Source organism: Malaclemys terrapin, chromosome 23 (assembly GCF_027887155.1).
Source record: "Malaclemys terrapin pileata isolate rMalTer1 chromosome 23, rMalTer1.hap1, whole genome shotgun sequence".
Taxonomy (NCBI): domain Eukaryota; kingdom Metazoa; phylum Chordata; order Testudines; family Emydidae; genus Malaclemys; species Malaclemys terrapin.
In genome coordinates, this window is record NC_071527.1 from 7,772,451 (window position 1) to 7,843,594 (window position 71,144).

Here is a 71,144-nt window from a genome sequence, read left to right on the forward strand (position 1 = left end):
CCGAACTGCCACAGTGGCACGGTGCAAACTGGTGGACATATCACGGACGATTGTCCAATCTATGCTCATTCTGGAGGTGTCGCAGCCATTCACATGGCTACCCCCTTTGCTCTGGACTGGATAAGAGACCTAAAGATCCACCTGTAGTCGCATCATTGCTTTTACTGTTTCACTATTGCCATAGTCAAGAAGAAGACAGGCAGAAGCAGTTAAGCCCCATGTACATAGTGATAGCTGGAAACAATAGAAGCCACTGCCCAAAGCAAAGGGCTGCCTGGCGAGGCTTGATCAGAAGCTAAATGGTGTGGGCTGAGAGAGGTTCCCTGGTTGCAAATGCAGGGGCTGAGGGGCGGTGTGGCCAGCTGTGTGGGAGAGAGGCAGGAAGCGGAGAAAGCCAACAGAAATGGAGAGAAGCCGTCGTGAGTCTGGCCCTGACAGACAGTGGAAGGACAGAGCTCCTTGGAGCACCGGACTGCCTGGAGAGGCAGGCTTGGGGATTTCTGAGCAAGCCAACTGCCTGCTGCTGATTTGTTCCTGCTGCGTTTCAGGCCCAGGACTCTGTGCGCATTCTTTGTAAATAAACAGAATTGCACCAAAAATAGACCTAACTCGTATCATCCATTTCTTCCCTTAATGGAAACAACTGGCAAGGCCCCAAATATTGGCTAAACCACTCAGGCCCAGGGGGCAATGTGCACCGCCAGATGCAGAAAGCAAGAGACACTCTTGCTGTACCTGATCTTTGATCTAGGGGTCTGTGAAGCCATTTGCCCCTTTTGAATCTCCCCATCAGCGCTCCGATGGCTTCCATCCCCTCTCCCCACCTGTCTAGTCCTTTCAGAGCCGCGTCTCATGTTTCTGGTTAATGTCACATGAGATCAGAGGCTGAGATGGGGCAGGGGAGGAGGTAATGACCTCAAACAGTGGAGAGAGAAATCCTTATCTGTGCAGACAAGAAGGGGAAGGGGAGTGCAGGGGCGGAGGGAATAGGACAGGCTGAGGCTTAAGCCTCTCTCCCTCCACCAGGATCCGGCTCTGTTTTTTAGGGGCTTTTCATCAACACTGACAACCCCCCCAAATAGAGCCATTCCTCCCTAACCTGCTCCCCGATGCAGGGACCGGTACCACCAATCTCAGCGCTGGCAGCAGACAAAATGCAAAGGAAGCAGCCAAGCTTAAGGAGTCCTAATGCACCCGCTGGGTGATCCATCATCTGGCGTCATGACTAGCCTATTAAATGCCTCCTGTGAGGGTGGGGCGCTTCTGCCATAGGGGAGGGGATGGTCCTCTGGCTGCATGTGTGGATTGTGTGTGCACATCTGCAGGACGCAGTGTAACACATGAAAGCGCCACAAGAATAATCCTCCGCATTTCCTCTCAGTAATTCTCTGCATCCACCTCCAAGGGCTCGAGGCCAGAGGTAGGGACTGGAGGAGTAACCCCATTCTGCAGATGGGGCAGCTGTGGCAGAGACAGGGAAAGGCTCAGAACTGGAGGTTCAAATAGTTGAGGCAGCTGACTGGCCCAGAGGGGCAGGATGAGCCAATGGTTGGGGCCCTACGTAGAGGAAAGCCCTGGGTTCGAGTCTCCTCCTAGAATGCAAATTTGCCATGGAACTTTGAGTACGACTCCACAGCAAAAATAAAATCTGCAGTAGTGAGTCTAAAAACAGCAGTGTAGACACATGGGCTCTGAGACCAGAGCTGCATTCCAGCCCAAGCAGGAATGTCTCCATGGCTATTTTTAGCCCTGCAGCACAGAGGTGGGCAAACTACGGCCCGTGGGACCATCCTGCCCGGCCCTTGAGCTCCCGGCCAGGGAGGCTAGTCCCTAGCCTCAGCTCGCCGTGCCCCCAGTGCTCTGGGCGGCAGGGCTGCAAGCTCCTGCCGGGCAGCGCAGCTGCGAGAGCTGCCGGCCTGCCCTGGTGCTCTAGACTGCGCAGCGGCGCAGCTGGCTCTGTCCGGGCAGCACGGCTGCCAGTCCTGGTGCTCTGAGCGGCAGGGTAAGGGGGCGGGGGGGTGGATAAGGGGCATGGGGTCCTGGGGGGGCAGTCAGGGGACAGGGAGCAGGGGGCAGTTGGATCGGCGTGGGAGTCCCAGGGGGCCTGTCAGGGGGTGGGGGTGTGGATAGGGGTCAGGGCAGTCGGGACAGGGAGCTGGGGGTGCCGGGAGGGGGCTGTCAGCGGACAAGGAGCAGGGGAGGTTGGAAGGGTCAGGGGTTCTGTGGGGGGCAGGAAGTGGGAGGGGGCAGATAGGGGGTGGGGACCAGGCTGTTTGGGGAGGCACAGCCTTCCCTACCCGGCCCTCCATACAGTTTCAGAACCCCGATGTGGCCCTCAGGCCAAAAAGTTTTTCCACCCCTGCTGTAGCATGAGCCTGAGTCAGCTGACCCAGGCTCTAAGTCTCGCTGCCAAAGGGGCTACTTTGCAGTGTAGACGTATCCTTTGGGTACCCCTACACTGCACATAAACCTGGCCTCTGACTGGCTGGAGACCAAGCCCCCTGCCCATCCACACCCAGATCAGACTGATTCAGCTCAGCAGGCACCCAGGAGTTAGGACGTTGCTGGGGGGGGGGGGGGGGGGAGCAGAGTCAGAGTCACAAGCCGGGATCCCACGTGTCCAGCTTTACAGTGTAGACATACCCTTAGGCCCAGAGCCTCATGGGCATTTAGCCATCTAACTCCTACTGAAATGATTGACTCAACGGGCATTAGGCAGTTCACTGTCTTTGAGTTTCTGGGCCTCAGGTTCCCTCAGTAACTGGGAATAAGCGTGCTGCCCTGCAGCACAGCGGTGCTATGAGGCTGGAAGATTGAGCTGCCCAAATGCTATGGTGATGCGGGACCCTATAAGCACCATAGATAGGCTGAGTTTCAATGGGATCAGGGCTCCTAACGCCCACAGGCTTCTTTGGGAAATCTCACCCCATGTGGCCTATTATTTGTGGGACCCCTGATTTCAGACACCCCAGGCTTTTCAGACACCCCAGGCCTGAGTCTCAGAGTGACCGAGCCCCCCTTTGCAGGTCCCAGTGACTTTGGTTGGGGCTGTGGGGGGCTCAATACCTCTGGAAATCAGGGGCCTTTGTGCAGCAGGCAGGATGCCCCCAAAGTCAAAGAGATTAAGCCATACATGGCTTTCAGGGATTTTTAAGGCTACATGGGCCTGTTCTGCTCATGTAGGCCAGGGGTTCTCAGCCTGGGGGCTGGGGGCAGGTGTTAGGGGGTCCAAGTCCCTGTCCTTATGACTAGGCGGCTGGTGGTCCCAGAACTATTTTATGCTGGAAGATGGGGTCATGCTCTGGAAAAGGCTGAGAAGCCCCGATCTAGCCTGAACTCCCGCCTAACAGGCCAGAGACCGGATAGATTCGTAGCGTGTAAAGCCAGAAGGGACTGCTAGCTCATTCAGCCTGACCTGTATAACACAGGACATTAAACCACCCCCTTACCCAAGAACCAAGAGACAGAGACGCCATCACTTCCCTTTGTGCCCATGGTTGAGCCGCCTCACTGATAAACATGTCTAATTTGACTTGGTCTGGCTTCAACTTCCAGCTGTTAGTGCTTGTTCGGCCGTTCTCCGCTAGCTCAAAGAGCCCTTCAGTATCTGGTAGCTTCTCCCCATGAAGGTCCATCACGCTGTGATCAAGTGACTTCTCAATCTTCTTTTGACAAACTAACCAGATCGCGCTCCTGAAATCTCACCCAGCTGCAGGCCGCCCGGCAAGTCAGTGGTTGAGCCTGGAACAGAACCCAGCCCTGCACTCTGACCACTAGCCAATATTCCTCCGTGACTGTCTGCATATTTGTGCCTGGGTATATGGGGGTGCGGTGCGCATGCTACCTGTGTGTCGTGGTGTACGGATTAGCCCACGCATCGGGTTAAATGGGTTGTCTTGAACATGCAAGAATACTGTGTGTACCCCTCCACACACTTCAGCACCCCCATCCTCACCCACAATCCCTGCCCCTTCCTGCACATGCCCCTCTGCTCACTATACTGTGCAATCCCATATGCACCGAGGGAGATGGCAGCTCCGCGCCTCTGCGCGGGAGCAGAGCGAATGAGCGGGAGGAGGGAGCCATTCTCTGCCATGGCCCAGACGGGGAACTGTTCGGCTCAGAGCGAGCAGCCGGGCCGGGGATCCATCATCAGGCCAATGGATCCGTGGTGCCAACCGCCTAACCCTGGGAGCAATGGAGAGGGCAGGCAAACAAGCTCAGCAGCAATTGGTGCCGGTGGCAGAGGGGACTGGCTGGGTCATGAATGAGGAAGGAGCAGGGAAAACAGCACAGGACCTTTTCCTGTTCTAGGAAGCACTGGTTCTGATCCGGCCCCAGGGGGGACAGGCTGGCTCATAGAGTGTTGGGGAAAGAAACTTGGGGCATTTTCTCTCTAGGAACCACTGGTTTTGATCCAGCTCCAGGGGGAACTGGCTGGCTCAGGAGCCACAGAGTGAGGTATGACTGAGGCCTTTCCCCTCTAGGGGCGCTTGCTCCAATCCAGGGGGGACTGGCTGGCTGAGAGAGGGTTAGGAGAATGGGATATGGGGCCTTTATTCTACAGGAGGCACCAGTTCCAATCCAGATCCAAGCCAGGGAATGGGATTCAGGGCTTCTGTCTCAAGGGTGCCGACTCTGAGCTGGGCTCAGGGCACTGGGCTTAGCTGGGTATAAGAAATGGAGCCTTTTCCTTCTAGAGCACTGGTGAAAAGCTAGCCCTAGGTCGGGGAGACCGCTGGCTCAGGGGCATTAGGGAATAGGATACAAGGCCTTTCACCTCCAGGGCAGCAGTACATGCCTGGCCTCAATTGGTGGTTCTCATGCAATGCGTTTGCTGGCTCTCAGTCCTCACACAGACAGATGACCGTGTCCCACAACCCCCCGCCCAATGGGCTCATGGGGGAGGCTAGGACGGACTGACCCCAGAGGCTCACCCTTACACCTAGAGGAGTCCGAGGCTCAGTGATGGATGAGGTGGGCGGGTGGTAACATGGTACTGCCCATGCTCTGCCTGCTGTGAGGGCGGCAGATGCACCCTCCAGCATCACCGTGCCCCAGTATCCCCAGGTGTGCAGAATATGCTCTGAAAGAGCCGGGCACGTGGCCCCACTGCTTACCCACAAAAAACATGGGGCCTGGCAAACATGGGGTTAAATGAGCTTCTTTGGGGTTTTCTCCCTTTCAAACTATCTATACTATGCCCACAAATGCAAGGAACTGGCAGGGCCAACTTGTGTCAGGCAGAGCCCCGGGTATCGCTGCATGGGCTTCCCTGGCACAGCCAATACACTGCCTCTGCCAGACAACTGTGCCCTATTACATGTTGCATTGGGAGCAAACATCTGCAGGTGGACGGACTGAGAGCCCAATGCAGGGCGGCTACCCTGGCTCTCAAGGCCACTTCAGAGGCTGGCACTGGCTTATGGAAGAGCCACACCTCTGCCCTTCAAGGGTAGCTTTGGACCCTTACTCCCCTAGTTGCCAAGCGCTGAACTAGACCTCTCCACGTAACCCTGCTTGCCAGCCTGGATGATCATACCCAACATACCATGATCTTCCAGGGATGAGCTGCTGGCTCACTGGTTGATCTGGAAGCTGTTAACGCTCACAAACTACCCTCAACCTCCTCCACTTCAGGGCGAGTTTCCAGACTGCCAGAGCCCGCCCAGCTCATCACACTGGTAGCCTGCCTTGGGCGAACTGGGAAGATTTGCACCAAAGGTGACTCATGCTCTTGCTGTCAGGGAGGTTCATTTGTTTCCAGCCGTCTCAATTCCGGCTGTATTTGTTTAGCTGATGAATAGGGTTGTTAGCGTTAAACAGACTCCCAGCTCCGCAGTTAAGTGGGTGGCATTGTAATAAAATATTGAGAACATTTGCTCTCGGCAGCTGCGTTCCTGCCAGGATCCCATTTCAGATAAGGCAGCCCTCGACGGCAGATTATGTGCAAACAGCAAATGTGTGCATGCGCCTTTGATCCCAGCACCTGGACTGCCCAGGCGCTAGCTGCCCTGTCCAGGGAGTGGAGAAGGAGGTGAGGCAGCACAAAGAAAGGGGGATTGGGTCATCCTGCACAAACACCTCTGCATGGAACGCTCAGTGGAGTAAATTCCATGCTTCCAGGTGCAAAGTTGTCAAAGGGCAGGGCTCTGCACAAACTGGCACCCATACAGTTAAACCAGGGCAAAAGGTGGAGAGTTCCATTTCGGTTTAAAACTAGGGTACTTGCGGCTTAAGAGAAATCGAATTAAGGCTAGCATCGTCCCTGAGCCGGGTGGTACAGCAGATGGGGGAAGCCTGCTGGTCAGTTTTCTGTTGGGGAAGAAATCGGTGACACAGAGACTGGGTTTTTTCTCAGTGTAATTTGCTTAGTTACACGCTATGCACCAGTCTGGGAACAGAGGTGGCCCCGAGTGACGGGCAGCCAATCCCCTCTGCTCGGCAGCTCCACCCAAACGCCAATGCCCAGTTCCCAGGAAGTAGCTCCGCTCCAGCAATTGCATCTAGTTAGGGTGGGTCAGCCAATGCGCCAGCAGCTGCCTGCAACTTGCAACAGCAGCCCCTAAAAGAACTGTGCATCGCAGAACAACAAGGCGGCATGTCTTCCAAGATTGAACATCGCTCCCAGGTGAAGGAAAAAGAACTGGCAAGACTGCGCAACAGCGCCACCTGGTGAAGTCTGTCTTTAAGGTGCCACCAGACTCCTTGTTGTTTCTGCCGTAACAGTGGGTTAAACCAAAATAAGAATGTGTACACCTCCTTTGGGGCGAGTTTAACATCACACCTTAAGTTAAACACATGTAACTCTGCCTGTAGAGAAACGCATGCCCCGAGGCTCTAACTCAACCCACTTAACAGATGCTCCAGTACAATTTGTCTTGTCTTGACTTGAGTTTTAGGTCTTAATTAGATGGAGTTAGCTCACAGGCTTGCCGCTCTCCCATCCCAACTTCACATCCTAGGCAAGGCAAGGCTGCAGCATATGCGAGTGCAGCGTAGACGGGTGCCTGCGAGAGTTTAACCTTCTAATGCCGGCAAGGTCCAAAGCTCGGGCATCAACAGCCTCGCAGCCCCAGCTCTATGCACACATCCCGCTGTAGGGGGAAAGAAGGCCTGTGTACAATCTCAGTTCACCCCCGTCGTGTATTTCTATTATGATACAGTCTCTAATTACATGATCCCCTAGCTATTTTTTCCATAGAACCCCAGCCTCACCCGGTGGACAGGTTGGATCACCCAAGGGGCCTGCAATCCACTTTCTGTCTGATCCCACGCGCATAATCAGCCTGTGTTTGCAACATCACAGCCTGCTGGCAAGGGGCAGGAACAGGGACGGAGTGAGTGAGATTCGCCCCATTTTAGCAGAGGTGGTGGTTTCATTTTAAGAGGCTCACATAATTCCACGTGCTGCTCATCTCTGGGTCATCGGGTCACCACTCCAACAGCGCTTTGTCACTAGATTACTCTGTAAGGATATTAAGCTAGCACAAGGCAAGCAGCCTCATTAGGTGTGTGAAAGCAGCTGGCCAGCTTAGGGTCAGTTCCCAGCCGTGCAGGTATCCTTATCGCAAACCCCCAAGCACTGAACTGAGCTATTCTTTAGTAGTATGAAAGTACCACCTACCGGTCCCATCGGAACCAGGCGCTGCACAGACACAGAGTGAGAGATGGTCCTTGCCCCGAAGAGCTCACAGTCTGGACAGACAAATGGCTGGAAGGGAAACTGAGGCACCGAACGGGAGGAACTTACCCAAGGTCACACCCAGGAATAGAACCAATGTGCCCTGAGGTCCAATCTGGTGCCCTTCCCACAGGCCGCATACAGAGGGAGGTAGCTTAACAGGAAAGCTTCCTCTACCACTGTGGGTGGCTAGCGAGAGGGTGTGAGACTTCCAGAATGGGACTTGGCTCTGTTCAGCAAGACATGCCCGTCCCAAGTCCCCCACTCCCCTTTGAGCAAAAGCCCCATGTTTGATTTGATACCACAGGCAGTGTGGAGAAGCATCCGGCATCCCACAAGTTATGTGAATCCTTAAGCGGCTGCACCCGCAGATCCAGGACTGCGAATTAAGTTAGCAGGAGAGTGCAGATTGCTTTTGTCCACTCCGCTTCAGGCCATCCATCACCGGGCCTTGACAGCACTTAAAGGTCCAGAGACAGAGGCGCAGCGGCACTTAGCACTGAGTTATTTGCAACATTACAGCTTGGAAAATGTTATTAAGTGGAGAGATGTTTATACTCCTGGATTGGAATAAACCTCCGATCTTCGCCGCAGCCGGCTCATGTGCAGCTCACAGCTAATCCTTCAAAGGCAATGGGTGGGGTGAGGCATGGAGGGCACCTTTCTCCAGAAAATTATACTTTCCCTCTTCCCCGGCATACACACAGGTCAAGGAAGTAGAGGATACAAATTTCCCCAGTGGAGATCTTTCATATATTGCACACTGACTTGGGAGAAATGAGGGAGGGGAACCTGCGGGCAAGGAACTGTGTCTGCTTCTTTTAAAAGGAGACTTGGAATGGGAAATAAAACTGGACTTTGGCCCTATAAAGGAATGAATGTGTTTCCCCCATATCCAGCAGAGGTGGGTGTCTCTGTGTGATCATTCCTGGAGGACTTGGAGAGGTGAATTGGGAACGTTCTGAATGACATCTTTAACAGAGACCTCTTTTCTCCCAAACACTCCTTGGGTGTTTGAGCTAAATAAGTCTGGACAAAACCAAACAAAAAAAATTAACGGTGCATTAAAAAAAGCAAAATTGCTTCCCCTCCCAATCAATCAAGGTTTTACATGCACGGCACGTCTGGAGTCACACAGCTCCCCAGCCTGCCACAGAGAGTTCCGGCAGCAACAGAAGTACATGCAAGAACTGACTTGTTAATGCAATAATAAGCAGGGAAGAAGACATTTTAAAATAAAGGCCTGCGTCATCTGCCAAAATGGGGGGGTCACCACCCTATTTTCCCCTCCTTTCAGATCACTTTTAAAGGCATCAAATCCACCCGTCCTGCTTAGCACCCCAGCGAAGTCTACAAAACTGGCCCCAGGACTGACTCCAAACGGAGTGCCCCAGCAGTGTCCTGGGGCCAGTTTTGTTCAACATCTTCATTAATGATCTGGATGATGGGATGGATTGCACCCTCAGCAAGTTCACAGATGACACTAAGCTGGGGGGAGAGGTAGAAACGCTGGAGGGTAGGAATAGACCCAGAGTGACCTAGACAGATTAGAGGATTGGGCTAAAAGAAATCTGATGAGGTTCAACAAGGACAAGTGCAGAGTCCTGCACTTAGGATGGAAGAATCCCATGCGTTGCTACAGGCTGGAGACCAACTGGCTAAGCGGCAGTTCTGCAGAAAAGGACCTGGGGATTACAGTAGACAAGAAGCTGGATATGAGTCAGCAGTGTGCCCTTGTTGCCAAGAAGGCTAACCGCATATTGGGCTGCATTAGTAGGAGCATTGCCAGCAGATCGAGGGAAGTGATTATTCCCCTCTATTCGGCACTGGTGAGGCCACATCTGGAGTCTTGCATCCAGTTTTTAGCCCCCCACTACGGAAAGGATGTGAACAAATTGGAGAGAGTCCAGCGGAGGGCAACGAAAATGATTAGGGGGCTGGGGCACATGACTTATGAGGAGAGGCTGAGGGAACTGGGTTATTTAGTCTGCTCAAGAGAAGAGTGAGGGGGGATTTGACAGCAGCCTTCAACTACGTGAAGCAGGGTTCCAGAGGATGGAGCTAGGCTGTTCTGTCACCTGCCTCAGTGGTGGCAGGTGACAGAACAAGGAGCAATGGTCTCAAGTTGCAGTGGGGGAGGTCTAGGTTGGATATTAGGAAAAACTATTCCACTAGGAGGGTGGTGAAGCACTGGAATGAGTTACCTAGGGAGGAGATGGAATCTCCATCTTAAGAGGTTTTTAAGGCCTGGTTTGACAAAGCCCTGGCTGGGATGATTTAGTTGGGGATTGGTCCTGCTTTGAGCAGGGGGTTGGATTAGGTGACCTCCTGAGATCTCTTCCAACCCTGACCTTCTATGATGTGAAGGGGAATTTTGCCATAGAAAGGATTGAAAAAAGAACATTTTAGGCTGGGTTTGGAATCCCCAATTCCTATTAAATTTGGAAAATTCAGCTCCATCTACAGTACTTATGTGGCCACCCATTACCATAACATCTGAGCACCTCACAATCTTCAATGCATTTATTCTCACACACATCCCTTTGAGGCATAGCAGTGCTATTACCCCTATTGCACAGATGGGGAAACTGAGGCGCGGAGAGACTAAGTGACTAGCTCAAGGTCACACAGGGAGTATGTGGCAGAGCACTGAACCTAGCTCTTCCATGCACCAGGCTAGCACTGTAATCATTGAGAAATCCTTCCATGAAAGAGTTTTTCTATCCTCTACTCAGTTTTGCCCATTTCTGCCTTAAGGATTAGCCATGCAGGGAGTTGGCTGGTTTTGGTTTTTGCCAATTTCACATTTTAGTGCACTTCGCTTTTACCCTGAGTTTTTTCTTTTTATTAATTTTATTTCCTCTCTAAAAAAACACCAACAAAAACAGAAGCAGCCCAGAACACAAACTCTGAGTCTCAAAAATCTTTGATGTACGGACTCCAGAAGATTAGACGCATTTAGTCTCGCTCTCAGCCAGCTTTCAAACCCAGCTGCACAGGGCTGCATCTGGGAATGCTAAGATGATGGCCACCCTCTTGGCCAATGCATCGGGGATTGAATCAGGGACCCCCACCCAAGCCAACAGCATAAACCACTACAGCTTGATCCCAGTCTCTACAGGGGACGAGGCTGTAACAACGCACATCCGTTGTGCATCAGCACAGAGAAGACCCTGTAACACACACTCACCAGTGGGTTACAATGACACCCAAGACCTAGGGTTGGCAGACAGGTGCCAAACTGGATTTGGCATCCAGTCAATGATCAGCAGGTGTCTGGCGCTGGACGTCAGGCCATGACCACATTCTGGGCTGGGCTGGTGAGGTCAAAATAGGGTGCTGGACAGGTGTGACACTCTGTAGCACCCTGACACACCCATATTCACCACTGTGATATGATTACATGTTTGGTACAAAGTCTGTCTTGTGAGGTATCATTAAAGAGTCTTGAGCCACTGAACATTATGACCCTGTTGAACTGTATGTACTAGCATTGTATGGGAAGGTATGAAGTACTGCTCTATGGTTGATATTGATGTGACGGGCTGGATCACAGAAAACCCCTTGGGAACTGCCAACTGATGTACTGAGACTACCTCTGAGCCCATTTTCCCTGGCAGCTTGGGACTTCAGTGTGTGACGAACTGGGCCTGTTCTCACTGTGGTCTGTGAATGCTGACAGGGGAGTGTGCTGGGATAGTCTGCATTGTAGGATGGGATCTGCCCGAGGGCGCATACCTGAGTGTGTAACATGAGAACCCAGGAAGGGGTTGAAGGCGAGGCGACTCCTTAGCCCGGGAAACTGAACAAAGGCTGTGGGAGGGGTCGCTGAAGGCGGAGGGCTGGAAGCAGGCTGGAGGGAGGCTGGAGAGATGGCTGGGGGGCAGAGATGGCTCTGACCCCCCCAAAGGGGGGTGGGCTGGCATGCCCTGGGACCCCAAGCTGGACCTAACTGAGGGGGGCCCTGTTGTCTGTGCCTGCAAGACCTGTCTTGGACTGTATTCCTGTCATCCAAATAAACCTTCTGCTTTACTGGCTGGCTGAGAGTCATGGTGAATCGCAGGAAGCCGGAGGTGCAGGGCCCTGAGTCCCCCAATACTCCGTGACAACTGGTGGCAGCGGCGGGATCTACTGCACCCCGTGGACGGCGCTTCCTGCAGTAAGTGACTGGGGAGCAGTAAAACGAAGGGGGATTGACGGGGACCAGGCGCGCTGAAGAGTGAGAGAGAGACGGTTATTACCCCTGGGAGTGTGTGACCAGCGAGAAGGACTTTTGCAGTAACAGGGTCCCCCGGGGGGATCGCAGCGAGTGGTCCCAGGGGCGGAGGAGTCTGCAGCTCGACCCTGGCAGAGAGGTGGTGACCTCGAGAAGGGCTGGCACACTAGGGGGCCCCAGGGGAACTGTGGGGAGCTGTGAGCACACAGGCCGGTGAGTGGCCAGCAGGAAGATGTATGCCAAGCGGCTTAAGAGCGACCTGGTGGAGCTGTGCAAGCAGAGGCGGCTGCGCATTGGGAGGCTCACCAAAGAACAGCTCATTGCCCAGCTGGAGGCGGAAGATCGCGCGAATGAACTGATCCCTGTGTCTCAGGGAAGCAGCCTGGCAAATGCAGCACAGGCACCAGTGTCTGTCCCAGCTGGGAGTGGTCAGCCGGCTGCTGAGGGCTTCCCGAGACCCCTCCTTCCTATGACAAGGGGAAGGGTGGGGAGGAGCCCAGCAAATACCGAAGGCGCCGTGACCCCCCCGGCCAGCAGGGGGTCCCCCCGGCGAAGCCCGCCGGCCAGCAGAGGATCCTCCCGGCGACGTTCGGCATCCGGGGAGCGGAATTGGCTGGAATGGGAGAAAGAGCTAAAACTGAGGGAGCTGGAGGATCGTGAACAACAGAGACAGCATGAAGAGAGACAGCGTCAGCATGAACGGGAGGAGAAAGAGAGACAGCATCAGCGTGAACGGGAGGAGAAAGAGAGACAGCATCAGCGTGAAGAGAGACAGAGACAGCATGAACGGGAGGAGAATGAGAGACAGAGACAGGAGAATGAGAGACAGCGTCAGCATGACCTGGAACTGGTGAGATTGAAGGGCGGCGAACCCCCGGCTACGGTGAGTGAGGGGGGACCCAGGACTGCACAGAGCTTTGATAAGTGCATCATGGCCCCATACAAGGAGGGGGAGGACATGGATGACTTCCTGGAGGCCTTTGAGACGGCCTGCGAGCTGCACCGGGTTGATCCCGCGGACAGACTCCGGGTCCTTACCCCCTTACTGGACCCCAAAGCCGTGGCATTGTACCGCCAACTGGAAGAGGCAGAGAAAGGGGACTACGAACTATTCAAAAAGGCCCTGCTACGAGAGTTTGGGCTGACTCCTGAGATGTACCGGGAAAGGTTCCGGAGTCAGGATAAAACCCCTGAGATCTCATATCTACAACTAGCCGCCCGCATGGAAGGATACGCCAGCAAGTGGGCTGACGGGGCCCAGACGAAGGAGGACCTGGTCAAACTGCTGGTACTGGAGCAACTGTATGAGCGGTGCCCATCTGACCTGAGGCTGTGGTTGGTGGACAGAAAGCCAGAGAACCCGCGACAGGCAGGCCGGCTGGCCGATGAGTTCGTAAAGAGCCGGTCAGGAGATAAAAGGGAGGAGTCCCAAAGGAGCAATCCCACCACAACGCAGAGAGAGAGTCACCATGGGACCTCCCCGTGGGAAAATACAGAAAAACCCCATCAGAGGGGAACATCCAGCATCAGGACCATCCGACCCACTCAAGGGGACCCATGGGACATGGGCTGCTACCACTGTGGCCAAAAGGGCCACATACGGGCCCAGTGCCCCAGGCTCAGGGACAGACTGAGCAGGCCGAACCCACAGAGGGTTGACTGGGTAGAGACCCAGCCCGGCGAGAGGCAGCATTCCCAGGGAAGGGGGGCTGGCAGGGTACCACCTGCTAAGGAGGGAGGAGAGCCCCAGGCTAGCTTCTCTGGGGGGCCAGATGCTCCGGATTCAAAGTTCTCCGTTTACAGGGTTGGCGCGGGGCTGTCCCTGCGGAGCGAGTGCCTTGTTCCCCTGGAGGTGGATGGGAAGGAAGTTTATGGTTACTGGGACACGGGCGCAGAGGTGACACTGGCCCGGCCCGAGGTGGTGGCCCCAGATCGGGTGGTGCCCAATACCTTCCTGACCCTGACCGGGGTGGGCGGGACCCCATTCAAGGTTCCCGTAGCGAGGGTACACCTGAAATGGGGGGCCAAGGAGGGCCCCAAGGACGTGGGAGTGCACCACCATTTGCCCACTGAGGTGTTGATGGGGGGGGACCTAGAGGACTGGCCCAGCAGCCCCCAGACCGCCTTAGTTGTGACCCGCGGTCAGAGCCGGCGAGGGGCACTGCGCCCTGGCCTTGGGGGGGGTGCCTTGCCTGAGGCGCGGGACCCTAACCTGGTGGGGAGGGAACGCCCAGGGACGCGGCTCAGGGAGGCTGCAGCTTCGGACCCAGCGGGCGAGAAAGAGCAGGTGGCCATCCCCGTCCCAGCTGCTGAGTTCCAGGCCGAGTTACAGAGAGATCCCTCCTTGCGGAAGATAAGGGACCTGGCCGACCTCAATGCGGTACAGACCATGGGACGAGGTGGCCGGAAAAGATTCCTGTGGGAGAAGGGGTTCCTGTACCGAGAATGGGCTCCCCCAGGGAAAATGGAGTCGGGGGGATCAGGAGGCAGCTGGTGGTACCCCAGAAGTATCGCCGCCAGCTGCTGTGCCGGGCCCATGACATTCCCCTCTCAGGGCACCAGAGAACCTGGCGTACCCAGCAGAGGCTGCTACGGAGCTTTTACTGGCCTGGGGTCTTTGTTACTGTCCGACAGTACTGCAGATCCTGTGACCCCTGTCAGAGGGGGAGGAAGGCCTGGGACAAGGGGAAAACAGCTTTAGGACCCTTGCCCAGCATAGAGGAGCCTTTTCGGAGGGTGGCCAAGGTAAAAAGGGCGGCTCTAAACCAAGAGAGCCCAAAGCACAGACCTCCAGACTGGAGCGCTGGGAGAAGACCACAGCCCAGTTGGAGCCCCAGAGGTATGGGGGTGGGAAAAGGGCGCAGGCCGCATAAACCTTCCCACATGCGAACTGCGAGTGCCATCAAGCACCCCCAACCTAAGGGGGAGCGTGAAACTGGAGGGGCCTGGTGTAATTCTCACCAAGGAATGGGAGGGATGCGGGGGCATCCATGGGAACGGGGGTAGGTTCGAACTTCCCCGGGTCACTGGCTAAAGTGACCCTGCTCAGTTCGGTCTCGAAGGGGGAAGAGATGTGACGAACTGGGCCTGTTCTCACTGTGGTCTGTGAATGCTGACAGGGGAGTGTGCTGGGATAGTCTGCATTGTAGGATGGGATCTGCCCGAGGGCGCATACCTGAGTGTGTAACATGAGAACCCAGGAAGGGGTTGAAGGCGAGGCGACTCCTTAGCCCGGGAAACTGAACAAAGGCTGTGGGAGGGGTCGCTGAAGGCGGAGGGCTGGAAGCAGGCTGGAGGGAGGCTGGAGAGATGGCTGGGGGGCAGAGATGGCTCTGACCCCCCCAAAGGGGGGTGGGCTGGCATGCCCTGGGACCCCAAGCTGGACCTAACTGAGGGGGGCCCTGTTGTCTGTGCCTGCAAGACCTGTCTTGGACTGTATTCCTGTCATCCAAATAAACCTTCTGCTTTACTGGCTGGCTGAGAGTCATGGTGAATCGCAGGAAGCCGGAGGTGCAGGGCCCTGAGTCCCCCAATACTCCGTGACACAGTGCCCTGCCTGGTTCGAGCCAGACACACTAGCCTGCTACAAAAACAGACCCAGATCTGAACAACATCACCCAAAAGCTGCAGGCTTAACTGAAAACAGCTTACAAAGTGTTCCTGTTTCCAACACTCAGGTGCTCAGCTCCCAATGGGGTCCAACCCCCAAATAAATCCGTTTTACCCTGTATAAAGCTTATACAGGGTAAATTCATAAATTGTTCATCCTCTATAACACGGATAGAGAGATATGCATAGCTGTTTGCCCCCCCCAGGTATTAATATATACTCTGGGTTAATTAATCAGTAAATAGTGATTTTATTAAATATAAAAAGTAGGATTTAAGTGGTTCCAAGTAATAACAAACAGAACAAAGTGAATTACCAAGCAAAATAAAATAAAACACAGAAGTCTAAGCCGAATACCGTAGGAAAGTGATTACAAATGAAATCTCACCCTCAGAGATGTTCGAGTAAGCTTCTTTTACAGACTAGCCTCCTTCTAGTCTGGGTCCAGCAATCACTCACACCCCTGTAGTTACTGTCCTTTGTTCCAGTTTCTTTCAGGTATCTTTTTGGGTGGAGTGGCTATCTCTTGAGCCCGCTGAAGACAAAATAGAGGGGTCTCCCACGGGCTTAAATAGACTCTCTCTTGTGGATGGAGACCCCCTCCTCTCTCCTATGCAGAATCCATGTGCAAGCTGGAGTTTTGGAGTCACATGGGCAAGTCACATGTCCATGCACGACTCAGAACTTTACAGGTGGCAGCCATTGTTCAGATGCTACCTTGAACGTCCCCAGGTAGACTTCTTATGTGGATTGGAGTCTTCCAAGGTCCATTGTCCGTTAAGTGTTTCTTGATTGGGCACTTAACTTGCAAATTCCTTTCTCAAGAAGCTGACCAAATGCCTTACTAAGGCTACTTAAAATCAAACAAGTACACAGCCAATATTCATAACTTCAAATACAAAAGTGATACATGCATACAAACAGGATGAATATATTCAGTAGATCATGACCTTTGCAGAAATATGTTACATGGCATATGTAGCATAAAACATATTCCAGTTATGTCTCATATACATTCATAAGTATATTTCCATAAAGCATTATGGGGTGCACCATCACAACTGAGATACGTGGTAAGTGGGAAATGCCCACAGCCGGCCTTTCAGTGGCAACAAAGGAACAACTGACAAGACAGATTTACATCAGGACCAGCCAGACGTGCTGATGGCCCATCAAGAAGAATTCACTCTCTGAGACTCCTCAGAGAGGCCACATACGCAATGGGAGCTGCCTAACCCCCATGTCACAGCAAGGATCTTTCTAGCACCTGGAAGAAAGTATAAAAAAAAGGGACAGTGACATCATCACGTGTCCTCTCTCCTCCCCCACCTACGCTGAAGGCAACAAGAATGCTGGGAAGACAAAGGCTTTGAACTGAGGAGACTGGTCCCAGGCTGAGAGAGCGATCCAGCCTGTGTATTAAGAACTGTAACCTGTGTATTAAAGAACTGTGTATTAAGAACTGCAACATCCAGAGGGGTGAGAAAAGCTGTTTGATGTAAATCTTTCTTCGTCTGTTCAAGTTAAGAATAGACTTGCAGTCTAAATTCTATTTCTTATGTAACCAACTTTGACCTCTGTGCCCAACACTGATAATCACTTAAGTTTATTAACTACAGGAAGATAGATTTTATTTTCATGTTTTATCCTTAGCAATGAGTTTGTCTAAAGTGCTTGGGGAATCTGCTCAGATTACAAAGGCTGGCGCATGTCCCCTATCCTTTGACAAAGGGGCAAACTAATTAATGAGCTTGCATGGTTCAAGAATAGGTTTTGAGGAATGTAAGATGGTATATTTCTGGGGTGCAAGGCTGGGGGCTTGGGAGATGTGCATAGTTCAGGAGTGGCTTGGAGACCATTCATGCAACTTAGCTGGGTGTGTCCCTGCATGCTGGTGCTGAAAGATAACAGCCCCTGGGGGGGTTGGCAAAACATGGTTAAGGGGGCACAGCGATCCCACAGTTCCAGGTCATACCTCAGGGATCCCGTCACAACAGGACACCAGGCGGTGGATCTGGGCTCGTGTAAATTGGTCAGCACTCCAACCTGCCTCCTGATGTCAAACACCAGCTCATCTCAGTGTGAAGGGGGCCGAGCAGCATGGGAACCAAACTGGTTTCTAACAAGCCGGGGATGGAAGGATCTGACTTGCCCTTCCAACCAGGACTGGTCCCAGCCACAGCAGGTGGCAGAACTGAAGACAGACCTGAACCAAACCCCCAGCTCGTGAGGATCTGAAAGCTGCAGTCCCTGTCTCCATCAGACACCAGTTGAGAGCAGGATCCAAGGCCGCTCCTCTGCAGCTCCCTATGGGGGATGTAGATGGTGGGTAACAAGACTCCAGGTGGGGGTATGGGGAGGTAGTGTTGGTGCAGGAAGCCCCAGCTTTCAGGATGGGGCTCCTGTTATCCACTAGTCAGCGGCTACGGCAATAGAAATGTATGTCCTAGGTGGCCAGGAGCATTGGCCATGAATGAGACCCAGCGAGTGTCTCCAGCAGTGGGTGCCCTCCCTGCCCCAAGCTCAGCCCGTCAACAGGGGCAGGACATGCAGCTCCTCCAGCCTGGCCTTGGCAATGGCCTCCCAACCCCTGTTGGCCTGGGGGTTGCGGGGCGAAGGGTGCATCAGGCCTTCCACCCGGACCTGGAGGCCGGCCGAGGCCAGGGCCTTGCGGGCCCGCTGCTCGGCGAAGCGGCCCACGCCGATCACCATAGCAACACTGAGCAGGCGCACGGCCTGGGCCAGCCCGTCGTCGCAGACCTGCAGCAGGCGCTCGCGCTGGGCGGCCGGCAGGTCGGCTGGCGTCAGGTTCTTGCCACTCTGGCTCATGAAGAGCAGCGGGCAGTGGTTGTGGACGAAGCAGCGGCGGAAGAAGGCCTCAGGGCCAGGGCACAGCGAGCGGAAGAGGCCCCAGAAGCGGGCACCGCTCACCTCTGTCTGGGGGCACTCCAGCCCCAGGACAGGTCTCTTGGGGTGCTCCTGGGCCGGCTTAGACACCTGCCCGCGGATCTGCAGCCACTCCCGGACGTGACGCACCTCCCCAAAGGGCACCTGTGGGGGAACAAGAGCAGGGTCAGAGAGGAGCCTGACCAGCAAGATCCTGCTTCCTCCATCAGGGGGAGCCATGGAGCCGGAGCCACAGCCATTGATAGACTAAAGCCAAGAGCCCCAGGGAAGCAAAGGAGGTAGACACTATGGGAGGCAGTGTGGCCTAGTGGATAAAGCATCACGTTAGGAGAGTTGAGTACTGGTCCTGGCTCTGCCATTGGCCTGCTGGATGACCTAGGGCAATACACTCTGTGCCTCAGTTTCCCCTCCCACCCTTTGTCTATTCAGAGTGCAAGCTCTTTGGGGCAGGGCTATCTCTCAGTCTGTTCAGTGGCCAGCATGCTGGGATGGTTGGGTTCCTATTCTGGATCCGGGCCTCTGGCCACTGCTGCTATACAAATGTATAACAACCACCCTTATTTTATTCTAGTCCTGGGAATGGAGCTCAGGAGTCCTGGCTCCCATCCCCCACCCCTGCTCTAACCACTGGACCCCAGTTCCCTCTGAGAGCTGGGAACTGAACACAGGAGTCCTGACTCCCAGCCCCCCTTTTTCTCCCCCCCCCCTTTACCCACCTGGACAGAAAAAGCAGAGACAACCAAGCCCCCTCCTGCAACCTTCTGCCCCAGCAAACAGCCCTGTTTGAAGATCTGCATGGCTCCATCCCCAGAGCCATCCCTGCCAGGCCTGAGCAAGCAGTCAGGGCTCTTCTCTGTCCCTCCTCCCCCAGCAGCCAGGCAGAGGAAGGAAACACTCCCCGGGAGTAAGTGGCCCCATCTCTAACAGGCTGGGATTAGGATCCCGCCGTACCACGGCCATAGATAATTGATGCCACCGCAGAAGGGGCAGGGGGGAGACGTTGCTTCACCCTTCCCCACCCTAACACAAAGACAGGCCAATGCCTGGGACTGACTGGGTGCCCCCCTTGCCAGAGAGCCCCCCAGAGCAGGACTGGGGAAGGGACACTTGGTATAATGACCCCACTCCCAATAAGGTGGTAACAGGAGTCAATCCCACTTATCTCTCCCCATTGAACCCCAATCTCCTGGTAGCCCACTGCCATCCCCCACCCCCCCCCAAACACACACACCGGGGGCTCCCTCCCCCCGGGCCACCCCCCAAAATAGTAATGCAGGCTGTTTGCTGACAGGCCAGATGGGGCCACTCGTGTGGGAGACAGAAAAGGAGAGAGTGAGAATCACACACAGCTCTACCAATGTCCCTCAATCCTGACCCGCAGCCCCCTGCTATCCCAGCTCTGGACTTGCTCACACACACACACACACACCCCGCTCTGCCAGCGCCCCTCAAGCCCAACCTGCAGCCCCCTGCTACCCCAGCTCTGGGCTCCCCCCACACACACACTCTGCCAGTGCCCCTCAATCCCGACCCACAGCCCCCTGCTACCCCAGCTCTGGGCTCCCCCCACACACACACTCTGCCAGCGCCCCTCAATCCCGACCCACAGCCCCCTGCTACCCCAGCTCTGGGCTCCCCCCCCACACACACACACACACTCTGCTGGTGCCCCTCAATCCCAACCCGCAGCCTCATGCTACCCCAGCTCTGGGCTCCCTCCCAGTTCTGCCGACGCTCCTCAATCCTCACCTGCAGCCCCCTGCCTCCCTCTGTGCCAGTCCTCAAGAGCTCCTAAGCCGAGACCCTCAGGCAGCTGCAAGCAAATACGTCATCTGGGGCCAGAAACAACCTAGACCCTTTGCAGCTGAAAGGCTAAGGATGTGGGGCTTGGAGGGGCTGTGCCGGCCCCTGGGGAGTGCCATTGGGATGCAGAGCATTCCACCACTGGGACCCCTTACCAGCAGCCTCAGCAGAGATGCCACCCACCGCCACGCCTGCCCCCCCCCACCTGCATCATATCCCCCACAGCAATACACTCGCCCAAAAGGAACCCACGTGCTCTCTGCTGGATGGGACCTGGTGGGGAGATGCTGCCTTGGGACCGTTGGGACTGGGCATCCAGCTCCCTGCAGCGCCAGACCAACGGGGCAGGAAAGAGCCTGCAGCTGGCTGGAGAGGAGTGCTGGGAGGAGAGAGATTTGCAGGCAGAGATCAGAGGGGAAACGGGGGGAACTGTTACCATATTGGAGCCATGGAGCTTCCCCTGCCCGAATTGAGGGGTGACACGCCAGGCCGTGAGGGACGGGGGTCAGCGCGGACCCAGCTGCAGAGAAGAGAGACTGGGCTTTGTTAGCAGAGCAGCGTGGGGTGGAGGGTGTGAGAGGAGACATGAGGCTGTGATTTCCCCATACAAGGCACTCGCTGGTCTCTGCCGGTGCAGGTCTCCGTAGAGGGTCCTGGTTATTTTCTCCTTAATGAGAATTAAGTGACCACCAGACAGCCAGCTCTGGGGGCTGGAGTGCACAGATCAGAGAGCAGTGGAGCAAGCTACACACATGGACTCACCATTCGCGGGCTGCAGCTTCCGTCCATCTGTGGCTGGAGGACAACTAAAGCCCAGTCCAGTGCTGAGATGGGCAATGAGGCGGCCAGTCAGCGCCCACTAGCATGGTGCATTAGGTGGTGCAGCCACCTCGGCCCTCAGTTCATTTCACACTGGCCACCCTGGAGGCTGCACTCAGCCCATAGCCATCTGGTCACCCGCAAGGGGCATGGTGGATCTGCTCCCGGACTGACACCGCACCCCCCCCCCCATGAGATGGAGGTTATTTGGAAAGGGGGCAGAGAAGGAGCACGAAGGCTGGAAGCATCTATGTTGGGTGGGGGGAGGGGAAGGAGGAGACTGGGGCAGAGAGTATGGGATCTGAGCTCTGACTCGGTCCCCAGGGGAGGCCCAGAACTACCAAGTGCCAGATCTTCAAGCACGCGGCATGTCAGGAACTGAGCTCTTTGGAGGATCTGGGTAGGAGCATCACACTGGGAGCTGCGGATCTGGTCCTGGCGTGGTAGGAAAAATAAAACCTCCCTGACCCCTACAACCAGCCTGCTCCCTGAAGCATGAGAGTTGCTATCTAGCTCAGGCACTTTTACAGCCTCCATTCCCACAGCCTCTGAGCACCTCACAATTTCAGATGTATTTACCCACACAGCCCCTGGTAGGGCTATTATCCGCATCTGGGCAACTGAGGCAGTGAGCCAAAGGGACTTGCCCAAGCTCACACAGGGAAGTCTGTAGCAAAAGAAGGATTTGACCCCACGTCTCCTGCATCCTAGGCTGGTGCCCTAACCACTAATGCCATGCTTCCTCAGCCCCGAAGCGCACACAGACGCCTTGTTAAAAGGAGGCTGCCCCTGAGAGTCGGACAGGGAAGGCACACCGGGGAGGGGTTAGCATGGCAGGGGATCGGAAGGGAGGAAGAGGGAGTCGAGGGAAGATGCCCAGATGTGGTTTCTTGAGGCAGAAGGGGTTTGTGACAGCTGGGAACGAGGGCTGAGAGCGACTGAGACGGCGGCGTCACGAGGCGGTGGAAGGATCCTAACCCACAGCCCCCAACACTCACCCCAATGGCTACAGATCTGCTGCCCCCACCACAGACTCCCAACCCTGCTGGCCCCCAGAAAGGAACTATGGGCTAGGACATCATGGCGGCCGAACGAAGCCGGCTTCTGTGTTATTAGCTCCCCGCACAAAAGTTGAATTGATACAAAATAACGGGGGGGGTCCCACCGCTCCCCCTCACGGTCCTGGTCCTGTGCTGCCCTGATCTGTAATCGTATTTCAAGAGAAGCCAATCTCACCCTCTGCAGCCCCCGGCCCCCGCAAAACACACATCCCCCCGCCCACGTCTATCGATCGCCCCTGGGTCTAATGTCAAGATAATGCCTCCCCTCACCTCTGCTCGCCAGATCTGCCAATTAGCAGCTGGACAAATACAGCTTGGTGGGAGACACCCCAACTCCCCAATATAAATTAAAGCGCATTATTGAATGATTTGTTTAGCTGATCCTTTGACCTCTGACCCCAGGACCAGGGCTGTCAGAGGGGATCAGTGATGGAGCAGCTGTCAGGCACCGGGAGAGGAGAAGGGGCTTGGGGGAAGGGGTCTCCGTCTTACTCTCCCGTCCCCTCACATCATCCAGCGAGCGAGCCATGTGCTGCTCTCCCACTTTGTGGCCCTCTGCAAATGGATTCAACTATGGGTGAGTGGGGTGGAAGCAGTCACAGGGCAGCCTCCCCCGTCTGCCAGTCATTTGGATAAACTGGCCAGCCCTCTAGTCAAATGCCCACTGAGATCCTAAGTGTGGTACAGGCAGGATCAGGCCCTAGAACTGGGACTGGGAAGGAGCTGGCTGGACAGACACCTGGGTGACAGAAGGGCTAAGGCGTTACCCATGATCCTCCTGTGATGTGGTTTTCCTGGTCAAACTCCATTATTCTTGTTATCTTAAAATCCCTCCCTGCAGCTTCGTACGGACAGAGGGTCCTTCTTCACTTCCTTTCCTAAAGTGCTGCCATTAAACAGCTGCTGCATCCCACCCCAGAGGTGGCTGCATTTAGATTGAGAGCTCTTTGGACCAGAGACGGACTACTTGTTCTGCGTTTGTACAGCGCCTAGCACAATGGGGTGCTGATCCATTACTGGGGCTCCTAGGTCCGAGGTTTTCAAACTGGGGGTGCACCCCCTTAGGAGGGTGTTGAGGAACATTTGGGTGTGCGGGGGAACGAGTGGCCGTGCGGGGGGGGGGCCTCAGGGAGGGAGCTATACCTCCAACCCCTGACTCACCTCAGCGGGCCACCCAGCCTATGGCTCAGTGTCAACGCCTCTGCGCCCAGTGCTGGCTCCGCCCCCAGAGACCATTGCGGGCACCTTCCCCCACCCTGAAACCCCCAGGGGGGAGGGGTCGCAACCAAAAATTTTAATTCAAAGGTGGGGCTCCACTCAAAAAGTTTGAAAATTGGTGTCCTAGGTGCTACCACGATACTCATAAATAATAAAATAATGTTAATAATAGTAATTTCAGTGCAGGGTGAAGTGTAAACAGCTGCTGTGTCCCACCCCAGAGGTGGCTGCATTCACAAACTAAACAAACTGCAAGACTAAACCACAGTAACAAATCACAGCCAGACAGGAAACTCAATCTATCCAGAGTACTTACATAGTACCATTACCACTGTATCTGAGCACCCCAAAACCCCCTTGTGAGGCAGGGCTATCATCCCTATGGTACAGATGGGGGAAACTGAGGCACCGAGCAGCTAGGAGACTCCCCCAAAGTCTCACATGAAGGCTGCGGCTAAGCAGGAGCTTGAACCACAGTCTCCCAAGTGCGAGGGTAGGGTCTGAACCACCAGACTCTCCGTCTTCTCATTGAGCAAAAGGAGACTCATAGTATAGAGCCTATGACACACAGCTGAGCAGTTCCGGTTCCATCCAGGAGAGGGCAGCAATCACACACACGTGTGCGCATGCGCTAGCGCTTTGCAATATCTTCGCAAGCCCTGGACTCTGACAGCAGCTTTCCGCTTTGCTCTGAACCGTGGCCTCTGCTTCCTGGCATGGCATCAAAGCAGGCATGGATCTACATGGCCCCTGTCCAGTCAAACGTTAGAGGCGGCGGCCGGGAACCCTGGTCCCCCCTGGGCACAGGGAACCAGGATGTTAGAGCCTGCTACGCGAGCAGCACTTGAGGGAGCTGCAGCTCCTTGGGCAGAGGAGCATTAGCGGCAGGAGATCCTGCTGCAGCGCAGGCACCTAATTACTCCCCCAATTAATGCTATTAATATTAACCAGCTGCATTGTATCAATCAACCGGCTCACGGCTCCCAGCTGCACCCACTGAACAGAGCACGCTCCCAGGCTGCTGCTCTGGGCTATCCTGGGGGGCACATCATCAAAATGTGTCATGGTCCAAAAGGTAGGGCACTGGACCAGGACACCTGGGTTCTATTCCCAGCTCTGCCATGTGCCCATGGGCAAGTCCCTCCTCTTTATATAGAATATAATAATATATGGAGATATACCTATCTCATAGAACTGGAAGGGACCCTGAAAGGTCATCGAGTCCAGCCCCCTGCCTTCACTAGCAGGACCAAGTACTGATTTTGCTCCAGATCCCTAAGTGGCCCCCTCAAGGATTGAACTCACAACCCTGGGTTTAGCAGGCCAATGCTCAAACCACTGAGCTATTTCCCCCTCCCCCATGTAGATCATGAGTTCCATGGAGCAGGGATGGCCTCCTATTATGTGTACGTGCAGCACCAGGCGCACAACCAAATCTTGGGTGGGGCTTCTATGCTCTGCTATAATGCCCATACTAACGTTATTTGACTCCACGGAGCTACGGCCGATTGACACTCGCTGGGGTCTGGCCCCATTGATTTCCATGGAGCTATGGCTGATTGATACCCACTGGAGATCAGGCCCATTGGTGCAAATGTGCAAGGTCTCATCCCCCCCCCCCCCCCCCCCAATCACCACACACTGGCTGTGGTCAGTAGGTACAGGAACGTCTTGTAGGCACTTCCAATGCACTCACCGTACAACTTAAGACATGTACCAATTCTGCCCCGGCCCCCAAGATTCCAGCTCGAATGTGGGGAGACTGGTCTTACCTAAAGCCTTAAAGGGCTCTAGGGCCCATAACAACCCGGGGTGAGATCCTGGGCCCACTGAAATCAACGGCCAAACGCCCAATGGGGCCGAGATGTTGCCCACAGTCGCTGCTCCAATCCCCACCTCCCCCAGGTGCCCCCCATGGGACAGGCTGCCTTACCCCGGTCTGTGCCATCCCAAAGGGGCCAGGGTTCATGCCGAGGAAAAGCACCTCTTTGGGGGAACGGCAGTATCTCCTCACGTAGTCCTCGTGGGGCTCCCAGGCATACTCCAGAGGGTTGTAGACGTAGCAGATGGGGTCGAGGAAGGAGAGCTCCCTGAGACGCACGTTCTGCTCCAGCTCGGCCTGCAGGAACTGGGTGGCCAGGACGTCCCCCTGGATGAAGGCCGGAGCCACAGGGGTGGCACTGAGGGGAGCATCCGGCTGCTCCATCATGCTGCCATCTCCTGCCAAACAGACACTAGCCAGTAAGAACCACCTGGCAAGAGAGGTGAGGGAGATGTGTGATGTTTGGGGGCCATTTTCAAGATCCCTTATGAGGGAACAGATTCCCTTCCCCATCCCCTGCTTATCCACAGGGCACGTGCAGCTCTAAGCGCCTGCTGCCAGGGCGGAGAGGGGAGCTGGGTCTCCGTGGTGCCACTGCTGGGGTTGCCAACAGAGAACCAACTGTCGTGGTGGCTCTGGGCACACACACAGCTTGGTCCCACTCCAAGGCAGCACGTGACCGAGCAAACTCGCCTGACAGAGGCCGCCGTGGATGGGTCATCCCCGCTGACCCAGGCCGAAGGGAGCTGGCGCCCTCGGAGTCAATGACTCCAGCCCAAGCCACTGAGTCCTCCTGGCTGGGAGCCCAATTCAAACCTACAGCCTCAAGGTGAAAGGCAGCACCGTTCCCTTGAGCCAGCCGGGCCCTGACCTGGGCTCTAGACATGGAAGGCTCCATACCCTGTACCCAGGACCCTTGAGCATCTGATGCCAATGACCTGGATTGGAACTGGGGCCCTCTTAGAGGTGAAAGGCTCCATATCCCATTCCCTGATCTCTCCTAAACCAACCAGTCCCTTGACCCTGAGGCAGATAGGAGCCAGTATTCCTAACAGGAAAGGCCCCATATCCCATTACCCACCCCCTTGAGCTAGCCAATCCCCCCACCCTGCATCTGGATCACAGCCACACACACCCCGAGTAAAAAAGCCCCATATTCCATCTCCCCTAAGCCATCCCCCATCACCAGCAGCCTGGGGCCAGATTGGAACTAGTGCCCCCTAGAGGAACTGGGGTAATGGAATATGGAGCCTATCTCCTCTGAACCAGCCGGGTCCCCCCACTCTGGGGCCAGATTGGAGCCAGCGCCCCCCTAGAGGAGAAAGGCCTCATATCCCAATCCCACATCCCCAGACAGCCTATCTTGTACCAGAATTCTTTCTGTGCTGTAACTCAGATGAGTGATTTCGTCGTAGCCCTGGTTACAAGTGAACCAAGAAAGACCTCCACATAGATCCCTCCACGGGGAATGTGCTTTTTATAGCCTTTTTTATGACTGTAATTAGTAAAGCATTCGCTCAGATACAAACCATTACTGTAAATAATCTATAAACGCTTTGTGCTGTGATTAAACACACACACACACACAACCTACAAAACCCAGATTCGCACTTCCGCACGTGAGGGAGGAGAAAATTAACCTTCCAAGAGCCCAACCGTAAGGCGCTTGCAACGAGCATTATCATTCAATTACGGTAGCACACAACCAAGATCAGGACCCCATTATTATTATTATTAATTATGTGTATTACAGCAGCGCCTGGGAGCCCCAGTCTCGGGCCAGGTCCCCTGTGCTCTAGGCACTGTACAATATTTATTAGGTGTATTACGGTAGCATCTCAGAACCCCAGTTATGAGCCAGGACACCATTATGTTAGGTACTGTGCAATATATTTAGGTGCATTATGGTAGCATCTAGGCCAGGACCACACGGTGCTAGGAGTGGTACATTATTTATTATGTGTTTTACAGTGGCACCTAGGAGCCTGTCATGGACGAATTTGCTAGGAGCTGTCCGAACGGAGAACAAAAAGTCCCCAACCAAAGAGCTTTCAGTTTAAATAGACAAGGGACAGCAGGAGAAACTGAGGCACAGACAGAGGAAGTGAATTGCCCACAATCACCCAGCAGGCCAAGCTTAGGGTTGCCAACTTTCTGATTGCAGAAAACCAAACACCCTTGCCCTGCCCCTTCTCTGAGGCCCCGCCCCTTCTCTGAGGCCCCTTCTCCACCCTCCATCGCTCGCTCTCCCCCACCCTTGCTCATTCACTCATTTTCATCAGGCTGTGTGCGACATGTCCCTCTAGCTCAGCCGTTCTCAAACTGGGGGTCAGGACCCCTCAGGGGGTTGCGAGGTTATTTCGGGGGGGGGGGGGGGGAGGGGGTTGCAAGCTGTCAGCCTCCAACCCAAATCCTGCTTTGCATCCAGCATTTATAATGGTGTTAAATATATAAAGAAGTGTTTTTAATTTATAGGGGAGGTCGCACTCAGAGGCTTGCTATGTGAAAGGGGTCACCAGTACAAACGTTTGAGAACTACTGCTCTAGCTCCTAGACACAGAGGTGGCCACGGGGCCCCATGTGTGCCCCCTGTCCGCAGGCGCTTATCCTGCAGCTCCCATTGGCCGTGGTTCCCAGCCTAGGAGCTGGAGGGACATGCCGGCCACTTCTGGGAGCCACACAGAGCCGGCCGCTGCAGCCAACCAGACTTTTAGCGTCCCGGCCAGCTGTGCTGACTGGAGCCACCAGGGTCCCTTTTCGAAAACAGGATGCCTGGCAACCCTGGAGCACGCAGGTCTGCTGAGCCCTACTCCACTGCCCCAGCCACTAGGCCAGCGTTTCTCAATCTTTACAGAGCGGCAACCTCTTAGTTGAATCAAAACTGGACACGTTTACTTTCAGAGTAAAAAATGGATCAATGCAAACAATGCTAGGCCTGTATAACTGATGCTTTGTGTGCGTTTCGAGCCAGGGACAGACAACACTTGATCTTGACCGGTCAGGAAATGGGGGAACGAAATTTTCTTTGCTTAGATTGTAACAACATTTTCAACCCCTGTGATTGCCTTTTGTCACCCCACCTCCACCCCCACGCCTGGGGATGGGACCCACCACTACAAAAACACCACCCTTTACTACACCACCTCTCTGCATCCTACCTTGCTGCCCAGCGCCGGGAAGCATGGGGTATCAGCACAGTGGGTGGAAAAATGGCATATCAAACCTCTCAGATCACAAGAACAAATGGGGATAAACTGGTGACCGAGGCTGGAAATGAGAAGGCTTTGTTTCCAGATTCAGAGATTGTAAGGCCAGAAGGGACCACTGTGACCATTTGACATCCTGTATAGTACAGGCTATCAAAGGAGGGCAGGTCAGGAACAGTCTCCTTAGGACAGTGGGGGGGCAAAGGACCTAACTAGTGTGAAGAAGGAGCTTGCTAAATTTCTGAATGGGCGTATCTGATGGGGTTGCTGAGACAGCAGGGACTGGATGTGGTGTCCCAGGAGATTCCATCTGGTCCTCCATCCTACCTGAAGCAGGGCCAACAGGTGATGCTTCCGAAGCGACTGACGCAACACCCCCACAACAGTAGGTTGTTTTCCACCCCCTTCCACTTGAGGATTTCTAAGCACTCTGCAAACAAGAGTTGGTCACGGTTTACGCTCTGATTCCGGAATCTTTTTCATAGAGTCCAAGGCCAGAAGGGCCACCGTGATCCTCTAGTCTGACCCCTGCGTAACAGAGGCCACTGAACTTCCCCACAATCATTCCTGTTAGAACTAGAGCAGATCTTTTAGAACGTCCAACCTTGATTTAGAAATTGACAAGGGATGGAGAACCCACCCCGCTCCTTGGTACATCGTTCTGATGGTTAATTACCCTCACTGGTAAAAACGTGCACCTTAGTTCCAGTCTGAATGCATCCAGCTTCAACTTCAACCATTGGATCTTGTTAGACCTTGGCCTGCTAGACTGGGATCCCCTATAGACTGGGGACAATCTAGAACAATGCCAAATTCAGCTGACTAGGGCTTAGACCGCTCCAGTCTTGGGGCAGGCAGGCGAAGGCACTGGGCCTGATGCAGCTGACTCCCAAGCAGGCGTGAGCTCTCCCAGAGCAAACTGCACTGTTGCCTATGTGCACTGGTGCAGCTATGCCGGTTGCCGGAGTGGGAGCCAAACCCCAGCCTAGACAGCTAGTACATGTTCCTCACCAGCATCTGGCCATGCACCGGGCACGTGGCAGGATAGCCAGGAAGGCCAAAAGTGTCCCTGATTTTAGCCCCAGATGATGGTGTGTTCCATAGAGCAGGATGTTTGCGAATGGGACATTTGCGACTCTCCTGTTCAAAACGTTTGCGTTGTCCACTGGGAGGAGAAACAATTCTCTGGAAAAGGGAGACGTGTGTGATCCAGAAATGCCAGCAGAACTCCTGGGTTCTATCCCTGGCTCTGTGAGGGCAGTGGTGTCTAGTGGTTAAAGCAGGGGGACTGAGTGTCAGGGCTTCTAGATTCTATGCCCAGCTCACAGAGGGGAAGTGGTGTCTAGCAGTAAGAGCAAGAGACTGGGCACTATTCTGACCCCATCACTGATTCTCTGTGTGATTGTGGGTAAGTCACTTCCTCAATCTGCACCTCGGTTTCCCCACCAGTAAAATGGGGATAACGACCATGGACCTTCCTTTGAAACACACTTTGAGGTCAAGGGATGAAAACGTGCTGTCCTACAAGCACGCAGAATCTGTTGCTATTATTAATAAGTGATTGAGCGCCAATATGGTGCAGTGGCTGCACTGGCCTGGGTCTTAGGACAGCTGGGTTCTGTTCCCGGCTCTGCTACTGACCTGCTGTGTGACTGTGGTAAAGTCCCCTCCTTGAGCTGTGCCTCAGTTTCTCCTCACTCCTCCGGTCTATTTAGACTGTGAGGTCTTTGGGGCAGGAACTGTCTCGCTCTGTGTCTGTCCAGCACCCAGCACCGCAGGGCCCTGATTTCAGCCTGGGTAATATCAATTATCATGAGTTCAAAAAACAGAGCAAAGAATTGCTTCTGCCCTTATGAGGGTATCCTGCCACCCGACCTCCTCCTAATCCGGGAAACCTCAAACCCTCAATGCAGAGGGGAAGGGATTGTCCCATCCAAGGCCACCCGGGGCCAAGTAGGGCAATTTGCCCCAGGCCCCGCAGGGGCCCCACGAGCCCTGGCCCGGCGGCGGTCCGGGTCTTCGGCAGCAGGGGCCCCGCGAGCCCTGGCCCGGGTCTTCGGCGGCATTTTGGCGGCAGGGGGCCCTTCAGTGCTGCCGAAGACGTACAGCGACTGAAGGGCCCCCGCCGCCGAAATGCCGCCGAAGACCAGGACCACCGCCAGGTGAATACAAGCGCCGCAGCTCCCCCGCTTTGCCCCAGGCCCCCTGAATCATCTGGGCGGCCCTGCTCCCATCATCAAACGCTCTGCTTGCACCAAAATGTAATCCCCTTGCCAACTGTGCAGGGTATAAAGCCATCTGCCCCAGATGGAAACCGCCTAGGAAGTCCATGCTCCCAGATGATGCATTAGCAACATCCCACCTGCTGGAAAAGGGGGATGCCTTCAATTAACACTGGAAGGGGACGGGACACAAGGTTAGCTGAACAGGTTCCCCACAGAGCATCAGTCACAAACCAGATGGTCTAGATTCCAGGTAGCAGTACGGAGGGGCTTTGGAGACTCTTCTCTCGAGACAGCCATTCCCAGCTTCCTCCAAAGACTAGATTTTCCTTAATCCCTCTCAGTTCCCTGCAAGCCCCTGTCCCACAATAGTCCAGGTGGGCTGGCTTTGTTACCATTGGTCAGCTAAGTCAGGTGGTTTGGGTACGGGACATTATTTCTGCTGTCCAGCAGTGGAGGAAGCTCCCACCCATTTGGGTCATAGATTTGAAGGCCAGAAGGGACCATTATTGATGGGGTGTCAGGAAGGAATTCCCACTCCCACCCCCAGCTCAGATTGGTTGGGACCTTGGGGGGTTCCGCCTTGCTTTGCAGCATGGGGCGTGGTTCGCCTGTTGGAATTATCTGGGCATATCCCACCTAATCAGCTCCCTACCACTGCAGGGGTCTCTGGCATCAGTGACATTTCGATCTCCCCTGTTCTCTGCCTGTGGCGCACACGGGTCTGTCTACATGGCGAGTTACTGCATGGCAAGCCAGGGTGAGACTCTCCAGCGCCCCAGCTTGCCGCACAGGAACATCCCATGTGGACACTGCCACAGGGCAGCAAAAGTCGCAGCATGGCCAAGCGCCCCGCGCTTTCATGGCCATACATCTCCTGAGGACAAAAATGGTTTTGACCACCTAATGCCATTGGGCTCAATACAGAAATAACTGGTGAAATTGAATGGCCTGTGACATAGAGGCTCTAATGAACTCTTCTGGCCCAAAACTCTACCCTCCTCTGTAGCACCGGCCAATCTCACCCACTGAGTCCTGCATGCAGGATGAGCACATGAGAGTCTTGCTATTTCCTTCTGTGGGATCCCCCGTCCGTCTGCACCTGGTGTCTCTTGCCTACTACTCAGATGGGCAGCTCCTTGGGGCAGAGAACATCTTATTGTTCTGTTTGCACAGCCTAGTGTGGGAAGTCCTGGCCCATGACTGGGGCTCCTAGATGCTATGGCAATAAATAAATCAGAAGAGTAGCCATACTGCAGAAAGCTCAGGTCACCTCTCCTAAATTGGTGGTTTCCAGGAGCTGGCTCACACCTGAGATACATCATGGTGGAAGATCCATTAACTGGATCTTTACCTGACTCCCAGCCCACCCGATCACCCACCCACCCACTAGACCTCACTCCCCTGCCACAGCCAGGGATAGAACCCAGGAATCCTGACTCCCAGTCCCCTCCTTTCACAACTAGACTGCAGGCTCACTTCTCCAGCTGAGTGAATTTAGGGGCCCGATGGACACAGCAGGAGAATGAAGTTGTCCAGATATTCACAAACCAGGTACAGCTGGGCCAGTCCCCCTTCCCCCCACCCATCCCATCCTCAAATTGCAGCTGAGCAAATAGGTTGCAGTGAATAACTCCGCCTCATTCCCTACAGCTGCCAACCGATCAACGCTTCCTCCAAATAACTGGATTTTCCTTAGTGCTGCCTGGTTCCTGCAAGCCCATCGCTCAATATTCTAGCTGGACTGGTTTGACTACGACTGATCAGCCAAATCACATGGTGTGGTTTGGCTTCCCCGACTGGTTGAGCTGGCAAAGCATTCCTGGTTTGGATGCTCCTGTTACAGAGTGCAAAATTGGGTGTCAGCAAATAACCCCTGGAATCTGCTTCCCCCAAACACCCGGGCCAAAGCAACAAGTGCACAATCCCCTCCCACGTCCCAGCCAAGGCCACTCTGCTGGGACTGCCCAACTGGGAACAAGGTTCATGGTGGGTTTTATGCCTTGTACCTCTGTCTAGTGAAACTGGGCTGAGGCAGCATGGCACTGCCCTGGGATCCAGGACATCTGGGTTCTATTCCCAGCTGTGCCCCCAACTTAGGTCCAATCCCTTCCTCTCTCTGTGCCCATAGGCTAGGAGTTCTTTGGGGCAGTGACATCTCAGCATGGATCCGTGCAGCCTCCAGCACAATGGGGAAGATAGTTGGGGTGGTCTACATGCTACTGTAATACAAATAACGTTCAGACCTACCAAACTCACCGTCATTCAGTGCTAACAGCTCTTTGTCTCAACAGGACTGATCTGAACTGTTGACCTAGCTGCCAAAGGCCCCAACCCCAGAGGCAGCTGGCCTCTGCCCTGCTCAGTCTTTGCAAAACTAGTTTGTCCGAGGCCTAAGGGCTGTTGACATCGGCTGCAATGCAGCTCCTCTGACCTGGCCTAGGTTGCAAAACAGGCCCAGAGGGGTCGCTACCAGCAGATCAGATTACTTGATGGGCCAGCCTTAACCATCTGACAGGGGCACCACTCAAACCAACAGAGTGCACTGGGAATGGGTCTCTGAACCTTTCATCTCCAGGTCACCAGTTCAAACCCAGGCAGGGCCCACAGTGACACAACCATGGGAGTGCTGCTCAGTGGAGAGTGACATGGCAGGTGCTGGTTCAGTTCCTTGGGGGACAGGAAGCCACATCGCAAAACCCATCGGCACAAGGAGCACTAACGGGCTCCTTCCTTGGGTCCTTGACCCCCTGCTAATGGGCTATGGAGATGAAGCTCCCCTCTGTCAGGGGGCTGGGGAGCAGAGATGAAAAGAAGATTTCCTAGGCACAGGGGCAAGCGGGGAGGAGTCCTTGGCATCGTCCTACAGCCCCCTCTGTAGGTGGAATGGGATGCTCTGCTCACCACGCCAGGTCTTCACCAATAAAATGGGGGCAGGGAAGGGGCCGGGGAGCATGCTCAGAGCCCCCAGGGCCTACATTCTCTGTGTCCCCATCCTGGAGCAAGGTCGACACCAAAGCTCAGAACGTGTGAGAGCCTGTCATGGGGACCCCTGTAATGGCAGCTGGAGCGGCAGGCCTAAGTCTGAGAGGGAACCTGGTTTGGGATGTGTCTGCACTCCCGCTGCTGGGATGGAGCTGGGAGCTGCCTGGATGTGCAGCAGGCCTCCCCTGGATCCCTTTCCAGCCCTGGGTTCAAATCCACCCTTAATTCTCTGATAGTCCCTACGGCAACACACTAGAGATTTTAATTCAATACCCAGCCCCAACCTCTTACTCCTGTCCCAAGCGCTGCAGGGGGAGCACCCCAAGTTGCTCTACAGCACCAGCTCTGGCCAACCTAGACACTGCACCGATGAATCCCAGCCAGCCACATTTGGATAGAGCGTGCTAGTGTGATACAAAGGGAGCAGAGATGGAAAGATCTTATAAACGCCATCTGTAGCAGAGCTAAAATTGGGGAAACATTTAGGACTCATGAACACTTTCATCCATGCAAATCATGTCCCATCACAGAGACCCAAATGCGGCACTTTCTATCTGTGCAAATACTCACCCGTCAAACTCTCTAACTATTGGCCCAGCTCTGGTGCAGTCTGATGTTTCCCTTTCACAGATGGCCAACATTTCAAACAGAGGCCCTTGATTTCAGGTGCCCAATTTTACACCATGAGAGGCTAAGCAGCCAACAGCTCAGCTGAAATCCACAGGAGCTGTGGGCTCCCCACTCTTCTCAAAAAGTAGGCCCAAAGTGTCACAATCTGGGCACCCAAAATCAGTGGCCAATTTCAAGAACATTGGCCTAACCATCTTGCCAAAGGTCACACAGCCAGCCAGAGGCACAACCAGTGAAAGCCAGGTTGTCTGGCGCTGAATCGCTGACTTTTTGCTGCCTGGAAATAGCCCAGGGCCTTGTCAACTTAGCAATGCATCCACAGGGACAATCTGAGAGATGGTACCACTGGCTGGGCCCCACTGAATTGGGCTTGAGCAGAGTAGGGGGGCCAATAGGGCAGTTCTCAAATTTTTCCATGCTGGGGATCTCTCCCCAAGACTCTTGGAGAGGCTTCCTGGTTCTGATCCCGCGCTGTCCATGCAGCGATCGAGACCTGGTTACATATATAAAACTACTAGGGCAGGGCCAAGCATGGCTGGGTTCACGCCACATCAAACAGAATGATGCAGACAGGGATGACTTGCGGGAGAGGGGCAGGGTGAGTCAAACCAGGGCGCCTGGACCAAGCCGCAAACTAACCCAGGGCATCACAGTGGGGGAGGGGCAGCTCCCAGGGTGCCCCAGAGAGGGTGCTTCACCCCGCACTGAAGGGGAGGAGAGAACAAACTCCCTCCCTTCTTCATTCCCCCACCCAGCTCCCGCCTCCCTCCCCAGCTCTCCCCTCCACTTCCTCCTTCTTTGCTCCCCCTCCCAGCACCCCCTTCTTCATTCCCCCTCCCAGCTCCCCCTCCACTTCCTCCTTCTTCTCCTCTCCCCCTCCTGGCACCCCTCCTATCTTCACCCCCCCCTCCGCCCCCATCCCCCGTGGGAGAGGGGGAGGAGGCAGCAGACAAAGGGAGGGCTGCATTCTCTTTCCCCCACCGCCCTTTCTCCACTCCCCCCCTTGGGGCAACATCCAGCTCTTCCCTCCTGCCTCACCCTACGGGCCCCGGGTCCAAGCGCCGCCACCCCACTCGCCCGCCCCTTACCTGCCTCCTCCAAGCTCAGGGTTCTCCCCCCGGGCGGCCAGCTTCCCATGTGCCCTCGCAATAGCCGCTGGGAGCTGTAGTCCTTCCGCCTTCCACGCCCCTTTGGCACTCAGCTACAGCCCTTCCACCCTCAACTACAGCAACCAGCAGGCTCACGAGAGCCACGGGGGATGCTGGGAGATGTAGTTCCGAGGGGAAGAAGCATGTGGATGCCTGGTTCACTGCTACAGCAGCATCAATTGACATGTGTGTGTTTGTGTGTGTTAAAGGGACACAAGTGGAGGGTGTTATAAGGACAAACAGGTGGATGGGTATGTTATAAGGACACAAGTGTTGTGTGTGTGTTGTAGGGACACGGGTGTGGGTGTTATAGGGACACACAGCCGTATGTGTTTTATAAGGACACAGGGTTGTGTGTGTGTTATAAGGACATGGGGGTTATATGCACATACAGGTGTGTGTTTGTGTGTGTTTGTGTTTGTTTTAAGGACACAGAATTGTATGTGTGTATGTGTTATAGGGACACACAGGGTGGTGGGTGGGTTAATATTATAGGGACATAGGCAGTTAGTTGAAAAATAGAACCAGATATTTTTTCTTAAACAACCCCACTTTTGCCAATTCTCACAATTTTATCACACGTCTCGCACTATTTGATTTTTTTTAAAAGACCCAACGCCTGAAGTCATAGAATTACATGAAAAAGAAGAGTAAGTTTCTAGCCCTCATAATGCCGAGAAAAGCTCGAAAACACGACCCCTGGTGTGACCCTAAAGGCTCAGCAACCAGAAGGTAAAGAAAAAGAACCCCAAATCAATCGTTTTTGATAAAAATCTCATGCTTTTTTAAGCTAGTCTCAGGATTTTGCAAGGCCTGATTAATTCATGGTAAAGTTTTACAGTTGGGGTCAGTCACACTGCAAATGTCCTTCCATTTGTTACTCTATAATCTCATAAAGACTAAAAGGGGGGAAAATCTTAAACATCCTGGGTGAGATTTTTCCAAGCCACCTACAGGATATATTATTCCTTTCATTTGTATTGCAGCAGCACAGGACACCATTGTGCTAGGCACTGTGCAACCTTCCCCCCACCCCCACACTCTGTGTACCATATACAGTTAGATGTGTATGCTAGGATTTATAGAGAGGGCTCAGGATATGGTTCCCACAACTAAGAAGAGGCGTTGGTGTCTGAGTTCTTGTTGAAATTATAACTTTAATGCTGATGGTCTTTTATTGTACGATCAAGGATATGTTAGGGTGGCTAAAGCATTGGCTTTTATTTTAAATCTAAATAAACAATAATACAGCATGGCCGGCCCCAAATGTTCAAATATGATAAGTCAGGACCCAGGAAATCATGAGACTGATTTAAAAATCATGAGATGTTACAATACAATAATTCTTGGGGGTGGGGGGGTTGGGTTGTTTTTGCTTCAGGGGGAGGGATAGCTCAGTGGTTTGAGCACTGGCCTGCTAACCCCAGGGTTGTAAGTTCAGCCCTTGAGGGGGCCACTTAGGGGTCTGGGGCAAAATCAGTACTTGGTCCTGCTGGTGAAGGCAGGGGGCTGGACTCAATGATCTTTCAGGGTCCCTTCTAGATCTATGAGATAGCTATATATCCATATATTTTTTGTTTTTTCCTCTATTTGCCTTCTGGGTTATGAGTCTTTATGGATCATGGTTTCAAGTTGGTAATTACCTGGACCTGAAGCTTGAAGAAAAACAGCAAATGTTGTGAGATTCATGCTAAAATCACAAGAGTTCTGTCCTGGATTGTGGCTAATTGTGCAGTTGTTCAGTGTTTGTATGGCACAAGAGGTCTGGTCTATGACTGAGGCTTCTGGGCACTACCATAGTACAGGAATAAATACTAGTAAGAGGTGCTGAAGGCTTGGAAATTTGGCCTAGAGATTTTTTCAAAATCTGGCCCTAATTCCCCAGTATGAAGTTTCTTGCTTCTTTTTCTGAAGCCTCAGATAGGATGTGTAGGATACTGGGCTCAATGGACCACTGATCTGATCTGCTTTGGCAATTCCTAAGTAGTACACCTCTACCTCGATATAACACTGTCCTCGGGAGCCAAAAAATCTTACCGCGTTATATCAAACTTGCTTTGACCCACCGGAGTGCGCAGCCCCGTCCCCCGAAGCACTGCTTTACCACGTTATATCCGAATTCATGTTATATCGGGTCGCATTATATCGGGGTAGAGGTGTAGTATATATCTGAATTGAGGCCTCATGTCCCTGAATCACACTTGACCCTCACCCAGTAGAATCCAGAGTCCCTATGCACGATCTATGCTTCCCCTTCGGTCAATGAGACCGGGAAAAGCAGGCAGTCTTACCAGGGGCTGGGAGATTCGCTGGGTTCAAAGAACCGAGTCCAGGCAGAGTGATCCTTATTCAATTATCCCATGAAAAGGACCCAGTCTAATTATTCCTTAGGTGAAAACCAATTTAAAACAGGAGTTAAAAATTCACAAATCTCCCTAATGGACAAATGATCCCAACTGCTAGATCTGCTTTAAACCTGCCTGATCTCCCCACAGAGCAAATACTGCATTTCCATGCGCTTTGAGAAGGGAGAGGGCAGGGGGATCGGGAAGGGGGGAGCTATTTGAGGACCCCAAGATCTTGTTGTGCAGAGGACAGATGGAGGCAGATTTACATCTCACACTTAGACCAGCAACCAGGTGAATGGGGGCAAAATGCGCCCCTGCTGCTTTGTAGATTCAGAATTTCCAAGGCCAGAAGAGGCCGTTGTGACCATCTAGTCCAGTGATTCTCAAACTTTTGCACTGGTGACCCTTTTCACACAACAAGCCTCTGAGTGCAACCCCCCCTTATAAATTAAAAACACTTATATATTTAACACCATTATAAATGTTGGAGGCAAAGCAGGGTTTGGGGTGGAGACTGACAGCTCGCGATCTCCCACATAATAACCTCACAATCCCCTGAGGGGTCCCGACCCCCAGTTTGAGAACTCCGATCTAGTCTGACTTCGGGTATAATACAGGCCAGAGAACTGCCCCAAATTAATTCCTTTTGAACTAGAGCAGATCTTTTGAAAATTAAAAAAAATCCAACCTTGATTTAAAAATGTTTTATTTCACTTGAAACAAAAAAAATCGACTTTTTCGTTTCTCTGGAAAATTTGAAATGTTTTTGTTTCCAGGCAGCCTGAAGCAAATGAATTCCCCCACACCCTTTTTTTTCTTTTTTTTTTTTTGGTTTGGTCACCAAAACATCAATTCATAGCACAGCTCTAATCTCAGTGTAGATTATAAACTCTTCTGGGCAGGGACCATCTTTTTGTTCTGTGTTTGTAGAGCACCTACACAATGGGGCCCTGCTCCAGGACTGGGGCTCCTAGGTGCTACCATAATACACCTAATAAATAATATACAATGCCTAACGCCATGGGGTTGTGGTCCATGATTGGGGCTACTAGGCACTACCGTGATGCCCCAATAAATAATGTACAGCGCCTAGCACAATGGGGTCCTGCTCCATAATTGGGGCTGCCAGGCACCTACCGTAATACACCTAATAAATAATGTACAGCACCTAGCACAATGGGGTCCTGCTCCATGACTCCAATGGGGGGGGGGTCTAAGGAACTACCATAATACACCTAATAAATAATAATAATAAGTCAGACCCCTATACCCAGAGGCACTGCAAGTAGCTAGTCACTTTTGAAAATTCTATCCACATTAAAAAAAAAAAAACAGAACAAGCCCCCACCTCCCGCTAACCCCATAACTCCAAAATGCCTGATGGGATTTTGCTCCAACATTCACCGATGGGCAAAGACTAAGTGTGAGGAAGTTGCCCCCAAAAGCTGAACGCGTGGGAAAGTTCGGAGCATGTTGAAAAACAGAAGTGTTTTTTGCGGCTTCGCTTTGCCTTGGCTGACAGTGCGACTGCTTTGATACATAACTGGATTCCCACAAGTTGGGGTGGGTAGAGCTCTGGGCTGCCGTTTGATCACCTTTCTAATGGAAGACGAGACTCCAGGGACTTTCACTCACTGCTGGCTCTTTCCATTCCATGTTCTGCTCTGATTAGAAAAAAAAAAAGAAAGAAAGAAAGAAAAAAAAATATTCTGGCTAAATACACCAGACCTGATGATGAGCAGAAATGACTGGATCTAATTATTGCTTCTGTCAACACTCAGGACTTATCAGCTGGGTTGGAGCAGTGGCCCTGTCCCCTTCCCCACACCCGCCCCTCTGTGCGTGTGTGTGTGTTGTTAGCAGTGAGATAATGTTTAAAGGCCCAGACCTAGGGCTCACCAAAGATCCAAACATTTCAAAGCGTCAGACACCCGCAGCTTGCTCTGGACTTTCTCCAGACAGGGGCTGTGCAAAGCAGTGGAATGCAAGACTCAAGTCTGGAAGGAGGCATCTTCACTTGGAGTAGCTCACAGCTAATGGTCCATGTAGAGAGCACTTTCAGCAGTGTGGGGGTGGCAGTGTGGCCTTGTTGCTGGTGCCCTAGCCTGGGACTCAGAATACCTGTGTTCTATTTCCAGCTCTACTGCTGGTCAGCTGCCGTGCCTCAGTTTCCCCATCTGTCAAATGGGGGTAATGATAGTGAACTCCAGGTGTTCAGATACTACAGTGTTGAGCACCATATAGAATCTTAGGGCAGAAGGGAACATTATGGTCATCGCTGACCTCCTGTATATCACGGGCCATGCAACTTCCTCAAAAGAATTCCTAGAACAGATCTTTTAGAAAAACATCCCATCTTGAGTTAAACATTGTCAGTTATGGAGAGTCCACCATGACCCTTGGTAAATTGTTCCAATGGCTAATTACTCTCACTGTTAAAAATGTGCATCTTATTTCCAGAATTAATTTGTCTGGCTTCAACTTCCAGCCATTGGATTGTGTTATACCTTCCTCTGCTAGACTGAAGAGCCCATTATTAAATATTTGTTCCCCATGTAGATACTTACAGACCATGATCAAGTCACCCCTTAACCAGCGCTTTCTTAAACTAAATAGATTGATCTCCGTGAATCTATCACTATAAGGCAGGTATCAGGGGGTAGCCGTGTTAGTCCGTATCCACAAAAACAACGAGGAGTCCGGTGGCACCTTAAAGACTAACAGATTTATTTGGGCATACGCTTTCAGGGGTAAAAAAAACCACTTCTTCAGATGCATGCATTTCTTAAGGCAGGTTTTCTAATCCTGTAGTCATTCTCATGGCTCTTCTCTGAACCCTCTCCAGTTCATCAACCTCCTTCTTGAATTGAGGCACCAGAACTGACCACGGGATTCCAGCAGTGGTCACACCAGTGCCAATTAAAGAGGTAAAATAACATCTGTACTCCTGCCCGATTCCCCTGTTTATTCATCCAAGGATCACATTAGCTTTTTTGGCCACAGCATTACACTGGGAGTTCATGTTCAGCTCATTGTCCACCATGACTCCCAAATCTTTTTCGGAGTCACTGCTTCCCAGGATAGAGTCTCCCAACGTGTAGGTATGGCTAACATTCTTTCTTCCTAGATAGATACTTTTACATTTAGCCGTATTAAAATGCATATTGTTTGCTAGTGTCTCATTTACCAAGCAATCCAGATTAATCTGAATCAGTGACCTGTCTGCTTCATTATTCACCTACTCTCTATTTTTGTGTCATATGCAAACTTTATCAGTGATGATTTTATATTGTCTTCCAGGTGATTGATAAAGATGTTAAGTAGTACAGGGCCATGAACTGATCTCTGCAAGGTTCTGCTGGAAATAGACCCGCTTGATTACGATTCCACATTTTCAGTTACATTTTGAGACCTATCAATTAGCCAGTTTTTAATCCATTTAACGTGTGCCCTGTTAATTTTATATTATTCTAGTTTTTTAATCAAAGCATTGTGCAGTACCAAGTCAAACGCCTTACTGAATTTTAAGTATATTACTTCAGCACCATCATCTTTATCAAACAAACTTGTAATCTCATCAAAAAAAGATACCAAGTAAGTTTGACAAGATCTATTTTCCATAAACCCATGTTGATTTGCATTAATCACATCACCCTCCTGTAGTTCTTTACTAATCGAGTCCCGGATCAGCCACTCCATTATCTTGCATGGGATCAGTGTCAGCCTGACAGGCATATAATTACCAGAGTCATCCCTTTTACCCTTTTTAAAAATTGGCACAATATTTTTTTTTTGAGTGATCTGGAATTTTCCCAGTGCTCCAAGACCTATTGAAAATCAACAGTAATTGTCCAGTGAGCTCCTTGGCCAGCTTTTTAAAAACCATTGAATGCAAGTTACCTGGACCTGCTGATTTAAAAATGTCCAACTTTAGTAACTTGTATTTAGTATCCTACAGAGATACTAGTGGAATGGAAACAGTGTTATCACCATATGAGACTATATCATCTGCTTTTTTCCCCAAATATAGAACAGAAATATTTATTGAACCCTTCTGCCTTTTCTGCATTATTATGTATAATTATACCATTTCCATCTAGTAATGTACCAGTGCTGTTGTCAGGATTCTTTTTGTTCCTAATATATTTTTTAAAAATTCCTCCTTATTGTCCTTAACACTGCTAGCCAATGATTTCTCCTTGTGTCCCTTGGCTTCCCTTATTAATTTTCTACAATTCTTAACTTTTAATTTATATTCATTACTATCAACTTCCCCTTCCTTCCATTTGTTATATATTATTTTTATTATTGTTTTTTACATCTGCCTTCACTTTCTCTCTTCACCACATCAATTTTTTAACCAGCACAGCCTTATTCCTTGATTGTGGGATTGTGGCTTTTTTGGATATTTAATAAGGTGTTCTTAAATGATTCTCAAGACATAGATAGACTATACAGTCTTAGAACACCCAACAGGGTCATGCAGACATGCAGAGTGGCTCAGCCAGAGAAAAGAAAATGGCTATGCTCTAGATTTAACAGAGGTGTATTCAGTGGTGCTACTCTGGTAGATCATTCATGGCCACTAGTGGTGAGGACTCTGCACTGGAGCAGGAGAAAACCCTTGTGATCAAGGGCAAAGTTCCTGTGACCTTGCTGGCTTCAAATCCTGTCTCTGCCACAGACTCCCTGTGAGACCTGGGGCAAATCACTTAACCTACCTGATGCCTCAGTTCCCCCATCTGTGAATGGGTAGGACACTGGGCTGAGAGTCTGGACTTCTGCGTTCTGTTCCCAGGCGTGACCTTGGGCAAGTCTCTTCTCCTTTCTGAGTGTCTATTTCTCTTCCCAGTCTTTGGCCAGTCAGACTCTGAGCCCTTTGGGGCAGGGACTGTGTCTGTGCGGGGCCCCAATCTCAGCTGGTGCCGCATGTTATTATAATATTAATAATAATTAGCTGCCGTTTCACTTGAAATGCAGATGGCCCAAAAGGATTTTGCACTTTGATCAATGGGGCCTTAGGTCCTGGTACGTAATGAAACCTGAAATTCCTGGCAAAGGTTTGCCAAGAAATCAGCCACCATTTGGCAGAGCCATCCGCGCTGCCTGGCACTTCCATGCCAGTCACCAGGGCGGCTCCAGGCACCAGTGCAGCAAGCGCGTGCCTGGGGCGGCAAGCCGCGGAGGGCGGCCTGCCGGTCGCTGTGAGGGGGGCAGTCAGGCGGCCTTCAGCAGTGTGCCTGCGGGATGTCCACCGGTCCCGCGGTTTCGGCGGCAATTCGGCGGCGGGTACGCCGAAGCCGCGGGACCGGCAGATCACCCGTAGAAACGCCGCCAAATCTGCGTGACTGCGGACTGAAGGCCGTCTGACTGCCGTGCTTGGGGCGGCAAAAAACATAGAGCCGCCCCTGCCAGTCACCAACAGCAAGTGCCACCTGCCACCTTGGCTGATCTCCCAGCCTAGGGTTGCAGTTTCTATGAATGAGGCCACGTCCTTTCCTCCCGTAAGCACCTTTTAAATAATACCCAAAGCCCTCATGCCGGCAATTCCCAGAGACATCAGGAGGAAATGCCGGGGTGAAAGTTCAACTACCCACTGGTTATAAATGAACTGCTGCCAGAAATCAATACCGCATCGGGAGAACAGCTGACGCCAACACAGTTCCCTGGGGCTGGCAGAGAGATGCTGGCTGATTTCAAAACTTCCTGGGTTTGGGGCAACGTTGAGGAGGGGATGGGCTCTGCCAAAGCAATGCCACCTTCTCCTTCCTCTGATTGCTGGTGGCTGGACAATGGGGGTTAGATGGGGTCCTAGGCCAGATGAGGTTCTAGGGGTGAGGAGTTGGGTGCAAAAAGGCCATCATCACGCAATGAGGGAAGGAAACTCTGTTTCACATGCACTGATCTCCCCCCTCCCCCATATCTTTTTATTTGGTGTCTGATTGCTAGCCTGGGAACCTTAGGGCCTATGTTTACCCCAGTCCCCAAACAGCGGTCCAGCAAGTTCCTTCCCTATTCCCACCCAGCCCGATGTGTGTCAGACACTAAGGCAGGGAGGAGGATTCGCACCCCATGACCTATGCAGTGTCCCTGGCTTCTCTGCTGAGGCCAACAAGTGGGGGACGGGATGGGCCCAAGATGGCCACAGGGTGTCACAGGCTCCTCGGCAGCCATGACGGTTGGGCCTTGTGTGCTGGAGCCATCCAGTCCCACCCCAGGGAAAAACAACACCTGTGGGACTTGATCCTTCTTCCCCTCTGGACCGGGGTGGAGCTAACAGTTTGCTCCTTTTCACTGGGGTTTTCCCCATTCCCTGGTGCAAAGGGGGCGCACAGGGCTGTGTCAGCATTACAGCTGCTTGTGTAATGTTTGCAGCCAGTTTGCTTAATAGAAGCAGGGGCTGGATTATGCTAATGTCCCTTTTCTTGTTCAAGGCAGTGTGGTGCAGTGGCTAGGCACTAGGACTCCTGGGGTCACTTCCTGGCACATAGCAAAATGTCAATCAAGTCACACCGTCTGTGCCTTAGTTTCCTTGTCTGTAAAATGGGGCTAATGACACTGATCCTTCTGGGCTGAGATGAGGCAACTAAGTGCTGAGTTGCTGGAGAACTAGACTGTCACTCTGGAGTCATGGGTTCTAGACCTGGTTCTGCCACCAGCATGATGGGTGACTTTAGGTAAATCACTTTGTTGCTCCGTGCCTCAGTTTCCCCACCTGTATAATGGGACTAATGAATCATGATATTGATCTCCTTTGTGAAGTGCTTTGAGATCTACAGATGTAAAGTGCTATATAAGAGTTAGGTGGTGGTATTATTGCAATGTTAATTTTATTTGCATACATAGTGCCACCAAAATTCCGTTCCCAGGAATATTTCCCAAGAGCCAATCCTGAGGCCCTCGGACCCAGAGACAGAAATTGCTTGGGGAAGTCACTTTTAAAGATGAGGTCATTTAATTGGGGACTGGAAACAAAGTCATGTGACTGAGGTGGTCACTCACAAGGGTCGGAAGGTGGGTTTCCAACATGGAGCTGTGGATTGACTAGATTGCAAAGAGTCCTGTAAGGCGAGTGGGGGAGGAAGACAGGGAGGATGTGGTGGGCACTTGTTTAAGGGCAGAAGGAAGGATTTTCTTCTTTGCTAAAATCCAGAGGAGTCACAGGGGCATGTTATTTGAGTTTATTGATGTCTATGAAAACGTATTGTAACTTCATTTTGAAGCAACCCTGTTTCACAAACAGTTTTGGTTTCAATGAACCTCCTGCCATGAAAAATTATTGGGGAAAAAAAGGTTTAGGAATTGTCGAAATGCAAAGATTTCCGAGTTGAAAAGAGTTTTCATTTTTAAATGTAGACTTTAAAAGGTGGAAAAAAGAGAGAAAGGGCAAAATTGAAACAAACCGTTTTTAAATCTCAAAACAAAATGTTTCAATTGACCTGAGCTGAAAAAAAAAATCAGATTTTCAGTTTGCAAAAATTTCAAGATTCGACATTTCATCTAATTCAGGACAGAAAAATTTGTTTCTTATCATAAGAATGGCCACACTGTCAGAGCAATGGTTCATCTAGCTCAGTACCCTGCCTTCCAACAGTAGCCAATGCCAGATGCTTCAGAGGGAATGAGAAGAATGGGGCAATTTATCAAGTGATCCATCCTCTCTCGTCCAGTCCCAGCTTCTGGCAGTCGGAATTTTAGGGACACATGGAGCATGGGGTTGCATCCCTGACTATCTTGGCTAATAGCCATTGATGGATCTATCCTCTGTTGACTTATCTGATTCTTTTTTAAACCCAGTTTTACTTTTGGCCTGCACAACATCCCCTGGCAATGAGTTCCACAGGTTAACAAGTGTGAAGTAGTTCTTCATTTTGTTTGTTTTAAACCTGCTGCCTATTAATTTCATTGGGTGACCCCTGGTTCATCTGTTATTGGAAGGGGTAAATACCACTTCCCTCTTCACTTTCTCCACGCCATTCATGATTTTATAGACTTCTATACATCCCCCCTTAGTCAAATTTTTTCTAAACTAAACAGTGCCAGTCTTTTTAATCTGTCTTCATACGGAAGCTGTTTCCTACCTATAATCATTTCTGCTGCCCTTCTCTGTCCTTTTTCCAATTCTAATATATCTTGAAGATTTTCACAGCTCGGGAAAGCCATTTCCTGTCCCGCTTTAACTGTAACATTTGTAATAGGCCAGTTTACACCGTGAGTTCTTCGGACAGGAGCTGTCTCACAGTCCGGCCGTGAGTAGCACCCAGCATGAGGGGCCCCCGGGCTCGGCTGGGACCTCTGAACACATCATCGTCATCTTCATCATCAGGCCAGTGACTGGAAGTTGAAGCTAGACAAATTCAGACTGGAAACAAACTGCCATTTTTTGAACCATGAGGTAATTAACGATTGGAACAACTTCCCAAGAGCTGTGGCGGGGTCTCCATCGCTGGCAATTTTTAAGTCAAGAGGGGCTGATTTTCTAAAAAGCTCTGCTCTAGTTCAAACAGGGATTCATTCAGAGCAATCCTAAGATTTGTGTTATACAGGAGGTCACAGCAGGTGATCACAGGGGTCCCGTCTGGCCTACGAATGCCCCCACAGGTTGCTGTAGACGCCATGAATGCATCTAAAGAAATAAATGTTTGCAAAAAGTGCCGGAGCCGAAGTGTATAAACCAGGATCCGATCACTGGCAGCAAGGGTCTAATTCTGGAGTTTTCAAAGGGGGCCTAAGTGGCTAGGAGTCAATGGGATTCAGGCACCAAACTCCCATCGGCTCCTTTGTAAACGCCAGCAGAAATTCGCCCAATAAATCTCTGCCCTCGAACAGCTCCGCTGGCCGGGTCGGCACCGAAACAGCCTGAGGTTTGTGATTGACAAAGATCCAAGAGGTTGCTAAATCCGGTGCAAGCTGTGAGGGAGGCCGGAGCTCAGCCCCTTATCCCTCCCCCCTCCACCCCTGTCCCAGCCAGCGTCCAGGAAGGGGTTAATGTTTTCAGCTTCAGCACCAGAGGACGTGTCCCCTGCCGGAGCTGGGGAAAGTGTGTTGTGCAAAGGGCACCATCTATCGCTCGAGGGAGGGAAATGGGGCTGGAATGCCCGGCATGCAGAGGCTCATTCCAAGGGGAGGGCCGCATCTCAGGGAGGAACCAGGGAGGGAGTGTGTGTGTGTGTGCGCGCATACATATTAGTGTTTGGTTTTGCACATGTGTGCATGCACATGCATATTAGTGTGTGTTCGTGCATATGTGCGCTAGTGTCCATGTGCACGTGTTTGTGGATGTTTGTGTAGGCAGGTGCATGTGCGTGCACGCCTGTATTAGTGGGTGGTTTTGCACGTGTGCATGCGTGCCCATGCATGTGAGTGTGTGTTCACATATGTGCATGCAGGTGCACATGTTTGCTTGTGTGTGCGCATGTACGTGTATTAATATGTGCTTTTACATGTGTGCACGCAGGCCCATGCGTTTTTACCACGTGTTTGTGCTTGTATGCATGCATTAGCGTATGTTTGGGCATGCATGTTCATGTGTGTGCTCGTGCATGTGTGTTTGTACTTGTGTGTTTATGCATGTGTATATGTGTGTGCACATGTTTGTGCAGATGTGCCTGTGTGTGCATGTGCAGTATTGCTCACTCCAGACATTCCAAAATCCTGAGTCAGACCCCCCAAAGCTCATGAAATTGGCCCACCACTCAGGAGCTTTTAAAAAAATATGAAATCCTGTTTGGGGCCAGTCTTCTGACTTTTGACCTCCTCGCCCCCGTGTGTGTGTGTGATTATCACAATGTTGCCGTAGACCCTACTGCCGGAGCTCTTACTAGAGGCCCCAAATGAGAATGGGGCCCCATTAGGCCAAGCGCTGCCCAGAGACAATCCCTGCCCCAGAGAGCTCACAGTACAGTGCAGAGCCTAGTGATGAGCTGGTCATGTGAGAGCTGAGACCGGAACCTGCCAAACTCATCTCATATCAGGACCACCAAACAGGGGCGGCTCTAGCTTTTTTGCCGCCCCAAGCACGGCAGGCAGGCAGGCTGCCTTCGGTGGCATGCCCGTGGGGGTCCCCGGTCCCGCGGATTCAGCGTACCGGCCGCCGAATTGCCGCTGAATCCGCGTTACTGGCGGACCTCCCGCAGGCCACCGAAGGCCTTTCTTTACAGGAGTGGAAATCCTGACAATGCTCCTGCACAGACATGCTCCCAGCTACAGGGGTGGGTCAAAGAGGAAAATTCCCTCCTTCAAGGAAGCCAACTTTGCTCAGCTGATTCTCTGCTTCACGCACAAGTCGCTTTGTTCCCTCCTGTGACGCCCCTTGTGGGGGGGAGGGAGCCCCTGTTGAAATCCACAAAGCGACTTCTGCCATCTCCTTCAAGTCCTGCATGGAGGAAAGCATGGCCTAATGGTTAGGCCCCAGTCTGGCACCCAGAGGACTGGCGCAGCTGGCTGTATGACTTCACACAGGTCTCTTAAGGTACACCTGCACTGCAACCGGGAGGTGTAACTCCCAGCTCAGCTCGATCCATTTGAGCCAGGGTGCTAAAAATAGCAGTGTGGACACGGCAGATCCAGGTTCGTCCCCTGTAGGTACATGCTCAGGCATCTCCCTTGTGCTGCTGCCGCCACGCTGCTCTTCGTAGTGCACCAGCTCAATCCATGCTCGCGTCTGCCCATCTCCTCGAGCTGGGAATCACACCTCCAGCCAGACCTGTAGCCTCTCTGTACTGTGGGGAGGGCAGCCCTGCCCTGCCTCACAGGGGAGTTGTGAGGATAAATACCGTGAAGATTGCAAGGGGCTCAGATGCTGCGGTAATGGGGACCATATCAGTACCTTGGTAAGACAGGACATTGCCATTCTAGCAGCTAGAGCGGGGTGAGCTCTTGTGGGTCCTGGCTGGTTAAAGGTGGTATGCAGAGCTAGTCTGTTCACCGCGCAGGACTATTTTGGTTCTGCCCATTTGTTTGTATTACCCATCTGTTAGGTCTTGTCTATTTAGCCTGGAAACTCTTTGGAGCAGGGAGCATCTCTGTGGTCTGTGTTTGTGCAGCCCCCAGCACCACGAGGTCCTGACCCATGGTCCTCCTAGGAGCTACCATAATGCGTCTAATAAATAATGTGCAGCACCTAGCACAATGGGATATTGGCCAATGACTGGGGCTCCTAGGAGCTACCGTAATATGCTTAATAAATAATGTACAATTTCTAGCTCCATGACTGGGGCTCCTGGGCATTACTATAACACACCTGTGATGGGATGTACCAGGCCCTTCCAAGTTCCCTGCTGGAGGCCCCACAGTCCTATCCCCTCACCCCAGGAAGGAGCAGTGAAGGTGGGGCCTCCAGGTGTGCCTAGAGAGGCCTTGTGGAAGCAGCCAATCAGAACCCAGCAGGCGCAGATAAAAGGAGCTGCAGGACTTGACCAGGTTTGTTGCTGGTCACAAGAGCTCAAGAAGAGACCCAGAAGATGGGTTCTGGTGGTACTTGCATTCAGCGAGGAGGAAGAGGGCTACTTACTAACAATGTCACATGATCCCCAGAGGTGATCCTCATGCTCCCGGTAACAGCACAAACTGTAGCAAAGGAACTGGTCTGGCTTTCCTCTCGGGTGGGCTCGCCCACGGAGATCCTCACAGACCAAAGGACAAACTTTATGTCCTGGTTGTTAAGGGAGGTCTGGGCACTCCTCAAGGTTAAATCCCTTAGGAACTCCATGTACCATCCCGAAACGGAGAGGTTTAATTGAACTCTGAAAAGCATCTTGAAAAACTTTGCAAATACGAACACCCGCAATCGGGACCAACTCCTGCCGTATCTTATGTTTGCGGGACAAAAGGTGCCGCAGGTATCAACAGGTTTTCCCCCTTTGAATTTCTTTATGGCTGGCAACCCTGGGGGACCTGGACCTGCTCAAGGAGACATGGGAAGAGCAGCCTTCCCGAGCCCCAGATTATTCCAATACATGGTACAGGTGCGTGAATGACTAAATTGCATGTTAAGGTTTACTGGAGAGAATCTGGAGCAGGCTCAGCAAGCCCAGGCCCACCGTTAGAATAAAGGAGCCCGGGAAAGAGTCTACCAGGTGACCAGGTCTTCTTGTTGTTGCCTCGCACTGAGAGCAAGCTGTTGGCCAAGTGGCAGGGACCCTACAAGGTCCTACGACGAATAGGGAATGTGGATTATGAGACCCATTTCCTGGATAAGAAGAAGGAAAGACAAATTTTCTATGTGAACTCGTTAAAGGCTTGGAAAACACAGAAGTGTCTATTTATACATCCTCGAGACCAGAGACGACCCATGCCTGCCGATAGCGGGGCGACAGAGTGAGGGCAGCCAGCTTCAGCAGTGTTACTGAGCATGCTCAGTCCATGTGAGCATGCTCACTACAAGCTAAGCAGTAAATCGGGGGGGCACATGACCCCACATGCTCCGCCCCCATGCATTGCCTTTGCTTGAGACCTGCCATACCACTCAGGCCCCGCAGACATACCCTAGCAGGGAGCTTCCCTCCACGCCTGCGATGGCAGGCTGGGAACCTGTTTGGGTACTTTGGTGATCTCTTCTTCTCTCAGCCAGGTCAAACCCACCTCTTGGTCCATCACATACAGACGAACCCATCTGCAAAGCCCAAATGTAGGACCTACCATGTTCCAAAGAAACTCCAAGGAGCACTAAAACAGGAGGTTTGTGCAATGCTAGAACCAGGCATCATTCAAGAGTCCCAAAGTCCTTGGGGCAGTCCGGTGGTACTAGTGCCCAGATGGCACAACCCGGTTCTGTGTGGATTTCAGGGCCTTGAATGTGACCTCACAATTTGATGCTTACGCCGTGCACCAAGTTGACAAACTCTTGGATCAGCTTGGGAAAGCGAAGGATAGTACAACACTGGATTTGTCCAAGGGGTGTTGGCAAATACCCCTTACAGCTGACTCCCAGGAAAAAAACAGCATTTGCCACCCCATTAGGGCTGTTCCATTTTATAACCATGCCCTTTGGATTGCATGAGACACCAGCCACCTTTCAACGATCATGTACTTCGTCACCCCAGGCAATCTACAGCTGCCTATCTGAACAATCTGAACAATGTAGTGGTTTTCAGGGAAGATTGGCAATCACGTTTATGGCATGTAACGGCAGTTCTGCAATCACTGGAGAAGGCTGTGCTCATGGCGAACCCAAAGAAATGTGTCAATTTGGCCTGCAGGAGATCACAGAGCTAGGGCATCTTATAGGCCAAGGAATGGGAGAATACAGCCCCTGCAAAATAAAACAGAGGTGCTCGAAAAAACTCCTATCCCGGAAACAAAAAAGCAAATGTTGACCTTTTTAGCTCTGGCTAGTGTTTATCTTGGGTTTACTCCCCATTTTGAGACATTAGCTGCACCACTGACAGATCTCACTAGGACGTCTGCACTAACTATTGTACTATGGACACTGGAGTGTCAAGAGGCATTTCAAAAAATAAAAGACATTTTGGGGTAGTCAAGGCTTTTCACTACCTTCTATTTTACCCAGTGACGCTTCCACCATAGAGGTGGGGGCTGAACTGTCTCAGGACTTTCAAGGGACAGAGCACCCAATCCTCTGCTTACGCAGGAAGCTCCAGCAACATGAGAGCAGGTACTCCCCCCAGAAAGGGAAAGCCTGGCTAGTCACTGAGCCATGGTGGCATTGCGTTATTATCTCCTAGGAGCCCCACTCAAACTATTAATGAACCACGCTCCCTTGAAATGGATGCAAGCAATGAAAGATACCAGCCCGTGGATTACACAGTGGTATCCAGCATTACAACCTTTCGCCATTACAATAGGGCACCGCCCAGGGTCCCAAATGGGAACACAGACATCCTTTCCCAAACAGGGAGGACCTATACTTGGGAAGAAGCCCTACGCCTAATTCTTTTTGCGGAGAGAAGGGGAGTATGTGAAGGGGTATACTAGGGCCTTTGAGGCCCCCTGCTGGAGGCCCCACAGTCCTACCACACCCTGCCCTAGGAAGGAGCAGTGAAGGTGGGTCCTCCAGGCCTGCCTAGAGAGACCTTGTGGAAGCAGCCAATCAGAACCCAGTAGGCTCAGATAAAAGGAGATGCATGGCCTCACCAGGTCAGTTCCTGGCTGCGACCACAGGAGCAAGGAAGGGGGCTTATTGCTGGTCACAGGAGCTCAATAAGCGACCCAGAAGGTGGGTTCTGGTGGTAGTTGTGTTCAGCGAAGAGGAAGAGGAGTTGAGAACTTCAGCCCAGAGGGCAGGGTGAAGAGTAAGAGGCTACGTGGGAAAGGGCCCAAAGAAGAGAAGCAGCAAACTGAAGGAAGTTGCACGTGGCTGCTGTGTGTAGGGTCCCTGGGTTGGGACCCAGAGTAGTGGGCAGGCCTGGGTTGTACACACATACACCCCACCGGCTGACTATTGCAGTGGTCTAAGCCCCAAGAAGGAGACAAGGCTCTGTTGGGAAGCAGAAGTGAAGGGCAGCACTTAAAGGGGTCCAGAGACAGGGCTGAAGACCCTGGTGATGGCAGACAGCGTGTCGAACTCTATGCTACCCCCGGAAGGGGTTCATCCATTTTAGACTGTGTGACCTCAGCCACTGAAGAGCCACTTAGTGAGGTCAACAATTTACAGGGGGCACCTGGGCAGGAGAGTTTGCAGCATCAACCCAGCAAATAGAGGCACCCACGAGAGGTGAATGTCCCTGTCCCAGCACCTAATAAATAATGTACAGCGCCTAACACGATGGGGTCCTGGTCCAGGACTGGGGCTCCCAGGTGCTGCTGCAGTACAAATAATAACAAAGGTGAAATCTGCTTGGGTTGTGGACAAACTGCTGATCAGAAAATAACAGGGACAGGCATTTATAGCTTCAAAGCACCATCCAGATGTTGAGACCAGCCCTCCGGGAGGCAGGTGGTTCACCACTATTTTCACAATGGATGGAAGCCTGATTGAGGAGTAAACCAACGTGCCCAGGGCCACTGAGTGGGTTTACAGCAGGGCAGGGTATTCAGGCCTCCTAGTTCCATGTGCTTATTCCACCAGACCCCACCCCCACACCCAGGGCTGCTGTCCTACACTTGGCCAGCTCGATGATTCTCCTGGCAAATGTCAGGAACTCCTCCTCAGGCTGGGCTGTGATATGTCCTGTGTCCCGCCCCACTCTGCCTGTTTTCTATCACCCCTGCCAGACTCTTCCAGGCTTTTCTCTAGGCCTCTTCCAGGTTCTTGAGTGTGCGGGGGTGTGGAGGGGAAGGGGATGCATCTTCTTGGAAAGTAGAATGATCTTCTGATGACACTTAATACTGCCAAAGACCTCCCTGCCCAACTCAGGAGGCCCTGGGAAGCAAGACAAGTGGCCCTTCCCAGAGACAGTGTCTCGTGCATGCCAGGATCATGCATCCTAAGGATTCCCAAACCTCAGAGCACTGAATACTGAGTCATAGAGGGGATTGGCTTCGATTCCAATGACGGAGCCATAGGGGACTCTTTCTTTGCGCTTCTAATACTGTTCTTAGGTGCAATGCAGGTTTGTAAAACTAAGCAGCATTGGCTCTGTCCAGTTAGCGGATGGGCCCCCTGCTACCGAATAGCTCAGCAGGCGGGGCTGGGAGGCAGTGGTTCCATAGGTGGTGCTGATGTTCTAGGTGGTGCCGTCCGACTACAATGATATGAACTCAGGACCCTAAGCAAGTCCTAGGAGGGAAGGGCAGAGTAACAGCTGCTGGTTCTGGCATCTGAATTCCAGCCCTGGAGAGCTTCATGGGTGCATGGAAGAGGGGCGGGTGCTGGTTGGGAAGGGGAGAAAGGGGGCCCCAGAAATCTTCAGGTACAGTGAATTGCAGGACGTAGTCAAAGCCAAGCAGAATTTACCATCTACTGAAGCAGCGCCACTCTGGCAAAGTCATGTGCTGTAACATGGCCATCGAAAACGTCACAGCTGTCCCCATGGCACACACTGCAGGAACAGAACTCAAATCCTGATGCTCTAAAAGCCCAACCCTGCCATTGTTTGAGTTAGAGAAGAATCTCCCTTTTCTGTTAACAGTACAGAGTCTATGACACACAATGCAGCAATACATTCCCTTCATTGTGTGTGTTTTAAAACGTGGGACCTGTGTTTTACCAAACTTAAAAAAAAAAAAAAATATCCAGGGTGGGAGGCAGGAATACTTGGACCAGGAGTAAGGAGATCTGCCTTCTAATCCCAGCTTTACCACTGACCCCTGCTGAGTGACCTTGGGCAAGTTACTTGAGCTACCCTGTGCCTCAGTTTCCCCATCTGTAAAATGAAGATAACCCTTCTCTGCCTCACCTGGAGGGGTTGAGGCTAAAATCCATTGTGAGGCACTCAGACCCTATGGTGATTGGGGCCAGCTCGCTACCTCGATAGATAGATCCCATCTGCTTACTCTACACACATTCTCTCAGCCCTGCAAGAGCCAATCGGGCTATGGGAGAGCGAGCTGGGTCACACATCACCAGTCTCCTCCACTTGCAGCGTGTTCAAGAAGGAGGTCAGAGATGTTCAGAAATCAACTTGACTGTTCCAGTCCCAGCAGGATCTTGTGACTCTTCCCAGCTGGAAACCCCGTGTCTTGGCCTCACACGGGGCTCCATTGGGAAGGGGAGTACACGGGGGCCATAGACTGGCTCCCCTGGCCAGAGACTAGCTTTAGAGCTATTTGCTCAAGCTACTTTCCTGAGTCAAGCATTAGGGGCAACAACCCACCCGCACTCAGATGCAGGGAGGCGAGCAAAGTCTTGAGGATCAAGGGCAAAGCACCACCTGCGGATCTTGGCAGTCATTTGGGCTGGGTGGCCCCAGCTGCTGGGATCCAACCCCTTCCGAGTTACCCACACAGCCACAATATGGGCCAGGCACTGGGAGGTGGCAGGGTCCGTGGGCTCAGACGATCCATTTGGCAGTTACAAGGTGGTTGATGGTGATTTGATCAGAACGCTATCGAATTACTGCTCAGCGTCACCATCGAGCCAGCCCTGCACACCGTTTCAGAGCATCCTCCCGATCCCGGGGCGCTCTGGTGTCCCAAAGCTCCCAACGTCAGTGAAAAGCAAATGTCAGTGTCACATGGGGATAAGTCCCTGCACACTCACAGGATCCACAGGCAACTGAGACGGGGACATCATAAACTTCTTCAGAGAGACGGCTCAAAACCACCTGGAAACCCTGCACCTATTGCCAGCTAAGATTAAGGGCCAGATTCCCCATTGTGCTGCACCTTGTGTGTCATGCACACCAATGTAGAATGCTACTAGATCACAACGGTTGTGTTTCACACTCACTTTGCACTGGTACAAATGATTGCACATGGGGAACTGGCCCAAACAGACCAGACATCCCCGTTTTACTGGGCCAATCACAGTTTTTCATTTGATGTCCTGGGAACATCTTTGAGGACACACAAAATGTTCAGATTTTTCAGTCCATCGGACAGAATATTTGGGTCTTTCCAAGGCACAGAATTTTTGTCCAAGGTGTAACATGGCACTGAGCCCAATTTGCTCTGGGCCTGCCAGGAGCCAAGCATACAGTGGAAGGAGGGTTCTGTGTGATGAACAGTGTCTGGAATGAAGAAGAAAAAAACGGATGAGCTCAGATGCTATCAAAGCTGTTCTTTGGCCCTTGGCGAATAATAATAACAATGCCTATCTTGTATCTAGGGTTTGCCATCCATAGATCTCAAAGCACTTTACAAAGGAGGCTAGTATCATTTTATAATTGGGGAAACTGAGGCACTGAGCAGACAAGTGACTTGCCCATGGACACCCAGCAGACCAATGGCAGAGAACGCTGGTCTTCTGAGTGCCAGTGCAGTGTTCTAGCCACTAGGTTACACTGCTTCACATATTCATAAGTGTTGCCTCTTTTGGCCTGAGCGGTTAGCCAATATTTGGGGCTTTGCTGGGTTGTTTCCATGAGGAGGAGAAATTGACTATGGGAGTCAGGGCTATTCTTTAGTGTAATCTTGTTTATTTACAAAATATTGTGCACAAAAGTCCAGTTTTTCTGAGCACCACATTAAAAAACAGCAATAACTTCCTTGCTCAGAACTCACCTCATAGAATCATAGAAGATTAGGACTGGAAGAGACCTCAGGAGGTCATCTAGTCCAACCCCCTGCTCAAAGCAGGACCAACCCCAACTAAATCATCCCAGCCAGGGCTTTGTCAAGCCGGATCTTAAAAACTTCTAAGGATGCAGATTCCACCATCTCCCTAGGGAACCCATTCCAGTGCTTCACCACCCTCCTAGTGAAATAGTTTCTCCTAATATCCAACATAGACCTCCCCCACTGCTTCTTGTTCTGTCATCTGCCACCATTGAGAACAGCCGAGCTCCACCCTCTTTGGAGCCCCCCTTCAGGTAGTTGAAAGCAGCTATCAAATCCCCTCTCACTCTTCTCTTCTGCAGCCTAAACAAGCCCAGTTCCCTCAGGCTCTCCTCATAAGTCATGTGCCCCAGCCCCCTAATCTTTTTCGTTGCCCTCTGCTAGACTCTCTCCAATTTGTCCACATCCTTTCCGGGAGGGGGCAAAACTGGATGCAGTATTCCAGGTGTGGCCTCACCAGTGCCGAATAGAGGGGAATAATCACTTCCCTCGATCTGCTGGCAATGCTCCTACTAATGCAGCCCAGTATGCCATTAGCCTTCTTGGCAACAAGGGCACACTGCTGACTCATATCCAGCTTCTCGTCCACTGTAATCCCCAGGTCCTTTTCTGCAGAACTGCCGCTTAGCCAGTCGCTCCCTAGCCTGTAGCGGTGCATGGGATTCTTCCGTCCTAAGTGCGGGACTCTGCACTTGTCATTGTTGAACCTCATGGGATTTCTTTTAGCCCAATCCTCCAATTTGTCTAGGTCACTCTGGACCCTATCCCTACCCTCCAGCGTATTTACCTCTTCCTCCAGCGAGCTGTGTGCCCGAGAACTCCATCTCTTTGCTTCCTTTAAGGGTATTGCTCACAACTACTTCTCTGGGCTTCTGGCTGCCAACACATGTGCAGCCTACAACCAATCTCCTGTCTCCTGCATTCGCAGTCAAGGAAAATCCGCAGCCCACACTGCCCGGCTCTGACCTGCCATGCAGCCAAGTGCTTCAGACAGTCCCTCCATTGTCTGCCTCAGTCTTTACTACACAAAGGGGCTGGTTTGCTCCTCTTGTTGAGCCCAAAAGAGCTTGCTTGGCCACTCATTGGCTTTAACAAAGCCTGTGGTTGTCTTGGGAGCCAAGGGCACTTCCTAGCAGCTGTTAATATCTTTCAGCATAACTACAGTTATTCAGGATTATGTGGTAAACTCACGTGATTAGAAAAAACCCTCCCCTTTAAGAAGTATACCCATCACTATGTATATGTTATGTTCATGCACAGAGAAGTTAGATAAAAAAAAAATAACATACTCTTGCTCGAGGTAACACTATTTAATTTTTAGAATCCAGAACCTTAACATACAAGAACCAAAACAAGAGAGAGACAAAGCAGGCTGCTCCCAGAGGCAGAGAGGCTCAACTCACCCTACCTTGCTCTAGGTTAGCTCTTTGCAAACTACTGCTTTGAAGACCCAGATCACACACTTCCCTAGTGAGCCCCAAGCCAGCAAGCAGGCCCAGGAAACCCTTTAGATCTTATGGCGTGTAATTTTAACACAGTTTTCAGTACACCACAATGTCGGAAGCCAATTGCAGCGCCCCGAGCGCACATTGAAAAGTGAAGGGTGTTTTGCCATTTGCAGCACTATTCTGCGAGCCTCACAAATGTCAGCACAAACGTGCCCTGGTTTTTTGATATTAAGATCATGGCTGGTGTGGCTGAGATTTTCATCTGTGGCAGGCGATGCTGGGTGCCTTCATTTCTGGAGTGTGCAATTTGAGACCCCTGAAAGGGCCCAGTTTGCAGAATGTGCTGGGGACCCACCCTCTGAAAAACCAGGCGTCTTTCAAGGGTCTCAGGGTGGGCACCTGAAAATTCTCTAGTCACTTTTGACCCCTGCAATTCACCAGTGAGTGTTACAGCGCCCCTTCTGTGTCAAGCCACAGAGATGAGGAGCTGTTATGGTCCCAGAGATGGAGCCTTTGCTCTTTAACTTAAGCTGTCGTTGCTCCAGCTTTTAGGGCTGAAAGTCTGATTCAATCCCCAGTGTGAGCTAAGAGAATGACTGTCTCCCCCCACCTGAGATTGCTACAAGTGAAAGAAATTAGAAAACGGGCCTAATTTTTCTGTCTCCCCCTCTCCCCCACAGCCACCCTTTTTGCCATGTGCTGTATTTTGTAACACTTTGGCTCAGAGCCTCAAAAATTCATCCTGGTTTCCAACCAGCTAGTTGGGACATTACAACTTTTGAAATTTTTATGAGAAAGTTCATCAAAACTTTTTTTTTCCGGCCTGTATTCAAAGGGACGGGGATGGATGACTATTTTTTGCTGTGTGCAGCATCGTTGCGGCCGGGGCCGGCTCCAGCACCAGCTGAGCAGCTGGTGCTTGGGGCTGCAGATTGTTGGAGGCAGCATTCTGCCCAATCCTAGGGCGGCACAGCCACTTTTTGTTGTTGTTGTTGTTGTTGTTCTTGTTCCGCTCCGGCCGCCCTGTAGGGGGCGGCGGCACGGAGAACCAGAGCGCCCTGCAGGGCAGTCCTCTTCCTTCCCTCCCCACCGACCGGAGTGGAGCCCTCTCGGCAGGTGGCAGGAGGCGGCGCAGCAGGAGGGGCCGCGTGGCAGCGCCCCTGCTGTAGCCCTGGCCGCCCCCTTCTCTCTCTCTCCCGCCAGCTCCCTCCCTCCCCCTCCCCCCCCAGCCGGTCCCCCTGCACCCGCGCTCCAGCCGCGCCGCAGGTTTTTTGTTTGTTTGTTTGTTTGTTTGTTTGTTTTTTGCTTTGCCATTCTGGCCTCCCTGTTTTTTTCTTTTTTTTGCTTGGGGCGGCCAAAAAGCCAGAGCCGGCCGTGGTTGGGGCCATGTCAGAGAGACGAGGTGGGGGAGATGATCTCTTTTATTGGATCAACTTCTGTTGACGAGAGAGACAAGCTTTCGAGCCACACAGAGCCAGACCTGAAGCAGAGCTCTGTGTGGCTCGAAAGCTGGTCTCGCTCACCAACCAAAGTCGGTCCAATAAAAGATATTCCCTCGCTAATTTTTTGCTGAAAATTATTTAATCCGCTTTCGTGATAATATTGACCCAACAATACCACCCACCTCTGAGAAATGTCTGGGAAGGGAGGGGCGGCCCCATGATGGGGCATGGGATGTGTGACCTCGAGGGCAAGACAGGACCCTTCCCCTGCCCGTGCCTCAGTTTCCCCATCATGCCCTACTATGGGGGAAAATGGCGAAAGAGTCCAACTATCTTATGACTTCTCAGCACAATCCCATCCTCCTCCCTAAACACTGTCCATCCCCAAAGAGCAATTGCTTTCATCCCAAGCCATCATCATAGGGAACTGCATCCCCCCCACCCACCCACATATAGGGTGAACCCCAATTGAGCATCAGGGGAACAGCTGCCCTTATGTATGACAATTTTGGTCCCACAGCACTCGCACCATCCCTCGCTGCCATACGCCACCCCCGGGGTGGAACACAGTGGCTGGTTACCAGCGCACAGCACTGCGACATAGCGGGCTGGATCATGAAGTGTAGAAGAATTCTTTACCCAGGAAGAACATGCCAACCCAACTTGAAATTTGGGCTGGAAATTGTATGCCCAGAGCTTGGGGGATCATAGCAGGATCCTTAAACTAAAAGCACTTAAACTAAAAAGTTTCTAGGACTCATGGTTGGGAAGAGAAGCTTGAAAATGTGACTCGAGTGTAACTGACACAGAGACATCTACCTGAGTTTGCAGAGAGCCTGATCTAATTGCTCTGAGAGGAGGAACTGCCTCATGCATCTCAATGGGTTGCTAACTCCCATTTTTTTCAAAGGAGGGGGGCTGCCAACCCCACCCCAGCAAGGGGTTGTGTGTGCAGCAGGGAGGGGATGAGCAGAGCGGTCACAGCCCCCTCCAATCAGATACACCCCAGTTGCTGGGGACAGGGCTGAGAGCCCCTCTCCTCCACCCTTGCCTCTGTGGGGCAAGGAGGAGACCCTTGCTGCCCCCAGGAGAGGAAGGTTCATGCTGTCCTTCCAGCGGGGAGGGAGAAAGCTGGTGCTGCTGCCTCTTTGGGAAGGGAGAGGGCTTCCTGCCACTCCCAGCTGGGAAGCGGAGCCACAGGAGGTAGTTCAAGGGGGTCACAAGTTTATTCCTCCTGGGAAGGGGGGGAGAGCCCACCCCATCACTCTGCATAAGGGAAGCCGATCTGCATAGCACTCGGGAGGCAGTTACAGTCCGGAGCTGTCAGTGCAGCTCCTCTCACCAGCTAATCCCATTACGGCCACTAGCCCGGGGCAGAGCAGCTACTAATTTGGGCTGATGCAGTGTTAACTATGTCAGCGACACGGGGGCAGCTCATTTGTCTGGACACTGCTTAGCGTTGGCCAGACCAATTATTCCCCGCCCCGGGGCCACAGCCAGCCAGCGACCCACGTCGCAGCTAAACACCGTTGTGATGCCACGGGTCTGTCGTGATGGTGTAACCAGCCCCCCTTGGGGCCGCAGCAGGGTTTGAACCTGGGGTCTCTGGGCTGAAAGAACAAGGCCCTGGAGCAACATCTGGGACCGATAGCTGACTCAGAAATCTCTTAACCACTGGGGAGGGGGGGAGGGACAGGCCCCAAGACACACCCCGTCCTGGAGTGCTACCGTATCTCCCCAGAATCGTCTTCATGGCAAGCGAGCGTCATGATGGCACCACTGCAGGTCCCCGTGTCCCGGCTGAGACTGTGCTGGGCCTGTGCTGGCATGGGGAGAGACAGTCTGCAGTGCGTCAGACACAGCCCAAGCCCCTTAAAATGGGGGGCAGCCTGCCAAAGGTAAGATGGTCTGATGCTGGCTGCATATTGGCAGTGTGGCCCAGTCAAGGCCCTGAGCTGGGAATCAAGGCCTGGGGGTGCTAGTCCTGGCTTTGACCTGCTGTGTGACCTCAGACAAGTCACTCTCCCTTTCTGTGCCTGAGTTTCCCATCCCTTGTATAATGTGAGCTTTTCAGGGTAGGGAATGTCTGTGCAGTTCTTGCTGGGGAGGGGGAACGGGGGGGCTGATCCTGGTTGGTTCCCCAAAATGCAGCTGCACTAGAAATAACACTAGGTTTGCCAAGGACAGGCTAGGTCAAGGGGAAGTGACCTGGTCACTCGATGTCCTGAGCTACTTTTACTTCAAGCAAAAAAGAAATAAGTTCATGCTTGTATTTCCCTTTGCAAGATCAGCTGCCTCCAAGCCTCTCTCCCAGGCACCCCATCCGCCACCACTCCTTTATTTGGTGGAGGGCTCTGGCTGGGTCTTTACAGGATTCGAATGGCGATGCCACATGAGGTTGGGGGCTCTCGCATCCTGAGCTGAGTGGGGAAGGGATGCTGTGTCCTTAGCCCATGCTATCCTCCTGGGCTGGGGGGCAAGAACGGGTATCAGGCTGGGGCTCAGGCCCACCCAGCTGCTCCTGCATTGCTAAGCTCCCTGGCTCTTCAAAAGCCCTCTGCTAAATGCGCCCAGTAGCCCCAAGCAAAACAGGAGGGAGCTCAAGATGGAAAAGGTTGGGAAAGCTCCATCTAAGACTCAGGATCCTTTGAAGTGAGCGGAGAGGGGCCCGCAGCTCAGCTGTGTCCTGCAGAGCGGCGCCAAAGATCAGGCCCCTCGGTCCTGCCTTAGGGAGCAATTCATCTAGAGGGGAAAAGCAGGCAAAGGCAGCATGGGGATGGACCCTGGGTGTGCGTGGGGGAGAGGGGGAGCACACACAGTCACACACACACACACACACTCATGCCAATACATGCACATTGATCTATCCTGACATATACATACCCCCACCACACACGGACAGTCACACCAGTGACTGTGCACACACCAGTGACTGTTCCCGCTCCTGTGCACACCAGGGATGCAGACGCATTCATGCATACACATGCTGACCCACATGTGTACGCACACACTCATACCAGTGCAGACACATTCATGCACATGGACATATACACACACACGTACATCCGCTAGGGTGTCCAGATGTCCTGATTTTATAGGGACAGTCCTGATTTTGGGGTCTTTTTTTTAATATAGGCTCCTATTACCCCCCACACCCTGTCCCGATTTTTCACACTTGCTGTCTGGTCACCCTAACATCCGCACACATTCACACTCACATTCACAGAGCTGTGCGCGCACACACACACACTGTCTGATTTGAGATTCCCTTTGCACTAGCCTTTAAGAATCTCCCACCTGCCTCCGGGAGCTACAGCCCCACTCCCTGCATATAAAGCATCACTGTCACCCTCCTTGCCTGTACATCGCTAGCCAAGCTGCCTGGCGCAGCTCCTAGCCACCCCTGCCTGGGGCGCTGGCCCCTCTGCCAAGGAGCTGGTCTCTTTCGAGATCAGTCTCCAAAAGGATTCCGGTCGGCCATGGATCTGGACCAAGTCCTGGAGCCGGGAACAGCGCAAGGATGACCATGTCCAAAACACCCCAGGGCCTTCGTGCCCTGAGGTCGTTCTTCCCCCGGGTCATTCCCATCGCCTTCTACTGGCCAAGTGGAGAACAGCTCATTATGGATGGAAATCCACTGCCCCTGGGGCTGGTTACCAGCTGGTAGTAGCCATACTAGTCTCGGCCAGCGGCGAGTTTGCAGAACTACAGTCGTCACAGCTCTCATGTGCAGTATATGTGGCCTGTGCACAAGCCCCATGTATCACAAGCAGTTTGTGTGTTTCACACGTCGTCTGCCATAGGGTGGCGTGTGCAGTATGTGCCACTCATTTGCACTTAGCATGTACTGCATGTGTCATGGGAAGTTTCTGAGATACCCAGGAACTTAGCATGTATTGGGTGTCCTGGGAAGCTTCTGCTACATCCATGAACTCAGAGGGTGTCACATGTAAATGTCATTGGATACATGTATGAAATCAGTGTGTAGCCCATGAAATTGTCATGTAAGCATTCTGCTTAAACGGGTGTCCCCACAGTCCAGTGCAACTAGCAGAGAAGGAAGTGGGGGCTAGTGATTATAGCAGGGGACAGGGTCTAGTAATCAGTACTCCTGTGTTCTAGTCCCAGCTTGGGGAAGGCGTGGTGCCCAGTGGTTAGAGCAGGGGACGTGCTGGGAACCAGGAGTCCTGGGATCTACACCAGCTCTCCCACTATGATCCTGGGACAAGTCACTTCCCCACTTTGTGTCTCCATCACCCCAGCCTGCCTCTGGATGTGAGTGGATTAATTCATTAGCACCCACCAAATGCTTTGAGATCCTTGTATGTGAATAGCCCTAGGAGAGATAAAGGGTGACCCTTAATGAGCCAAAACAGGCCTAACGAGGCTCCGAGAGGATCTATCCACAGATGAACCCGTCTTGCTGCTGAGATCCAGTCTCCTATTTGAAGCCGGGAGGGCTCGGTCAGTTTGTCCCAGATCCCGGAGATCCATTCATCCCTCCTGCTCCTACAGCACGTTCCCAGCCTCGCTCTGCCTTTGTGTGTCATTCCCCCCCCCCCCCCACGCCGCCCTCCGCCGCTGCGATATTAAACACGCCGGCAGACAGCGAGCGCAGCGCCCGGCGCTCTCAGCAAATCAAAACTCCATTCAGCGGCGTGATGGATAGCTCTGCCCTGCCGGTGAACCCGCACTTTAATACAGAGGAAGTTATGAAACCCACATCCATCAGGGCGCCAGGCGCTCGCAGCCTCAGGGTGGCAGCTCGGCCGCGCTCCCTTCTCCCTCGCTCTTCAAAATCTAATTTAGGCTGGGCGGCGGGAGGGGGGGGATGAGGCCGTGGCTGGGTGAATATCACCCATCCGGCCACGCCCACCTCCAATGACAGCCCCCCCCCCCCCCCCCCCCACGTCTCTGGATGGGGGAAAGGGCACAGCCTTTTCCACTTGGGATTATTTCCTGACCTGCCTGAGATTCGGGAAAGCCCATCCTAGCCCCTGTCCCGTCATCCAACACCCCACCCCCGCCACCCGGAATTTGCTTCCATGGCTCGGGGCCAATTTAGAATTTTCTGACATTTTAGCTGCATCCTATACATCACCGCCGCGGGGGGTGGTGCAGCGTGGAGGGCGGGGGGGGGGGGAGGTACCAGCCGTTGCTTCCAGAGCCGTGCGTCCGTTCAGGAGAGACAAAGGGAATGAGAGACAGAGAGAGATGCAGGAAGATGGCAGCGGGGGCGCTACCTCCCCGTATGGCGCCCATTCTGCCAGTGCAAAGGGGAGTAGCAGGCCCTGCGCAGGCAGGAACTGGTGTAAGTGGACAGGGAGTAGATAGATAAATGAGGTGTATAGGGATAGATAGAGAGGTAGATGGGGGAGGGGATGGATAGAAAGATGACAGCAGCCCCAATTTCTCCCTGTCCTGTAGCCCCTTCACGCCAGTTGCTGCAGCAACACACTGGGAGGCTGTCAGCACTCGGGGCACTGCTCCGGAAGGAAGAGTGCAGCGTCTCCCACCCTGACCCGCTCCTAGGGTTGCCACCCCTCCAGGATTGCCCTCGAGTCTCCAGGACTTAAAGATTAATCTCTAACTAAAGATGATGTCATGTGATGAAACCTCCAGGAATACGTCCAGCCAGAATTGGCGACCCCCTACCCGGCTCCCTCCATCCTCCACTAGCAAGAGATCTTGGTCTGAGGAGCCTCAACTCTGCCCCTCAACCTAAGTCTGTGTCCCATGAGCCCAGAGGCAGGGCCCTGCCCAGATGGGCAGTGAGTACTGTTTGCCTCATGCCCAATCAACAGCCAGGCCCCTCCTTTAGGGTCTGTCCCTGCCAGGCCTGGAGATACCCTAGCCCCTCACCCACAAGGGGCTGTATGAGCTGAGCTAGCCAACCCTGTGTGGGGCAGGCCGGTATCATTGCACACACAGGGGTGTGGGGAGGAGAGACTGGGGGGCCCTGATCCAGAAAGCACGACCCCCACCCCAATACAGGGTGATTTGCACAGCAAGGCCGAGCCAGGAACAGCCCCCAGCTTCCTTCACTCCTACCCACCCATCTGTTCACCCCCACGATAGCCTCCTTTTCCCTGAGCCAGCTCAGGCCTATAAGGCACAGTCAGGGCGTGGACATTGGCCACACTAAGGGGAATATGACCAAATCCAGGATCCAAACAGCCCCTCCTCCAGGGTCAGAGCAGGGGCTGTCCCATAGTTGGCAGCCAGGCCAACGAGCTCAAATCTTGGCAGCCGCCTCTGGTGCTGGGATTGCTGCCTGTGATAGTTTCCCCGGGCCCGTCCCTGGACTGAGATGCCTGCCTCGGGAGCTCTCCCCAGTGCTGGGTACACGCTGCCAGCTGGCTAGTTTCATGGGCTCAGGATTATCCCGGCTGTTCTGGTCTTTGTGCCAAGATGTAATAGCCCTGCCCAGTGCCCCACTGCTGCCCTCCCTCAGGGCTGCCTTGCCATCCACAAGGACCCCAGGCCCCATCCTAATCTCACCCTCTCAGATCCTGTTGCTAGAGCAGAGGGGCGATGGGAGGCAGGAGGCCAGGCTGGCCTGGGGGTGGGGCCCAGACAGACAGACAGATCCTGCCTGAAGGTGCTGCATGAGTTGGCGGGGTTCACCCAGGGGCTGCCTTGTCCTGCGGGGGGGCAGGGAATGGGGGGAGATCTAGGAGGAGGAGGCACCGGCTTCACCCTCGGCCAGTGCTCAGGGTGGTGACATACCTAGCCAGCTGTGAAGATGGGAAACCAGCAAGGGGAATTGGGGGGTCCCCCACCATCGAGCTGTCTAGAGTGACTCAGGAGCATGAATACTAACCTCAGGGCAGACTGTGACGAAGCAGGGCACACACCCCAAACTGGTTGTGAGGTCTAGACTTCGATTTCACTAACCAAGTGTGAACTCCTCACATGCTATAACAGCCTAAACATGTCTCCCTGCTATAACAGTTACTCACAGTCCCCCTGGGCACTCCGGTCTGTCCTGCCACCACCCACCACACCCCTTACAAACACAACCTTACGCACTACCTGTTAGTGATAGATGGTCCCTTACACCAAAAACCGCAGCCATATTCAGGTTACTCCCAGTCCCAAAGGACCGATCGCTTACCCCAGATCCACTGCACCTTAGATCCTGCACCAAAGACAACGCTTGTAGCCAATCATATAATAAACTAAAGATTCATTACCTAAGAAAAAGAAATAAGCGAGTTATTTACAAGGTTAAAGCAGGTAAACGGAGGCACACAAATGAGTTACAGTCTTAGGTTCCAAACAGTAATAGAAGCTGCTATAAGGCTAAGCAGCTGGGGATCCCTTGCTGAAGCAGGAATATTGCCCTTTCCAAGTCCAAGCAGCACAGAGACCTGACTCCTTCTTGTCCGGGATTTTTATTCCCCTCCGCCAGAGTTCAAGCTGATGGGACGAGACCACCTGCTTCATGGGTCTCCTCTTCATGGGGGTGGGGAGAGCACTCCACAAAGTCTTCTGGCCTCTGCGGTTCCACTGCTGTCCGTGGGCCGTCTTTCGTGGGGTAGGAGATGACACCTCTTGTGGTAAACTAGTATTTCACACCTGGCAACGCTTCTCGTTTCAGAGCAAACACTTAATGTTACCTGGTAACGCAGGACACAGCTATTGTAAGTGAGATGAATGCAGGCAGCAACTCACAAGCCCTTCATAAAGTCCAAACACTAAACCCGTCTCTATAAATCTAATACCGATTTTAACCATCCTAACCCCAGGGCGAGCCAGCCTGGTCCCCAGCTCTGCATTTTTCAGTGATCAGTGAGGTCCAGGGTACTTGGCATGAGCTGGCACCTGGTCTGCCAGCGTCACCCCCCCCCCATACACCGGCTGCAGGGCTTCCTTGTGGGGGCCAGCCATTTTGGCTGCATGGGTGGCCATTTGGGAGTGGGTGGCATCAAAGCTGTCAAGGTAACTGCCCCCCACCCCCGTCCAAGCACCACAGCCCACATCTGCTAGGACCAGCCCCCAGCTGCCACCTTCCCCGTGACTGAGGTGAGCAGGGAGGGGAGAGCCACGAGAGTGGCTCACCAATCAGGGGCTAGGAGGGACAGTGGAGAGGGAGCTGGGGTAGGTGGTGACCTAGGGCTTGGCTCTCTCATAGACAGAGCCTGCCCATGCCCCTGTGCAGAGCCTCGAATGCCCCCTTGGGACAGGAGCATTATGGGTAATAAGTGGTGCCCACTGGCTCTGAGGGTGTCTGCATTTTCCCCATGCCTTCCTGGAGCTCCCTGGGGGCAAGACAAACTCTGCCTGTTGGGGTTTCCTAAGGGTACCCATCACCGGGGTGTCTGAGCTGGAGCAGTAGGGGTCTGGCTAGTGCTGGGGGGGTTCTCAGCTCAGCTCCCTGGGACTTGGACCCCGTACACACTGACCACTCTCCTCTACAGGGCCCTCCCTGCTCATTGCCTGTGGTGATGGAAGCGAGGGTGGGCATGGAGGAGTAAATCAGGCACATTGGGGCACCAAGAGCCCCTGGGACTGTCCTGCTACAGAGATGCAGGGTGCTCAGCCCTTCCCCTGGGCCAGCGCACCCTTCTCACTGCATCGCCAACTCTGACCTCCCTCCCTCCTCCCTATTCCCTTCTTCCCTGGCACTGGGCTGGCTGGCTGTCCCTGCCCCAGCACAGGGCATGGGGCTGTCTGTCCCTGCCCCGGCACTGAACTGTCTGTCTGTCCCTGCCCCTGGCACAGGGCATGGGGCTGTCTGTCCCTGCCCCAGCACTGGGCTGTCCATCTGTGCCTGTGCCTGGCATGGGGCAGGGGGCTGTCTGTCCCTGCCCCAGGCTGGCTGGCTGTTCCTGGGCTTGGCACAGGGCATGGGGCTGTTTGTCCTTGCCCTGACCGCTGGGTCGCATGTTCAATCTTTGTCACGTTAGAGCAGGTGGCAGAGCTGAGACTTGTAATTAGTCAGTGGGGAGGGTCGCAGCCCGTCTCTCTGGGCCCCACCTGGTCAGACGACGCACCCCATGGATCAGGCAGAGGCCACAGGATCTGGGCGCTAGACAGTGAATGGCAGATCTGAGCTATGGGCCTTGGAAAGCCACAGTGTATCACAGCCACACACCTACACACACTGCACCAACCACTCACACAAACACAAACACACACTCACCCCAACACACTGCAACTACCTCCATACAAACACTTACACAAATCCCTGCACAACTCACCTGAACCCTCCCGCACCCCTACCCCTGGCATTTGCCCTTCCACACACACACCCCAAAGCACTTCCCCCTCCCCCTCCCCCTCTCCCACTCACACACACTGCAACTACCCCCATACAGGCACACACATCCCCCTCACACCTACACACCGCACCACACCGCTTAGAAACACAACCTTACGCACTACCTCTTCCCCAACATCCCCCATACACAGCGCACCTGCCCCCCAGACGCCCTACACACAGCACCTGTCCCCTCACGCAAACACACCCCTACAAATCGCCCCCCAAAACCCATCCCTTCAAAACCACACCTGCCCCCTCACATACCCCTACACACCGCACCTCATACACATATCTACACACACCACGGCTGTCCCCCCTCTCACACACACACACACACACCCCTAAGCACCGCGCCTGAAACTACACTAAACCATCCTGAAGCTACTCTCCACCCAGATCTGGGTGTGTTAGTAGCAGATGCAATCCCTGGCCCCAAATCCTGCATAGATCCACCTGCATAGGAAGAGGTCCACTCTGCCATAGAGACACTGCGACGCGGGCACGCTGCTGGACCCGACGGCGTAACACCCGAACTTCTCAGGTGCACCACAGAACCCACGAGGGCAGCGTTACACCACCTTTTTGCCTGTGCATGGCCTACTGGGAAGGTACCAGCAGAGCGGAAGGAAGGAATCAGCATCCCGCTTTGTAAGAGCAGAGGCCCACGCACTGAGTGCAGCAGCTACAGGCCAATCACGCTGCTTTCTGCACCCGGAAAAGTTTTTACACGTGTTCTAGTTACCCGGCTCCAGCCTCACCTTGTGAAAAGCTGACGCACAAAGCAATCGGGCTTCACTGCTGGGCAATCTGCGATGGATGCTATACTTGCTCTTCGTCTTTTATCTGAGCTCCATCACGAATTCAGTCATCCTCTGATAGAAGCATAATAAGACCCAATGGCAGCCTGACTCTGTCGCTGGAGCTGCCCTGTGGAAGGCCCTACGAGGCGCTGGCATTCCCAACATCCTCCTTAGGGTAATTCGAGATCTACAGAATGACTCAGGGCACAGGTGCGATGGGAGACCCACAGGTTGGGGTGAACAGGGCTGGCTCTGGCTTTTTGGCCGCCCCAAGCAAAAAAAAAAAAAACGGGGCGGCCAGAACGGCAAAGCAAAAAAAAAAAAACGGAGCGCGGGTGCAGGGGGACCGGCTCGGGGGGGGGAAGGGGGAGGGAGCAGGCGGGAGAGAGAGAGAAGGGGACGGACAGGGCTACAGCAGGGGCGCTGCCACGCAGCCCCACCCGCTGCGCCGCCTCCTGCCGCCTGCCGCGAGGGCTCCACTCCGGTCGGTGGGGAGGGAAGGAAGAGGACTGCCCTGCAGGGTGCTCTGGTTCTCCGCACCACCGCCCCCTACAGGGCGGCCGGAGCGGAACAAGAACAACAACAACAACAACAAAAAAGCGGCCGTGTCGCCCTAGGATTGGGCAGAATGCCGCCTCCAACAATCTGCCACCCCAAGCAGCTGGTGCCTGGAGCCGGCCCTGGGGGTGAAGCAGGGATGTGTCCTGGCCCCAGCCCTGTTCTGCCACGCAATAGATTGTTTCCTTGAATGTCTCTCTGCAAATACCGGTATAACTGTCCATTCAATTCCTTTCACCAACCTGGATTATGCAGATGATGTTGTCCTCATTGGCCAAGAAGCAAAAGACCTTAAAGACACACTAGAGACCTTAAAGACACACCAGCAGCCACCCTTGGGCTAAGGGCTTCTTGGGCAAAAACAGAAATCCAAAGTGTCGTCGCAGGGAGCTGTAATACAACAAACCATGGACATAGTGGATGATTTCATCTATTTAGGCCCAGTAAGTTATCCTCAAATGGACGCAGCCAGCCGGCCAGCCTAAGGAAAATCCTAAGCAGCCTCAGCCATGAAAGTCTTGAAGTCACCATTGGCCACTGCTGGCTAGCACTTCTTGGTCGTGTAGCCCACCTTGGAGACAGAGGCCCCACACATCGAGCCCTGAAGATCAGGTTTGAGGTCAGGAAGGGGACATGGTCTGGCCATGTCTGTGATTAACCTGGCTGCACCAGATCAGTAATAACCTTGTGGAGCTTTTAGATGCTTGGAATCAAGCCATACACTGTGGCCATGCATGTGAGCACAACGGACCTGCACTATGTAAGCATGGTGTTGTTGGTGGTCCCTACACAGTACTATAATGCAGCCACCTCTGGGGCAGGGCAGGACAACTGTTTAACAGCCCACCGTAGCACCATGCATGAGCTTCACCCAGACAGTGAAGAAAGGTGCTGTAACCCAGTGGTTCTCAGCCAGGGGGACATGTACTCCTGGGGATACAGAGAGGTCTTCAGGGAGTACTTCAACTCATCTAGATATCTGCCTAGTTTTACAACAAGCTACATAAAAAGCACTAGCGAAGTCAGTGCAAACTAAAATTTCATACAGACAATGATTTGTTTATACTGCTTTATGTACTATGCACTGAAATATAAGTATAATATTTATATTCCAATCAATTTATTTTATAATTATATGGTATAAATGAGAAAGGAAGCAATTTGTCAGTATTAGTGAGCTGTGACACTGTTGTATTTTTATGTCTGATTTTGTAGTAGTTTTTCAGTGAGGTGAAACTTGGGGGTACGCAAGACAAATCAGACTCCTGAAAGGGGTACAGTAGTCTGGAAAGGTCGAGAACCGCTGCTGTAACCCATTGACACGGCTGGCGGGGGACAAGAAGTTCCTTTGACCATATTACCCCTCTCTCTGCATCCCTCCACTGGCTCTCCCTTCTCTATCGCATCCAACACAAGCGTCTGATCTTCTCTGTCAAGAACCTTCATGGCTGATCCCCACCTGACCTACCATCTCTCATTTGCTGTCGAGATGCCAGCTCCTGCCTTCAATTGGCCAACCACACCAGCCTCCATTCCCCACTCCCATTACATCTGCAAACAAGCCGCTTGGGGCTTTCTCCCACCCCACCCCACACCCTGGGGAGGAGTAAATACCCCAAAGCTCCTCAAATCACTCCTTAAAACCCTCCCTTTCCATGATGCCTGCAAAAACAAGAGTCACGATTGGGCGGAGGCCACTGCCTGTAACGCTGACCGGGACTGTCTCATTGTTTCCTTGTGCTCCCCCGTTTGCATGGGCAGCGGGTGAACCTTTCCCTGGGAGAGGCTAGCTCCCTGTCCGGACTCTTCTGTCCGCGGCCCAGCCCACACTCC

General features: G+C 52.8%; 1 protein-coding gene across 9 annotated transcripts; it reads right to left on the minus strand.

Annotated features, from left to right (window-relative positions):
* Window positions 1–15,735: 15,735 nt before the first annotated feature.
* On the minus strand, window positions 15,736–35,357 carry SMUG1 (single-strand-selective monofunctional uracil-DNA glycosylase 1). 9 transcript variants are annotated; one of them, XM_054013113.1, is made up of 5 exons: window positions 35,271–35,357; window positions 29,987–30,138; window positions 28,673–28,775; window positions 25,251–25,537; window positions 15,736–18,560 (listed from the first exon to the last, which is right to left on the minus strand). In XM_054013113.1, the coding sequence occupies exons 4-5, from the start codon at window positions 25,524–25,526 to the stop codon at window positions 18,033–18,035; spliced, it is 804 nt and encodes a 267-aa protein (XP_053869088.1). In that variant the 5' UTR covers window positions 25,527–25,537; window positions 28,673–28,775; window positions 29,987–30,138; window positions 35,271–35,357; the 3' UTR covers window positions 15,736–18,032. The 9 variants fall into 9 exon arrangements, with proteins under 9 accessions (XP_053869088.1, XP_053869083.1, XP_053869089.1 ...); XM_054013108.1 differs by having other exon boundaries at window positions 25,251–25,569; XM_054013114.1 differs by lacking the exon at window positions 28,673–28,775.
* Window positions 35,358–71,144: the final 35,787 nt, after the last annotated feature.

Coding starts and splice junctions, on each gene's coding strand:
- SMUG1 (XM_054013106.1), bottom strand. CDS start 35,319: ATGGGAAGCTGGCCGCCCGGGGGGAGAACCCTGAGCTTGGAGGAGGCA. Junction 25,538..35,270: donor CCTGAGCTTGGAGGAGGCAG/GTAAGGGGCGGG, acceptor TCTGTTTGGCAG/GAGATGGCAGCATGATGGAG. Junction 18,561..25,250: donor TTGGGATGGCACAGACCGGG/GTAAGGCAGCCT, acceptor GTTCCCCCACAG/GTGCCCTTTGGGGAGGTGCG.